Source organism: Suncus etruscus, chromosome 3 (genome assembly GCF_024139225.1).
Source record: "Suncus etruscus isolate mSunEtr1 chromosome 3, mSunEtr1.pri.cur, whole genome shotgun sequence".
In the NCBI taxonomy this organism is placed as follows: domain Eukaryota; kingdom Metazoa; phylum Chordata; class Mammalia; order Eulipotyphla; family Soricidae; genus Suncus; species Suncus etruscus.
The window spans coordinates 122,324,075-122,396,163 of NC_064850.1; positions in this window are offsets into that span (position 1 = coordinate 122,324,075).

The window sequence follows — 72,089 nt, forward strand, 5'->3', positions numbered from 1 at the left end:
ATCCACCACCATCAAAGGCTGTATAATTAATATTTAATTCAAAGCATAGTGGCATTGAATCAGGGGTATTCCCACCACCAGTGTTGTCCTCCTACCACCCCAGTTCCCAGCATCCCCCTTCTTTATTCCCCAGACTGCTAGGTAACTGGTCCTTTCTGTGTATAGCTTTGAAGATTGACTGTCAATTCAGTTGTTGTTGACTTTTGGTTTGGTGTTTAAGTATGATCCTTTTGTATTTCTACTCAATGTTCATTCGACTGTTTGGATCTGGTACCATATATTGTTTCCCTTCAATTTATGAGGCAGAACAAGATGACTCATGTTATGTAGTTCTATTTGAACAAAAAACAAAGAAGAAAAAGAAAAAAAAATGGACAGCAACCATGAGAACATGGTCCTTGTAGACAATCCTTGCCTTCCTTCCTGTAAGTAGAAAACTTTCCAAAGCTACAGTTGATTTGGACCTTGTCTTAATTTGTGTGTTCATGACAGAATGAGCTTAGGAAATATGTTATGAATTCTTAAAACTTGGGAACAGCTCATGTTTTGACACTGAATCAATGCTGCACGACACACATCTTGCCACACTGCTTCCTGTTTTTCAGTCTCAGGACCTAGTGCTGTCCAATGTACACTGACTCAATTTCTCTTATAAATGCATCTCATAGACTCTGAAAGTCCTTCTCCTCTGAGATTACTTTGCCTAGAAATATGGTCCTGTGAAGTATTGTGTGTGAGTAGAAACAGGTCCCTAGAAATAGCGGTCTTACAGCCAAGTCTTTATGTGAATTAAATATTTCTGAATATGACTTCTCAACTGTGAGGAATGTCTCAAATTACCTATGAGAACATATCAGATCTAATCTTAAAATTTGTGTTGAATGCTTTAATCTCATGTGTAAAAAAGTATTTAAAATTATGTGGGTTAATTTTTTTCTATTTAATAAGATATATTAAAAGAGTGTGGCACAGAACAGTTCAGCACAGGCTAATTTATTTGAGAGCATTTAGAAAGTTGTCTGCCTAATCTCAAGGTCATGAATTAAAATAAAAACTACACCATCAGAAAGAATTTGAAACTCACCTTTAGTTCTGTGAAATGTTGAGCTGGATAAGAAGTCAAAGGTGCAGAATCATTTTATATTCTTTTTATTCGTTGACTTTTGGAGAGAAAAGTATCTAGACATGTTGTAACAATGAAGTTTACTATTATAAATTGTAGTTTGTATTTCTATAAGTGAAATCTTTGGGTAGGAAGAGATCTTGAGGCATAAAGACAATTTTATTAAACTACTTAAATATAATATAATTGGGCAGGAGGAAATAGGATATGTGTTCATCTTTTATTTGTAAGTTACTGATGGAATTTTAAAATACAGTTAAAGGCCAGAGATGGCATTCAGGGTTTAAATAACCTACCTATATATTTTCAGACCATAATTGAAATCCCTGTCCCTATATATGTTCCCTCAAACACCAGAAGGATTTATTCCTGAACACAAAGCCAGAAATCTCCCCTGAGTTAAGGGGAACCTCAAACCACAAAATACATCCAAGAACAAAGACAGAATTACAGTCTCATATAGTCTATCCTCCAGAACTATCAGATGCTAGCATTTCATTGTATTTAATTGCTATACTTAAATAATGACCTGTTACACACATAGCTATTATTTAATTTATCTGCTATTATTTCCTTTCTATTTATCACTATGGCAACCATTTCTGCTATCAAAATAATGATGAAGCTGAAAGATGGAGATAATATTGAATTTAATGCACAGTTTTGTTATTTGTGTTTGTGTGTTTCAAAAGATGCTGCTCTCTATTAGGTGCAGCCCCCCTACAAGGATGGATGGATTGGGGCCACCACTAACCTGAAAATAGAGAATAGAGCTTTCCCACATATTTGAAGGTGACAATTTGATTTGTTTTCTGCACTCCTGAAAATTTAGGGCAAAAGGTGGCGGGTAGGCTAGACTCTAGTAATGTGAATGCAGTCACCTAGGCTTTGGAACCAATGTCCAATATCAGAGTGAGTTGTAGAGAGAATAATGAAGTTTTTCAGAAAGCAAAGCAGAATAATTATTTAAGGTTGGTTGTCTTCTTTATTTTTGTCTTATAGAGACATCAGTAGGAGCAATTATGCCTTAGAAAGAAGAAAATGAAGACTAAATACTAGATGCCTTTTTATAAAAAAAACCCAAGTCACTTCCAGAAAATAATGCATCCTCTTAACTAATGGTAATTAATTGCAGAAGAGGTCAATAATGATAAGAGCTATATGGTTAATTATAAACCACTATAATTATAATGAAAAAATGAAGATAAAGTTTAAGCTAAAAATGGTAAATTAAAGAATAATAGTTTTATTTTCAGTATTTCTTAAGAAAATATTTAATTTAATAGTTAAATGATTTCCTAGATTCAGAATTTTAGGGCACAAAAATACTGATGAGAAGATGGTGGTACTTTATAAGTATTCATTCCTATGAGTAGTTTCATTGTTATGAGTTCTAAGAAGACCCACCTGGAAGGTCCAGCTCACTACATGAAGCTCACCACAAAGAGTGATGAGTGTTGTTAGAGAAATAACTACATTGAGAACTATCATATCAATGTGAATGAACGAGGGAAGTAGAAAGCCTGTCTAGAGTACAGGCGGGGGTGGGGTGGGGAGGAGGGAGATCTGGGACATTGGTAATGGGAATATTGCACTGGTGAAGGGTGGTGTTCTTTGCATGACTGAAACCCAACTACAATCATATTTGTAATCAAGCTGTTTAAATAAAGATTATATATATATATAGAATAGTTTTGGGTCTTCATATATATATGTGTGTATATATATATATATATATATATATATATATATATGAAGACCCAAAACTATTCTTATTCACTAGTGGGCAGGGAAGCAAACCAAAATACAGTCCTTACATCATGCTTATTCAATGTTTAAGTTGAAAATTAAATTATTACCAACAGCAGTATTGCCATATGGAAAGATATTCTAATTATGTTAATATCAAGGCTTTGGAAAAAAATAGAAAAATTTCATAGATAATGGGTAGCACATAACCTAAAAACTGTGTGAAGCAAAATTGATTTTTTCCTATTTGCCACAATGTGTATAAGTGTATGTGCGTTCTTTTGTGCATATATGTTAGCATTTTACATACTTAAGTCTTAACTCCCCATTATCTCAAAATGTGTCTGGCATTTGGGCCCAATACTTTAAACAAATATCACATTTCTAGAAGATTTCTGAAACTCTAATCCAGTATGACTGGTCTTCTTAATTAGAAGAGGAAATTTAGCTCTGGATTTATCTGGAGAAAAGACCACAGGGAGACAGGGAGTTGGCCAGCCACAAATGAAGGAAGGAATCTAAGAAATTAATTCTGTTGATGGGGCTGGAATAATAGCACAATGGGGCATTTGTCTTGCACACAGTCAGATGAATTAGATCCCTGGTTTCCCAAAAGGTCTCCTGAGCCTGCCAGGAGTGTTACTGAGAGCAGAGCCAGGAATAACCCCTGAGCACTGCCAGGTATGGTCCAAAAACCCAAAGTCAAAAAAAAAAAAAAACCCAAAAAATTTAATTCTACTGACACCTTCATCTTAGACTTCTAGCCCTGAAACTTTTCTGTTTCTTGCAACCCCACTTGGTGCTCCAATATCCATGCTTGCAAACTAATGGAGTATTACAAATAATGAAAAGCATCACTTACACATTTAACTATGCAGAAACCATAAAGCAAAGCCTAGGAAAGACAAGGAGAAAAAGAACAGCAAGCATTGTTTCATTTTCTTACATAGACAGTTGCAATTAAAAATTGACCAAGACAGTAAATGGTCCCTTTTCAAAAGCTTACTAGTTGCCTAGTAACTACTAGTCCACCAAGTTGCCTAAAAAATATCATAAAGTGAGGGAGGGGTTCCCATGGGCTCAGCACAGTTTTTGCTGCAAGAGAAAAAATGCAGTAAACTCTTCTGTCACCTTCTCTCTTGCCACCTTTTTGTGGTATTAGGCCTCTGTTCCCTCCTGGGTACTAGTCACAGCATTCTGCCTTTTCTGGTCTTTGGTGGGTCACTATGCTATGAGGTACTGCCTCATTGTGGGGTCTGGGAGAGCTCAGCGCTTTCTTCAGAGAAATAATTGAGGATTGATTTACTCTTCTCTTTTAGCCATTTCAACTTCTGGAAGGTTTCACAGCCCAGGGAAACTCTATTTTAGAGGAGCGAGATCTACACGTCTATAATGTACCAAAAATAACCAGACCACTTGATTCTTGGACTATCTTCCAAGAGAAGGGTCAAGCAGTGAAACATTTAATGATAAGTACATGCAAGATTTACTTTAAAGAATCAGTTTGGGGCAGGAGGAATTGTACAGCAGACAGCGCACTTGTTTATATGCACCCAAAAGTCTTTAGAAGTCATCCCAGAGCAAATAGTCAAGAGTTAGCTCTGAACCCCACTGTTTTTCCCACCATAAGCACACACAAATTAATGTTAGGGTGTGAGTACAACTGATTCTTTCAAAAATGTCATTGGCTTCTGATTTAAGGAATAGAAATAGCCTCAGGAAAACAATCCAGTGTGGAAGAGAGAACAATTGGTTTAGTCAGATTTAGATGGACCAAACTTAGAGAATAGAAAAGAAAAGATAGAGAAAAGAAGAGAAGAATAGAGAAGAAAAGAGAAAAGAGAAGAAAAAAAAAGAAAAGACAAGACAAGATAAGACAAGACAGGGTGTAAAGTTTAGGTAAGAATGGTCTTGGCTCACAGTGCAAGGGGCCTTCCCATTTCCAGAGAAATGGGAAAAGCAGAGCCAGGAGTAACCCCTGATGCTGCTGGGTGTGGAACAACCCCCCCCCAAGAGAAATGGAAAAAAGGAAAGGGCATGGGAAGGGGAGATGGACTTAGAATGGGTAGTTAATGCTTTCTTTTGTTTGCTTCCAAGTTCTTAGTGAAACTGGAAGGGGAAGAGGGATCATCACCTGGAAGATCAGGAGAAGATATGGAGTATTTAAGGAGCAGGATGAAAGGGTCAAGATGGGGAATGGGGAAGTTTCCAGATGTGGGAAATTTATGGTCTTTGCCAAAACCAATCATATAAGAAGCTCATTGAGGTTGATAAAGTGAGATCAAGGGATAAGACTGCATTCCTACCTAATTGAATCCAGGCAGCCATGAGCATACTATAGAAGACTCGGATTAAGAAAGCTTGTGCGACTTGCTATTTTTTTTCCAAAAATATGATCTTCCATTATTTGCATAGTAAGGAAGGGTAAAGACAAAAATTAGTACCAAAACCAACATATGGTTAGAGAAACTGAAGAAAGGGCAGATAACAATGGTAGTAAAGCCAACTTAAGTATTATTTATTTTTCCTAATATATCTAGGCATATCAGCATCCAGGTTTAAGTCATTGTTCATTTTTTTTTAAAATATAAGTGTACTAATGTTTAGGAAGAATTTGCTTGTAACATAGCAGAACTTATTGTCAAAAATTTCAGCTAAATGTTAGCTTGACATTTTGTTGAAAGCAGGAGGAATAAAGACAATAAGCTCAGTTTATACCATGATTAAAATTACTCTGAAACCAACTAATGAAATGATTCAACTATATCCAAAGGTTATTGCCAACTTTGACATAACTATAGTATTTGCATTAAAAACAATTGCCATTTCCCACTTCTGAAAATATGCATACATATCTGGGGTTCAGGTTAAAAGCTACACATTCAATAGTTAAATGGAGAACTATAAAACCAATGATTTAAAACAAAGGCATCAATAAACAGATTGCCTTTAAAGAAAATTGAGGAATAGCAACTGTGGACCTTTGAAAACTGGCTTAGAGTTGCAATCCTTTATAAATTATAAAAGTGCTAAGTTGGAAAATAAGTTGTGATATAATATAAAGGGAACAATGAGAATAAACATCTCTGCCTACAGAAAAGCTGGTGGAGACATCTACAAAAAGAAGGAAAAAGTCTCTTAAAATACTGACAGGTACTGCACGTGCAGGCAATTGATTACACACTTAATTTGCTTTTCCCCTCATCTTCTGTTCAATTGGAATGTAGGAAAGCCAGAACAGTCTAAGAACATCCATAAATGAGGTTCAGTCTTACACATACTACTCGCATTTTTAAATAGAACTTCGTTAGTTGGATTGTTTATTTGTAGGTGGGAATGGTGGGTTGGCTTCACTACCATGGATTGAACCATTCGTGTCACAAGCTTTTATCCTGTAAGGCTCAGAGGAAAGTCTCTAAAGGGAAACGTGTTATTATTTTTTTTTAATGTTCTCTTGCTTTAGAAATTGGGTCATCTTGACATTTAGCAGTCTGCTTAAATTATACTGAGTACTTCAAGGAATCTGGAACATTATATCTTAATGCACCAAATACACTTCCACTGCCTAGTGAGTTTCAGTTGAAGGAAAGGAGCATATTATACTGACTGGGTGAGTCTAAGAGAGACATCTGCTGGTTAGATTTGAGGAATCACCCTTGCGAACTGCAGAACTGGTTGTTTTACTTGTTTTAATGATTCATCTGCAGGAAGAAAAAGAATGGGACAAACATGCTTTCCACTAGTTTCAGAATTTAGCTCATTCTAATAGTGTTGGTAATTTTTGTCACATCTACGAGCTCATAAAATACAGATTTATACACCATAGAATAATTTTCGTGGAGTTCAGAGACAAATCTTTTTTATTTAAATAGTAATCACTGAATAATGAAGCCATTTATGATAAGATCATATAATGATGATAAATATGTGATTACAAATAACATGCTAAATACAATATTTAGTTAAAGGCATTACAATCTAAAAAATTGAAAAATAGCCATAAACAGAATATTTAATTAATTTAATATCTTTATATAATAACACTAAATATAAATACTGATTATTTAAAATGTCTTTAGATATTAACACTTAATATGAATACTTATATGTAGTTATATTATATTAATATTTTCCCTTTATTTGCCATTCAACTTTGTGCATATCTGTGTGTATATGTATATTCACATATTCATAAGAACAGTATCAAATGCTAATCATAGATTTTGCATATTTTGGTTGCTATCCCATTTCTAAAAGATAAATATAGTTCAGCAATTTCTATATCTTTTTGCTTTATACAACATTACTAGGAAAATTCTTATAGATAAAAAAAAATCCATCTCCAAGAGTAAAATGAGTTAAAGTAATTGAATAAAAAAGGCATGTCTGACACACTGGATTGAAAGTCTGAGAAAGATTGGAGTCACTTGAAAAGTCTTTCTCTTTTTATATGAGTTCCATAAAAATAGCCAGTGATTATATTTTTAGAAGTGGTTTATTCCTTTGACCAGCTGTGTAAAAAATAAAAGACTGACTCAATCTCTTCCAACAAATTTCTTTTGGTTCAAACTTATGGTTTATCTGACCATTTCATCAAACTATTTCTCCTTTTGCTCGATTGCTTCTTGCTCTTTCTCTTTCTTCCTGCTATCTTCCTGACCTTTATTTTGTTTTAAAGATCATTTTTGTGTAGGAGAGTAAGACAGTAGAAAGGCATCTTCCTCACACATTTACTTCTTTCTTACATTAGTAGCATTTCTTTTTCTATCTCATATAGTGTTTACAAATAGAGTGATCCCTAAATTAATAACTCAAGTCATACTGGAAGCTTAGAGTGAAAAACACATGCTTTTGTTTTGATTTTGCATCCAATTCATAATGTTGGTGTGGATAAATTCCTTTATCCTCTATGCTTATTTATTTGTATGCCTAAAATTTTAATACTTAAAACATTTCTGCAGGAGTAAAATACACTCTTGATATATTATTTATTTTCTAAATATAAAAAATAAAGTTCTAGGGGCTGGAATGATACTACAGTGGGTAAGTTGTTTTCCTTGCATGTAGTTGACTTAGGTTTAATCCTTGACACCACACATGGTAACCCATCCTGCTAGGAGGGATCCCTGAGAGCAAGTCAGGAATAAGCCTTGGGTGCAGTCAGCAAAGCACACTTCTAAAGTGTGTTGTGCCCATTTCAGTGTTGTCTATTTATAATTTAACTTAGTTACAAATTATTTATAAAATATGTGATAGTGCTTAAAATAATGAAGACAATAAACTAAATAAAATTGATCTCAAACCTTTCCCCAACCAGCCTTACTTTACCTTTTAAATGATACGTTTCTGAGCAACTTTGTTGAGTTAAGTATTTGAATGTCTATTCATTCACTGCCTTAGTCATATGAACACAGCTCTAGACAGAACAGGATTTTCTGTGTCTTTTTTGTTAAATTTTATTATATCCAGAATACAGTTCACAAAACTGCTAATGGTAGAGGGTCCAATATAAAACATTCCAGCATCACACTGTCCACCATGTCTGCCTCCTGCTGTCATTGGTCATTGTCCTAGTATCCCTTCCCTCCTGTGGTCAGATTCTTACCAATTCCCAGTTTCTATTACCTTTGTGCATGTTAACCCCTCACTGTGCTTTTTCATATACCACCTATGAGATAGATTATTCTGTCTGTCCTACTTCCAACTAACTTCGATCACCATGATACTCTTCAGATCCATCCGGGGAGTAGCCAATTGTACGAGTCCATCATTTCCTAAGGAAGGATGATGACTCCCTTGTGTAAATGTATCATAGTTTCTTGATCCAATAATTAGTTCTGCGAAGTTTGTATTTTTCCAGTTTGGGGTTACTGTGAAAAGCCCTTCAATGTAAATAGGGATGGAAATGTCTTTCCTTATTTACTTTCTTGTTTTTTTTTTAATTTAAACACCTTGACTACAAGGTTGTTCATATTAATTTTATTTTTTCACAGATAAAGTTGTTCATGATTGAGTTACAGTCATACAATGTACAGTTGCAACTGTCTCTAGTGCTTGTTTCCCACCATCGAAGTTCCCAATTTCCCTCTCACTCTCCCTGATGCCCTCCTACCTAATCTTCCCCACCTGTTTCTGGTGAAGGCATCTTACCTCTCTCTGTCTGTCTCTCTTCTCTCTCTCTCTCTATATATATATATATATACACACATATATATCTTCTTTTATATATATATCTTCTTTTGAGACCCTTGGTATAGATCTCAGGAGAATTGTTGGGTTATATAGAAGCTCAATTTCTAGTTTTTGGAATGTCCATATAATTTTTGAAAATGCAGAATCAGTTGACATTTCCACCAGAAGTGAACGAGGGACAACCTTTCTGTCCCTGAATATCCACAACAACACTGGTCATTCTGGTCTTTGTGGTATGAGATGATCTCTCACTGCTATTTTGATTTGCATCGTCCTAATGCAAATTTTTTTCAGTCCCCTTTGAAATTAAACTCCATGTTTCTCTCACTTTTGCCATGAGGATTCAGCTACTTCTTACCATGTATCAAATGTGCTGCTCATTCCTCTGACTTTACTTCTATAATTATAGGGGCCACTCACAACCCTGTCACATTGGGAGTGACCAGGACCTTATAAGATAACACTGGCCACAGGGAAACTTTGAATGCCATGTATAGAATGCAGAACCACTGGCCTCAAGCATGCACTGTAATGCTCTAAAGCTTGAGCTCCTTCCATCACCTCTTCTTTCCCCTCTTTTGATTCTAGGATTAACCAGAGAGAATGTTACAAAATTGTGCACTTACTTTATAGTGCTGACCCTGCACAATCTTGTCATTTACCAGAAATTTCAGTACTATTAATTTTTTTTTAAATTTTTGGGCTATATTACAGCTTACTCCTGGCTCTGGGCTCAGTGACCATACCTAGTGATGCTTCAGGGTCCATAGGTGGTGCCAGAGACTGAAACCAAGGTTGACTATGTGCAAAGCAAGTGCCTGCCTTCTGTACTATCTTTTTGACCCTAGAATGAATCTGTTTTATGCATCTGCTGCATAACAATTTTTTAATTTAATTTAAATTAAATTTCCATGCAATTCTTTCCAAGATTTTGCCACTTTCTTTGAATTCTTTCCATCACATTCCTCCTTCCTATCTTGAAAAGCAGATTCTGACTTCAGAGGGTAAATAGAACCTCATATGCATCAACTCATTAACCAACCATTTTAACAAATATCTACTGCTCTTCTCCATTTAGAAAAAGATGCTCATTAAAAGTGTTTTTCTGCGCCCTTCCAAACAGGCAAGACTAATGAGGCTGATTCTTCAGCTTCAAGTGACCTGTGACATTGTAACTGACTTTAATGGGCACTTGCCTTCTCAGAAGTGATAGTGGACATAAGGGGTCATCACAGGTGTTTGCTATTGTATTTTAGATTCTCTTTCTGTTATTTTATATCACGAATCTATTTTACCTGTGTCATTCTTATTAGCATATGAGAAATAAAATTTACTAAAATGTAAAATTTAGCAGAAGAAAATTCTAAGTAAAATATTATAAGTGGATTACTTTATTTAATCTTAGTTAATTTGCAGAGTCTCAGGATCTGGGTAGGTAAGTTTATACAAATACATTGTTCAAATCAAGGTTCAAAATGGTTGTGTGACTTGGATGACTCGCTCAAAGTCAAACATCAAGGAAAGACATGAATAAGAAAATCCTCATGAGATATGGTTATAATTAATTTTACAAGAATAATATATAATCTAAGTATCATAATATTTCTGAAATATAACTGCAATGTTAGTTGTAGTTACTAAAAATAATGGAAAACAACATCCTCCAAGTAATGACTTACAAAAGTACATATAGTCAATAACTAAATATTGCTGTGTACTAAATGCCTTGATGAGCAATATCACTTTTTATACCCTCCAATGCCACAATGACTTCTGTTTCTGAGACTTTGAAACTGCACAATGGGCCCTTTATCGGTCTTTTGTTTGTTTTTGAATGAAAGTATCATTTATCCTTCGAAAGTTCTTAACAGGGTCAGTACAACAGGTAGGGTGCTTCCTTTGCAGGTGGCCTATCAGAATTCAATTCCCAGCACCCATATAATTCCCCAAGCACCACTAAGAGTAATTACTGAATACAGATCCAGAAATGATCCCTGAGCATCACCAGGAGTAGCTCAACCCCCTCCCAATACAAAACAGAAAGATTGGGATACACATGTCTTAGTCCTATTTAACTCTTTCTTATGTTTGTAAGGTATATTTATAGTTTAAGTAAACTTTAACTTTTGAATTATTTTAAATTTCCATGTACTTCTAAGAAATGATGTAAGAATATTCTTTCTCTTTTACCTACTTTTCCCCAATTAAACTGTTTTGCATGCGTGCCTAATTGTTGGATAGTTACATAGTCGTAAACTATCAGAAGAAGTTAGCATCAGCAAGTAACACATCATAATTAAGATTCCATATGAATGAGTGAAATAAGTCAGAGGGAGAGAGACACAGAATAGTCTGTGTCTATATGTGTGTCTGCCTATAAATAATCATTTATGGGTATTAAAAAATAAAACACATTGTTGTAATAATACCCAGAGACAATAGAGATGATGGCTGAAAGAACTGGCTACTCATGATATGAAGCTTACCACAAAGGGTAGTGAGTGCAGTTAGAGAAGTAACTACACTAAAAACTATCACAACAATGGTAATGAATGAGAGAAATACAATACCTGTCTCGAATACAGGCAGGGGCTGGGGGAGGAGCGAAATGGGGGACATTGGTGATATGATTGTTGCACAGGTGAAGGGGGCTCTTCTTATAATGGCTGAGGCATGACTGTGAACTTGTTTGTAATTTTGAAGAATAAAATATGATTTTTAAAAAAGTTTCCAAATGTTTTATGTGTGCTAATTTGTGAGTGTTTTTCTATACAGTGTGTAACATGGAAAATCTAGTGATGTAGCTACAGCCAACATACGGAATATGTGTAGATCATTGCCAGGATTTTTGTTTATGTCCTTTGAGATTATACTGAACTTCTTTTTGCCTCATTTGTGAATTCCTAGAGAGAACTCACTGATTTCCACATCTAAAATATTACCACTTTAAGGGTACTTTAAGAATGGATGGTATGAAAAAATTATTTTTCTTTTTTTACCATCAATTAATGTACTTCAGCTAACTAGGGTTGCTTTAGATTTACAGAAAATAATATGAACATGTTTGAGATCATATTTCCCAAATCTAGTTAACCCTATCTTCATCAATTTACATTTATAAATATAATGGTGTTTGAGAAATTATACTTATACATTGTCCTAAATTGCACACTTTAATCATGTTTACCTAATGCTTACTTTTTCTCCCAGGATACATTTGGAGGCTTATCTTCTTAAGATACTCGTGACAGGAAGTTTTCTCTTCTCTCCGACTTACTAAATGACCCAGTTTATCATTATTAGACTCATGAATACTTAATTCATTCTTTGGAGATGGATTATATATGGATTTCATATAAAATAGATATTCAATTTTATAGGGAAACTACTGAGATATCACTTATACTTCAGATACTACTTAATATTGTTTCTTCCCCTCCCCCGCCCCCTACTTAATATTGTTTCTTAAATAGTTTTGGCTTTGGCCACTTGAATTTTCTTTAGTTGACACTTATACATCTCTTCTAAGTTACCTTTTCTTGTTATTCAATCCTTATTTCTATGCCAAGATTTCCTCACTTTTTGTAAATACAGTCTACTCCAAGCATATAATTCCATTCTCTGTCCTAGAGTAGGTCACATATCCAAGGAGCACTTCATCTACTTATTGGAAAATGGCACTAGAAACTAGCAATGTGAGCTAAGTGTGTTCAGTATTTATGACTTAACAGCAGAGCCTGTTTTATTGGTGTGGAATATTTCATAGACTATCAGAGTTTGTTGAAAGACATCTGGACTCTTTTCAGTTTTAGACTGCTTATAAAGCTCTTATGAACATTCACTTTCTCTGTATTAAATCTCAAGAATGCAATTTCTTGTTCATATGGTTACTGTGTGTTTAGCTGTCAAGATATTGGCAAAAGTGCTTTTTAGAGTGGTTAAACCATTTTATATTGCCTCCTACTAGTGAATTTTTGAGTTGTCCAATATCTCTGTATCCTTGCAAGCATCTTAAGGTATTTGGATACTAGAATGGTATTTTATTTTTTTATAATAATAGTGTATATTGCTGAAAAATAAGTAGGAAGGTAGAATGGACAGATGGCAAGAAGTACAGTGTAGAAGTAGAATGAATCCCTATTAAGTTGACTCCATTGATTCTAGTTTATCCTAAATTTAGTGCAATTAATTAGGGCATGATGGGAAAAGAACATGGCAGACTCAACACATAATTAGCATCTCTCTGACTCACGTCAAAGGGTTTTTCTCTTAGAAACTATCTGATCTCCAAACAAAACCACATAACTTGAATTATCTAGTTCCACCTCTCAAACAGAGGGGGAAATAAGGTAGGGTACCAGGACCAACCAGATATATGATCACTAAATAATAAGCTAGACACAGAGGGGACCACTTATTCTAGCAGCCCCGGGGGCGGGGGTGAGGAGGGGGGGTAGGGGATGCAGATGGGAATGGGAATGGAGGGAGGGCAAATTTGGTGATGGGAATTCCCCTGATTCAATGTACCTAATATGTACCTAAAATACTTCTGTGAAAGATATGTAAGCCAATATGGTCAAAATAAAAATTATATAAAAAATAAACTGATCTCATAGGTTTAAAGAAGTGACCTCCTGATACTTTGTAGTAACTTCTTGTTTATTTTCTTCATAATATTAACAACATCTTGTAACCATATTAAAGGTATTTCATTGACATGTGATCCTCTTCCTTATTCTCTGCTCCATAAGAGTAGATTCTACACCTTCTCTGTTACGGATATCTCCAACACTCAACACAGATTATGGGAAGTGATTAACCAATGGTGTGAAGTAAATATAGAGAAGTGTTCTTTATTAATGAGTGCATGTTTTCAGCCAAACAGTTTGATCTTATGAAAAGTCTATATGTGTATTTATAAAGCATGACAAGTCAGTCACTAGATTTCCAGATTTAGGGAAAAGGGTGACATAAGACACAATGATCTAAATACATTTTACTTTCAAATTTATATTATTAAAGAAATTTCATTCAAAGTTATGATAAATTGTGCTATCACCATAAAGTTCTAAAGAAAGAGAAAAAACCTTTTTTTTTTTCCTTCTGCAATGATGACTTGTCCCTTTCACTGTCATTAAATGGACCACAAATCCAGATCTATCTTTCTAGGAGCCTCTTTCTCAAGTATGTTGTAGGAAAAGCTCACAGTTCATGCTATTTTTAAATACATCTAGAAATTAAAAAAATATTAAAGCCATATAGCAGAACAACCCTGTACTCTATAATATTTGTCAAGTCTGCCAATAAGGAAAAATCTATCAGAACATTAATTTTAAAGTTTACTAATTATTTATCTAGAGTTATAACATTTTAGCATCACTTACATGATGAGATCAATACAAATTAATTTAGGTATAGTTTATTGAAAAGTATAATGACACACATTTATTGGCAAATTTATGACAAGTGGGATAAAAATTAAATCATATTATATTTCACAGGGTAGAAAAGACATAAAATTTGATGTGCTTGACATGTCCCCAATAAAATAATGTAATATTCATATTCGGGTAAAATATTAATCAATAAGTGACACCTACTTATTCTTGATAGGAAAGTAAGGTAAAATAGTAAAAGGATCTGATGATGTTATTCGAGTTTTCAAATTACATGTAGAAATATTTCAAACAAATAATATGTTGAGCAATTATAAATATTTCCTATGTCTTGTATTGCTTTAATTAAGAATAATAAAAAACACGATTTAATATTTAAATATAAAAGCAGCCTAGAAAACATTACTAGTTTGTAGGTGCACTGTCTAATTAACTTTATATTTAAATATAATTAAATTATTTTTAATTAGTTGGGACACTAAGATGAATTCTTTGGTTCCTCACAGTTCATTTTCTTCTTATTATTTCTACTTGTTTACTATTTCTTATATCTACCCATAAAATGTCATCCATTTTTGATCCGTTTCTAGCTTGTCATCATATTGCTTATATTTGTCTACCAGACATAAGCTAAAGTAATGTGTTGCACTTTCCATCATAAAGTAGGTTTGCCTTGATTTTATTCTACTGTTGAGGGATAAAAGTGGTTTATACCTGACTAGAAATATGTAAAATTCAAATAAGAAATGGATGGAAGAAATCAAATATCATTAACTATATCATTAACTAGTATATTATATTTATTAATGTATTATTACTGATATTTTTGTTCTCAGGAAGTACTGTTGAATAAATATGACAATTTCAAGGAAAATGTAAATGGAATGGAGTCATGTTTCCCATGAATGATAATGTGGCTTTTCTGAATCTCACAATAGCCAAAACTAAACCAAACCAAACCAAAGAAACCATAACCTAATTAGGGGAGTATTTGCTAACAATATATGAAAATTTTAATTATTCATATTTGTTAGTCATGTCATTCACACATTTAATGACTACATTACAGACTACTTTTATACCTATTTCGGTCTCTATGAGGATGATTTGAGGTGAAACTTCAAAGCTTAATGTGAAGTAAATTCTACAAGAACAACGACAAGGTACATTTGAAGAAGTAGAGTGCTCAGGATGGGGATTGAATTTTACAGTCAGCTGTGATCTTCCCCTCTGGATTCCCAGGGAAGTTAGTCACTTCAGGCAAATCTACTGTCTTAATCTGTCTTGAGGACTAAGATTCCAAATTCATTAATTATTAAAGAAAGATGTTAAATAAACTGAGATTATTTGCCACAGTTATTTTTAAGTTATTTCTAGCAGCTCAGAATTCAGATTTTCTGAAGCATTTCAGTAACACACTGTTCTTTAATATTTTTCTAATGGCTAAAATATTTCTTTGCATAAATATCTGGTCTTCCAAAAGAATTGGATTTTACAAAGCTAGAAGTTACATGACGCCATGTGTATGTATGTTGATGTGGTTGGGTTTTTTTTTTACTTAAAAATACAATCATCACTGTATTTCTTGATCAGTTGATATCTTTCACTCAATCTTTGTCATCCTCAAAGATTGAAATCAAGAGAGAGATCAACGCAAATACCCAAAATTTTAGGTTCCTTGGAGGAATTATGAGCAATGCCCAAAGCCTAAGGGAAGAGAATGCTACTAAAAGCATGTGAGTATCCCTGTACTATTGTATTCAAAGACCCTAAAACTCCTTAATAGTAATGGATTCTTTCAGTAGAAGAGGGCCTTATTCCAGTCTTTGGGCAGTTTAGCAAAGTGTGTTAAAAATAAGCTGGAATTCAAAATAGGAAGAAGTTTATTTCTTCTTATTCTAGACTCCACTGGCTTTAATCAAAGACACAAAAATATATCAGCATTTCCAAAAGAAAATATAACCAAGAAGCATTAGATCCAGAAACTGGTAGATCAAGAGTCTATTAGCACAATTACTAAAACTGTAGATCCTTAGTATTTGGAATAAAAATACTTGGGTAATTTATGTTATTTAGAATCTAAGTGAATGAATTAATTCTTATAGACCCTACTAAGAGATTTGAGACAAATCAAAAAATATGAGTTGAAATTTATTTTACTTTTGCCAAGAAAGGTTTCTTAGAGCAAATACAATAAAGAGGGAGATAATTGCAAGGGAAGGTAAAGATCATTTCAAGAATAATTTCAAGATAATTTCAAGAATAGGACTAAGTGTGTATTATATGTGTATTATTCAGAGGATAATCTTTTTTAGACTTTGTTCATGAATTTGTGAAGGTATTGTATGTCTATCCATAAAATACAACCTATACATAAAGATTTATTTCCAAAGCATCTACAACAGAATATAATGTCCTAGAAATAATTTCATCAGTGGTCAATTTTCTTTCTGAATCTGAAACCAAAAATACTTATGGGGGTAGAGTTTTATTGAAAAACATATGGTATGTGTTGGTGTGTATAGCATGACAGTTTGTGAGATTCTGAGTGTGAATGTTTGGCTGACATATCAAAGCAGTTCTACTGTTCCCAAGGAGATCCATGCTAGCTCTGTTTACTGAATTGTTCTAAAGATCTGATGATCAAAGAGTTAAGAATATTGTCTCCTTCAAACGTCTTTGTATTAGGCAGAAGGTATTTTTTCTGCTTTGAAGCCAAGAGGTGTGTGTGTGTGCGCGCACACGTGTGTGCTGTTTTTGTTGCTGTTGTGTTTTGCTGAGCAGAGCCATTACTAAGTTTTCTTAGGAAGGGAAAGTGTCTCAGGAGAGGCTGGAGTGTCTGACCCCTTTCACCTCTTTTATTTCTTCCTGTCCTTGGCAAATAATGCACAAAGATGTTAAATTGTATGGAAAATAATCCAGAACATAAAATAAAAATATTATATGCCAATGAGAAGGCAGGAAGAGCACAAAACAAACCACTCTCAACAGATTATGTGTGACTATGAGTTGGATTCCTTCTGAAAATCAGCATTTAGCAGCAGAAACATCCAAGCAGGAAACAGAACAGACAAAATATATCTATTTTCAGGTTCAGCATGCACAAGCTGAATCCCAGTCATGAACCACAAGGAGGTTCCCACGGCATACTCATATTTACCTTCAAGAAAATGCCAGAGAAAGTAAAAAGAGAACTTCAGTATCTTTGAGCAGGCAGAGAAAAGTAGATAACTTCCCCAGCTTGTCGAGGCAAAGAAGTTAACTAAAGTTTGAGTCAGGGGCAAGAATTAGCAAATTCAATCACTCAAATTAACAAACCCCTATGGAGTCTGGCTAACAGGAATAAAAAAAAAAAAAAAAGAACAGACACAAAAGACTAAGTAAAGGAGTACTGTTGCAGATCTCCAGGGACACTGAAGGATAATTCAAATGATTTTCAATAAACAGGTAGAAATAAAAATATGATCAGATCTTGGTGCTCTCCATTATTTTCCCCTGAATTTGTGAAGCAGAACAAGATAGTTCAAGTTATGTAGTTCTGTATGAAGGTAAGAAATAAAGAAAAGAAAAAGAGGGGGGGCAAAAATTCAAACAAGCAAAAATTGGGAGGAGTTATTCTAGAGACTATAAAATTCAGTTTTTTTTTTTAAAAAAAAAAAGGGAAAAAAGGGGAGAGTGGGGTGGAGAGGGAAAAAGAAAAGAAAGGGGAAAAGGAAGGAAAATAAAAACAGTACAAAAAAAATTCAGACCAAAAAAGAAACCCAAAAACACCACCACAATAAAGACAACAACCAAACACTAACCATTGTCCCTAAATATAGACGTATCAAAGCACAGGGAAAGAAAAGTAAAAAACAACAAATCCACTTGGTCAAAATAAAAAATTTTAATAAAAAATATATGGTATTCACCCAAATGTATTAAAATTTATTTAAATGAAAAAAAATATGATCAGACTTAAACACCAAATCCAAAGTCAACAACAACAGAATTGATACCCAATCTACATCAAACTATACACAGAGGGGACCAGTTATACTAGTGATCTGAGGGGCAAAGGAGGGGAATATGGGATGCATATTGGGAACAGGTCAACACTCATGGTGGGAATGCCCCTGACTTAATGACATTATGTACCTTAAATATTACTGTGAAAGGTCTGTAATTCACTTTGATCACAAAAAAATTATTAAAAAAAAGGTTTGGGTCACACTCAGTAAAGCTCTGGATATCAAGGGCAGGCAGGATCAAATTAGGGGCACCAACATGCCAAACAAGACTTCCCTTTGAGTTCTCTCCTCATTCTTTATGGTGAGAATTATTATTATTATTATTATTATTATTATTATTATTATTATTATTATTATTATTATTATTTTGGTTTTGGAGCCACATCCCATGATGCTCAGGGGTTACTCCTGGCTATGTACTTAGAAATCGCCTCTGGCTTGGGGGATCATATGAGATGCCGGGGAATGGAACCACGGTTCATCCTAGGTTAGTGCATGCAAGGCAAACGTCCTACTGCCTGTGCCACAGCTCTGCCCAAGAATTATTTTTTAAGTCTATAAAGCAAACTCCTTTTCTACTCTAGTTTAATATGAATATAATCATCTTAGAATCCCTACCTTAAAGGTCTGATCATCCTGAAACTCAATGCATAAAAGACATAGTAACATTTCCTGGAATGTTCAGTTGGTCATTCAGCATTTATTTTTCTTTCTTTAATAAAAATTGATGAGGCACCAGAATTGACAAAGGTTTTCCTAGTTGAGTTTTGGGCCTATCACTTTTCAACATTAGTCTCATTGCCACTGTCAACTTCCTCCACCAAAGTCCTTCGTTTCCCTCCCACCACAAAGCCTGCTTTTTTGAGAGGTAAGCTATGTTTTGTTTTGTTTGGGAGACACACCTTGTTGAGTTCAAAGATTATTCATGGCTCTGCTCTGGGGAGACCATCTGGTGAGCTCAAAGGAACTTATGAGGTGCCAGTGGTCTAACTTAGGTCAACTGCATGCAATGCAAGCACCTTACCTTCTGCACTACTGCTATGGCCACTTTGGCAGGGATGCTTTAAATTTGCATTTTGTAGTGGGGACCTTGTGGTTTCAGTGTTGTTGGTTTCATAGTTGAGATATATGCACATATATACCTCTACACTACAACTGAATCTCCTTCCCTTTACTCCATTATCCTGTATGCCTCTTTTACTATATCCCTTTCCAGTTTCTTTCCTTACCTGTTTTCAGTCCTAAATTTTAGGGACCAGGGTAATATATGCACCATCTATTTGATGCTTTCTATCACCTTGTATTGTTATTCTACATACCACAGACAATTCTGATAACAAAACTCAAATGGGCAATTCCTTGAGGACTTAATTTGCCAAAGCTCATATAGAGGGAAGAGAATATCTGTAGAGGTATGGAACTAATTAAAAAAGCAAAGTTTGTAATGACAAATCAGAAAGCACTAAGCCCAGATAGTTAATTCTATCAAAAGACAGTTAAAGCTATGAAAAGTAATTTAAAAAAATGCCTGATCATGATTCTGGAAACTTCTGATTCTCTTATTGGCTTTATAATTTTTCCTTCTATAGCATATCCTCAAATTGTATCACCTAGAATATTTTTGGAATGACTCATTTTATACCAGTTTATACATTGATTGCCCTGGTAGTCCTTTAATGGATTAGTATTATTATACAATTTAAAAGCTATTTGAGAAGGGGTAGAGACATGGCTTTGTTTCAACATACCTTTGCAACACATTAGAGAGTAGAAAACTATCCATTGGAAATATATGAAAACCAAAAGAAAGTTGATTCACCAAATATCTCCATAGTCACAAAAAAGCAAGTGGCCGGCCCTACAGAATCTACAGTCTGAAAAACATAATGTACTGTGTTTATATGGAAAGGGTTTTGTAGAAAATAAAACAGGAAGTTTCTCCAGAAGGAGACTGAGCATTCTGCTAAAAACCATTGCTCCATAGTGTAGCCAGAAGAAATCCATCAGCTACAGGACAAAGTGCTCAAATCAACAAGGCACTAACCATTCAAGAGCCTTGCCTGCTTTCTAATGAACTTGATGTCTCTAGTCTTGAAATAAATACTAAGGAAGTAGCACCAAGTTCTAGAGCGCTGTGACAAGTAAGGCTAAGAGTCTAATGTTGCATATTTTCCTTGAGAGATTTCCAGCATACATAATCAGTTGGCACACAGAGTTTGATTTTATTTCTATGAATTATGATCCAAGGGGGTGGGATTGATGTCTCTTCCTCTCCACCAGAAGGTCCTAGAAAAGAGCCAAGATCAGAGAGGCTCAGGGAAAATATACCACTGATACGCAAAGATCATTAATATTACATATATATATATATATATATATATATATACCCTTCAGTTCAAATATTTGTTTATAATCTTTATGGCTGTATAGATACAATGTAGCAGCAGCTCTCTTGGGGGGGAAGCACATGCAGGGGTTCCTCCTGGCTCTGCACTCAGGAATCACTCCTGGCGGTGCTCAGGGGACCCTATAGGATTCTGGAAATTGAACCCAGGTCAACTGTGTGCAAGGCAAGTGCATTATCCACTATACTATGGCTGTATCCCAGCACCAGGTCTATGAAGGAGAGTTTTGAAGGGCTATTTAGAGGTAGATTTTTTTTTTCCCTTGTAGCTCTGACCTCCAACATTTGGAATCCAATGTTGATGAGACTCAAAAATACCAGAATCTGGAAAGAACCCAGATGCCCAACAACAGATGAGTTGCTAAAGAAGCTGTAGTACATATGCAATAAAATACTATGCAATCGTCAGGAAAAATGAAGTCATGAAACTTTCCTGTACATGAATGGACATGGAAACTATTATGCTGAGTGAAATAAGTCAGAGGCAGAGAGATAGACACAGACTAGTTTAACTCATCTGTGGGATTTAAGAAAAATAAAATACAGTATGGTAATAATACCCAAAGACAATAGAGATGAGGGCTGGAAGGACCAGCCCAAGATATGAAACTTACCACAACAAGTGGTGAGTGCATTTAGAGAAATAAATACACTCACAACTATCATGACAATGGTAGTGAGTGAGAGAAATAGAATGCTTGTCTCAAATATAGGTGGGAAAGGGGGCAGGAGAGAGATTGGGAGCATTAGTGGTGATAAAATTGCACTTGTGAAGGGGGTGTCTTTTATTTAATGACTGAAACCCACTTACAAACATATTCCTAATCATGGTACTTAAAGATATTATTATTTAAAAAAAAAAAAAAGAAATACAAGGATGTGTTCAGAGAATTCTTGGGTTCTGCCTGCTTTCAGAGTTACAATTTGGAAGGAAATATCTTCTCTTGACTGATTACATGGTTTTTTTTTTCCCCTAAATTTTATTGAATATGAGATTGAGAGAAAATGGATCAACCATAGCTAAACATGACCGGACAGAAACTGCTGTTTTCTTTTCCTCAAAATTTCTGGGAGTTTGGACTGGAGCAGTGGCACACGTGGTAGGCTGTCTGCCTTGCATGCGCTAACATAGGACGGATCCATTATTCGAGCCAGCGTCCCATATGTTCCAAGCCAGGAGTGATTTCTGAGCATATAACCAGGAGTAACCCCTGAGCCTCGCCGGCTATGCCCTCCCCCCCAAAAAAAAAAATCTGGGAGTTAAAAACACACAGAAAGAAAGATCTACTATTGGAGAAGGACAACTGAATCAAATGAGACTCAAATCCACTGCAGTGAGAAAGCTCGATTCGTGGCAATTGTTTTTCTTATTTGGTTTGAGGTATACATTTGTAGAATTTAGAGTGTGGATTAAAATGGAGTTGCTTTTGTATGTTCTTGGAACACTGCAGAAATTATTATATCTCTTAATTTGCCTTCATCTGTGGAAAATCTTTGGGAAGTATTTTTTGCCTTGGAATTTTCAAAGATTCTGATGAAGAAGCTTAGTTAAAAGAAGGAAAGCTTAAGATTGGCCTCAAGTGTAAATAAGTCATACTAAAGACCATATTTGTGTCTTTATAAACATTTCTTAACCACTGTTATTGGACGTGGACAAAGGGGAGAAAATATCGAAGTTTTCTGTCCAGTAAAATGTCATAAAGTGGTACGAGCTTTCCTTTATTTATCACCCTGGAGGCAAATCCTTATTAATGAACAAAATAGAGATTTGCAATTTTCAGTGGTGTCAATTATATCCAAACACAATTTGATAAATATTTTAAAAGTCTGGTGCACTGAGCACCCACTGGCATTGTCTAGACACTCTGCCTTTTTAATATCTCTGTAGAGTTATCAAATATTCTATATACATCTTTTATTTATTCACTAGTAGTATTTTTAAACTTCTCTGCTTTTGCAACTTCCTTTGAACCCTTCTCAGAAGAGTCTTTTGAATGTCTTTTATATTCATATTTTATCCATTTGTTGATTGATTGAATGTTGAATTAGAACACAAGTTTTACTAGATGAAGCAATTTTATATTGGTAATAAGGTTTTTATTTTGATTTTTCAGTATTGAGTAGAATAAAATAATAAATTACCAGTATTTTCCTTTCATTCTTAATCTCTGTTGATGAGTGCCAAGACTTTGTTAATTATTTTATTTGTCAAAATTTTCCGAACTCTAGATAAATTTTCAAAATTTTCTATCACATCCAAGCCACTGTATTTCACATTAAAACAAAATACATCTGTATGTTTTTGTCTTAATGATTTTACTCATGAAATTATATGTGTGTCCTTCAGAAATAGCATTAGACTCAAAGTAATTCATAATGTAAAATACAACTTCTGAATAATATTGATATACTTTTTATGGTTCTTGAAATTAATTAAGGAAAATATTTTTTTTTTGGTTTGGTTTGGTTTTGGGGCCACACTCTGTGACACTCAGGAGTCAGAAATTGCTCCTGGCTTGGGGGATCATATGGGATGCCAGGGGATAAAACTGCAGTCTGTCGAGGTCAGCCATGTACAAGGCAAATGCCCTACCACTGCACCACCGCTCTGGCCCCTAAGGAAAATTTTTAACAAATGCTGTGCAGTAGAAACTTTATCACAATTTACATGCACAAATATAATCAATGCATTAATTATAATAACTATTGGAAAATATTGAAATATAAAGTAAAGCAGTAATGTTTTACTGGGATGTTAAAAATTTTATAAATGGAATGTCAAGAGGAAAGATTGCAAAGTAAGATCGGGTAAGCAGGATAGACCACTGTGAGAAAAGTACTTTTTGGTGAGACCTTGATGTGGTTATGGAGTTAAGAATATATATAATTGGTTTTGGGAGATTTGGGTATAATCATATTGTAAGGAAACCAATAATAAAGACTCCTTGATGGCCATGACAAACAGGTAAAAAAAAAACCAGAGAAGGGTACAACTAGAAGGAAGGAAGTTTAGAGATTGGGTATGACAGGTGATGGTGTTAGGATGTTATTAAAAATGTATACCATAAAAGGCTTTTTTGACTTTAAAAGATAATTTCACTTGTGTGCACATGGAGATCTTGCAGCATTCTTAGTGGATGAGTGACTGATTATGTCTCTTTTAATCAGATGTCAATGCAATTTTTTTTTTTTTTTTGGTTTTTGGGCCACACCCTGTGACGCTCAGGGGTTACTCCTGGCTATGCACTCAGAAGTTGCTCCTGGCTTCTTGGGGGACCATATGGGACGCCGGGGGATCGAACCGCGGTCCGTCCTAGGCTAGCGCAGGCAAGGCAGGCACCTTACCTCCAGCGCCACCGCCCGGCCCCGTCAATGCAATTTTCTTACTGGAATAGGTATTAGCTGTATTCTCAGATAGAGAAGCTAGAAAACTTATTGGGGGGCATTATATCTGATTATGGAATATACTTTTTGTTTTTAAAATAAATTGAATTGATTTTAACATAGAATTACAATTGTCTAAAGAGGTGAAGTATAGTTTATGTCCTGCCTCATTCCACCTCTTTCACAAGCCAAGTGCAGTCCCTCTCTTAGAATGAACAATTACCCTTTTTCCCACTTTTTTTTTATATTCCTGAAAGGTAAAAAACTAATTTTCAGAGTCTGAGTTTTCTTGTATGTGTGTGTGTGTGTGTTTTGCCACACACCCATTTATATATTTATATATAAATTATATATATAACTTTATTCCACAAATGGGTAAGCTATCCAGATAGTCTCTTCGATAAATTTTCTTGGAAGAAACTATAAGTGAACATAGTCCAGGAGTTTTTGTGAAGATATGGAGAAGCACATAAGGAGTATATTATAGAAAATGTTTCTGAGATGGCTATCAGACAACATAGGAATGCATCTGTTGAGAAGGCTCACATTCTTAACTAAATGTGTTTACACATAGTGATTACAATCTACTAGTTAGTTGTATCCAACAGAAAAATGTCACTGTGTTTTGCTTCCTAGACTATAACAAAACTTTCATGCTAACATTAAATGGTCAGTTCAATTTTGACCGATTTTTTTTGCTTATTTTTATGACTTTTGATAAGTATTTTAGCAAAACCTACATTAGGGATTAACAAATAAAAATATTAAGATTTTATGGCCCATATTCTGTTGATTTTTCTGTGAAAACATACATTATCTATCATTATGGCAGTTTTAAGGTACAGCTATCATAGTAAATGTCTGGTGAAATTTTAGGTATCCTGAAAATTAGCATAACAAATGAATCAGGCACACAGAGATAATACTTTTGCCAGCCCAGAAAATATATTCAATGCTCCTATGCATGAGAACCCCTTTATTCTCTCTGTGATTTATCATGAAAATGTGAGTTGACAGTTTTATGTATGGAATGCAAATAGGACACACTTTATCAGCCTCATGCATATTAATATGTATGTATGATAATTTTTGTTGCTTCTGGAATGGCCTTCAGACACTACTTCAGTTCTATGAAATTTATAGGTGAAATGTTGGAATTTATGTACTTCATGGACATGTTTTTACTAAACTAGTAAAATATTTGTAAAATTTCTTTGGAGATTTTTATTTATTTATACTATATCTACATATGTCCAAAATAAGAGCTAAGATATCCAACCATATACATTTATGCATTGATGTGAATGTCTTTTATTCTATTTATGGGAATGCAACATCTTTATTGAAGTTGGCACATCATTGGGGAAGAATAATTGCTACAAAATGAAGGCACACATTTTTCTAAAATAGCAGAAATGATCTGAATGAGAGTAATTAGGACCCACAAAATGCTTTCTAATAGAATTATGAAAGAAAATAAAACTTCATAATACCCAATTATTCACCCACATGTCAAATATCATTATTAGCTTCAATTGGTTATGAAGATGAAAATCTTCCCTCCAGCTTTCTTTCCCTAACCAGTGCTCTTTAAGGATTTAAGAGTTCCTGATTTGCAGTTGGAGAAACTTACATTTGAAACCAAGTTACAAGTGCTTATGATGGCCTGATAATAGTCAAACATATTAAACTCCTTGAAGTTCTCTTTCTCCAAATATATAATGATAACATTTGATTCCTTATTTCTAGCAATATGAATACTTAAAGTGAAAATGTTTACTTCTCTTGTACACAGAGTTATCTCTGAATATGATTTTTAATGTTATATTATCTTCAAACTTGCATGATTTTTCTTGCTTACAATATGTAGCACATAGTGACGTGGGGGGGTCTCAGTCTCCTGGACCAACTGTTCAGTCCAGGAGGCCTATGACCCGCTGTCTGCCCAGAGACCCTGACATACCAGAAAAAAGAGGGACAGCTTTCCTGGCATGTGTGCTCTGCTGGGTCCAACTGCAGGCTCCCTCTCCAGTTTGAAAATTGAATGGGCCAGCCCTGGCAACTCGAGCCCTGGGGGGCGGGCGGAGAAAGGAAACCCCTCCCCTTTTAATTTTCAAACTGGAGAGTGAGCCTGCAGTTGGACCCAGCACAGCGCATATGCCAGGAAAGCTGTCCCTCTTTTTTCTGGTATGTCAGGGTCTCTGGGCAGACAGCGGGCCATAGGCCTCCTGGACTGAACACTTGGTCCAGGAGACTGAGACTCCCCCCACGCCAGACTAGTCTTCATGGCCGGCCCTGGCAACTCGGGCCCTGAGGGGCGGGCGGAGGAGGAAAACCCCTCCCCTATGCATACTGGACCCCCTGTATTGTTTGTTACTAATACTAATTTTCAAAACCGCACAGGCGACAAATATACTTTTTAAGCCTTATCCAAGAATGTTCCTTATCCTAGACTGTTCCTAGGAATGGAATCAGGATGCACAAGATTTGGATAAAACACTCAAATAAACCTTTATTCTCTAGTCTTTTTGTGGACGTGACTTTTCATATTGACTCCAAGACTAAACCATACAGTCCATCTATATATTGTATATAGTCTCTATCATGTATTGCCTCTCCCATCACCCCTGTGTCTCTCCTACCCCCTCTACCCCCAACCCTGAATCATTATCTTCCCCTTATTTAACCCTCTTTATCCTCAGTTCCTAACTGGGTAGACACCAAGACTGACCTTCTGCTCCAACAGACCACCATCCAGCTCCTCATTGAAAGACACCCTCTCGGTCCCCATCTCATGCCTCGACAAAGAACTACAACCAACATGCCCGCTGACCCATGCCTGGTGGTCCCTCTCGCTCCCATCAAACTATGGATTGTTGCATGATATCGGAATCAGCTTCAGCAAACCCCCTAGTTCAAGGACAATATAGGGTTCTGTACTGCCACAAAACATCTCAAACTCAACTATAACATTTTGTCTTCAAATACCTTTGTTTTCTTTCTTTTTTTTCTTCTTTTTCTTTTTAAACACAGGTTTATTTATCTGTTCTGTTTTAATGTATACATATTTTTCCTATCCTTACCATTTCTGGTGCTGCTTGGTACTAAAGCCTTGCCTGGGATAAAATGGCAGATCAAAAACGGACCACAGAAATTGTGAGTATAACCAGTCATCCTTACCTGGAATAGCACCAGCAATCCAATATGAAAACATATGTTTCTGTATGGGCACAGTAAATAAGGGGAAACCATAGACACAGAAATAAGATTTTATCTTCTAGGGATAAGACCTCACACTTTTATAACACTAGGGTGCCTACCATCCTGGACACGTGTCATGTGAATACAACCCAGTCTCCAGGAGATTGGACAGTGTCAGTTCAACTCCAAACCCCAGATCCCAGATGTAGAACTGATACAGCTCTGGGCAACAACTCCAGGAACCAACTCCATTGGGAGAATTAGAGCACTGCTCTGGCACTAACTTGTACCAGTTATGATATGACAACAAGGAAATGACAACTTGACCCAAGACCAAGTTGTCTTATCACCTCACCTAACACTGGATGGAAACTAAAAGATGTACTGTCTTTTGAACAGCAAAAAATAAGAGCACCATGTACAGAAAACTGACTTTGACAGCTGCGACTGGGCAGAACTATCCTTGGGACCGATAAGAAAAATTCTGCCCTAGACTGTAGACCAGAACTCTTATTAAATAAATAAAAAAAAAAAAAGGATTTCTTATTGCAGAGGCCCAACTTGGGCAATAGAGACTGAACAGAACCCTTAGATCCATAATATCCCATACTTCAGCTTGGGGACTGAATGAAAACAGGGAGCATCTGATACAGAAGACTACACAACAGTGATGGAACAGAACCTTTAGAACCGTAAAGACTATAACCTAGACCCTGTCCTAGGACTTGTACAAATGCCAAGACCGCTGGATACAGTGGCTTCATTGTCTCACCCACAACAGAGAGGAAAGTTTCCTGGCACCACATACAAAGCCCTTGGGATGAGGTAATGAACACCCATGGGGCCAGGGGTTGATTCCATGATGGTATGCTTCAAGGATGAAAAAGCCCTGAATATTCTAGCTACGGGAATTTCCATTCTCCTCTAACACTTACTGTGCCTCTACAAAACAAAACAAAACAAAACAAAAGTGGAGGGAATGCCAAACCCTACCACTGCAGCACCCCTTCTTTTTCTTGTTTTGTTTTGATTTGTTAGTTTTTTACATTATTTTTCTTCTTTCCTCCACTTTTCTCTTCCCTTTTCACTCCTGTGGTTATTATTTGGTGATTTTTTTTTCTTTTCTCATTAGCTGGGTGCATTTTTTCTTCTTTTTCTCTTTTTTTTTTTGGTAGTTGAGGCCAAGTTTTTTCTCTCTTCCTTTTTTTCTTTTTTCCTTTCTTTTTTCTTTTTTCTTCTTATCCTTTTATCACAAACAACAACAGAATAGACAATCTACAACAGCTATAAAGTGGAGACCAGTTGCACTAGTATTCTGGGGGAAAAGGGAGGGAGATATGAGATGCATGCTGGAAACTGGGGTGGAGGGAGGACAGCACTGGTGTGGGAGTGCCCCTCATTCGTTGTCACTATGTACCATAAATAATGCTGTGAAAAATAAAAAAAATATGTAGCACATAGTATATATGCTTATATATATATAGTACCTACAAAGGATAAAGATCCTCTATCTTCTTAAACAACATATATTAAGCTTCTATTCACCTTGTATATCCTGTGTTATAACGTCTTTCCATGTTTGCATAGATTTCCAGTTTTTCTTCCATCAACATAACCAAATAGCCCAAGCATTTTTATTTCTAATACAGTTCCCACTGCCTTCTCCTACTCCTGCCTGTCCATCTTCTACTTTCTTACAGATATGGTTGTTCTTTATCTCTGGATTTCCATCCTCACCTTCACTCCTCCATCCCATGAGGTCCTTCTCATTGCCTCGTTTACAACTTCCATATCTGTAAATATGCTAAACAGTTTCTTAGCTTTCTCCAGTTCTTTTGCAGCATATTACATAAATGAGCAACTTCCCTATATTCCCTGGCTCCTACATTGCATCAGTGTCCCACCCCACACCCTTTCTTCGTTTCCTTCTAACTTCTGACTTTTCTTTCTTCATCTCTTTGCTTTAGCTTAAAAGCTCTTTGTTTCTGTGGGTTGGATTTTGAACCCCACCTGGAGATGCTCAAGTTTACCCTTGGCTCTGTGCCCTGGGCCATCTCACCTAACCAAATCCTTTAAAGCTTTTCATCACATATTCTCCTGTCTCAAATTGATTTCGCCAAAGTTTGCTTTTTAAATTCTTCGCAATTTCTTAGTAAATTATTAAATTACAATAACAACAAAACTACAAAGAACAGACCATAACACTTGCTTGTTCTGATGCAAAAAGTAGGATCTATATCAGATTTCTTTTCTGACTCTCTTTTCACTATCCAGTAACTCCTACCTCTGTTTGTCAAGTCTGTATCGAAGCAAATGGCTTTTTATCCATTTCCACCTCATCATTTCTTTCACTGAGATATTGAAAATAATGAACTGATTGTTATTCTTTATTGATCTATTATTTCTTCTGCCACAGTGCGGGACAGAAAATCAGGAGAAGACATTTATGCCTTTCCTTCTACTTTGATTGCTGATCATCTAAGGAAAGATAAACTGTAGACTTGAAGAGATGTTAAATACTTGATGCTAGACTGGCAGAAATTTATATTATCTCAAAAGAACCAGAAATCAATGAGCTCTTCCTGAGATTTCATCTAGAGTTTGAAAAGAAAATCAATCTTTGGCATGAGCAGAAAAGGGAAGTTATAAGTTAGAATTAGGTTTCTTCCTGATTGCTTCCCCCACATCCAATTTTTCAATAAATCGGATACATGCAATTTTATAAATTTCATTAAGTTCTTCATTGAGTTATAATTGGTTTTTTGGGGGAACTTCGTTGATTAAATTCATTTGTCTTTATCTAAAATTAGTGATCACCTCATGTAATAGGAATAATTTGGCAAATTATTCTTTGTGATACAGTCAAGAATAATTGTGAGTTACTTTGAGATGCATATAAATATCATCAAGATTTCTCTCTACTTCATCTTTCACTGTCTTCCAGTTTTGTTATCACTCTCATTGTAGATCACTGATAGCCAAGTATATGTTTTTTCCTTATTGAGCATGTAAAATAAATTTTTCCGAGTAGAAATGCTATTGATTTCTCCTTTCTCTAGGAATCAGTTTCTATCTATCAAATTCATTTCAATGTTCCTGTTCACTTAATATGCCTCTCAATTTGTCCTTGAGTTGTTCTGGTTATGCTGTATCTAATAGTTCATAATTATGTTTTGTGATATATGTTAATGTCCTATCTAAATGGAAGTCATGCATATTATGTTTAAAAATATTTTTAAACATTGTAGAAGTATAATGAGAAGCTCATTGAAATAGTTGGAGGAGGAGGGTCCAGAAGAATACACTAGATGTCCCTTGTGTTTTCTTAACTCTCATAGTGAACCCTAGTGGCAATAGAATTTTGATTGTGTCTGTTTGCATTTATCTGTCTTTTCTTGTTTTCTGAATTTTAAACACAAAGTAGTTTGACATTTGTTTTTATTAGGGCATTATATTTTAATTTGATGGCAGTATAACTGTGATTTTTATCATCTGATGCCCTGGTGACTTCTGAAGATGGGTCACACAGACCTATGGAGAACTGTTGGGTGAAAGTTGACATAGGTTTGCTATTCTTCTTAGATATTTTCTGATAAAAGTTTTGAAACCTACTCTGAGTTATGCTCACACAAAAAGGAAAATGATTATTTAATGTCTGTGTCTCTATATTTACTGTACACCCATAGCTGAAGCTAAGATGGAAGCCTTAAGTTCTCTGTGTATCAATGTATCTATGGGTCTTAATGTAGATAAACCATTCAGTCTCATTTTGTGAAAGTTTTCCTTTCTTTACAGAGTATTAGCAAATCATAAATATCTTAAATAATAGAAGCTCTATTCTGATTCATTTACAGGGAGAAAAGTAGACTTGTAGATGCCCAAAAAATCGTTACTGATAATAAATTTATTAAAATATCAACAATTTAAATATTCTGGACTTAGAGTAAGGTTTCTTTTCATAGATAATAGCATAAAATTATTTTAAGACTATAAATTCACCTAATTGGGATGACCTTTAGCAAGAATAATTTGAGTTACGTTTCTAAAAATTGATGTCTTTTCTTTGTTCATTATCATTCAGTATGATAGAAGCACATGCTTTATTCTACATAGGTTTTTTCAAACGCATACAACTTTTATCATGTAAGATTATCATAGTTCCAGGTAATGTTTAAGAAAAAAATAATTTATTGGATTACATTGAACAATATAATTTTGCCACCTTAGGATGCTTTATTATGTATGTTCTTGGTATTCTCATCTAGTAAATGTTTGTGTAAGAAACTGCTCTTGGAGCGAGGGGACCAGGGACCAGAGGGGCATCACACTTGCCTGGGAAGTCAAAGGGAAATCACATGGGAGACACCACCTCGCAGCCTCGGCCCAGGCAGCTCTGGGGACACTGAGGAACCAGTGGGAACCAGGGAACAGACAGAAACCACACATCCAGGTCTGGAAACACCCTGCCCCTTCCTTCTGAACCCGCAAAATGCTCAGACTCACCTAACTTATACCATATAGGACTAGTCAACCCAGACCCAAGACCCAATTTTCTCTGATAATCCACAGCCCATAAAACAAAACACTAAAGCAGCTTGTAATATTCCTGTCATACTTAGATAAGCCACCTGAATAGAGAAAATAAACTCTAAATCGAATATACCCTCAAGCATCTCTAATAAAATCAGTTCAGCAGATCACTTTATTAAACAACTCGAAAACTCAACATTTAAAACCACCAAATGCAAAGATATATGGCAAGCTAAAAGGATGCTAGCAGCTGGGGAAATGGAGAGAAAAACCCTACCAAGGTTCCAAGTCCACCAAAATGAACATGCCCAAGAGATGAGAACCTAAAAGCAACAATGAATGTCTTAGCAATAAAAATTAAGAAATCACTAACCTCCGAAATTAAGAAATCTACAGATGAACAATTCAACCAACTCAAAGAAGAACTTTTACAGAAGAAGAAAGAATCTATACAACTGGAATTAAGGAAATTAAAAAACATGTTAGCAAGCCATAATAGCAAAATCACACAGTTAGAAGAACACATAAAGGAACTTGAAAAATAATTACAAAACAACAATGACAAAGAAGTTAATAAGAAAGCAAGAGACAAAACATTGGAGGAAAAAGTTAGGTACCTAATGAACCAAGATAAAAGAAGTAACCTACAAATTGTAGAAATACCAGAAGGGGAAGAAAAAGGGGAAAGGAGAAGAACAAATAGTGAGGGAAATAATAACAGAAAATTTTCCCACCCTCTGGAAATAAAAACCCATACAAATCCAGGAGTCAAAAAGAGTCCCTAATAAAATATACCCTAACAGACCAACACCAAGACATATGGTAATCCAATTGGCAAAAAATAAAGAAAAAGATAAATGATTAATTTGGGAGAGAAAAACCCTCAAGTACAAAGGAAGAGTCATAAGAATCAAACCAGACCTCCTATTTGAAACAATTCAAGCAAGAAGACAGTGGAGTGACATATTTAAACTACTGAATAAAAAAAAACTTTCTGCCTTGAGTTCACTACTCAGCAAAACTCTCATTCATATGGGAGGGAGAATTAAAACATTGTCAGACAAGAAAGAACTCATACTATTTGCACTAATCAAACCAACACTAAATGAACTACTCAAAGATGTATTACACAATCCAAACCCCTGATTGTAACAGCAACCATTCTACACAATACAACAGTTCAACAACCTGCTCTGTCAATAATCTGCTTAAATGTCAATGAACTAAATTCCCCCAATTAAAAGACACAGAGTAAAGGATTGGATCAGAAAACAAAACCAGATATCTGCTGCTTGCAAGAAACAAACCTACAAGAACAGGATAGACAGAGGCTTAGAATAAAAGGATGGAAATTAATTATTCAAGCCAACAGGAAACAAAAATATCTGGGACAGCCATTTTTATATCAGATCAAGTCACATTCAACCTCAAGAAAGTGCTCAGATACCAAGAGGGTCACTACTTACTGATCAGAGAAACATTGGACCAGGAAGTAGTGACTCTGATCAATATTTATGCACTGACTGTAGAGCCAGTACAATATGTAAGGCATTTGCTTACAAACCTAGAAAAACATTTGGAAGGAAATTATTAGTAGGAGATTTCAATACTCCACTATCACCTCTAGACAGAGACACCAGGCAGCAAACTAGCAAAGACTTAAGAGCCCTAAACAATAAATTAGAGAAAATATGTCTAATGGATGTATACAGGGCACTCCACCCCCAAGAAAACAGAATACACATTCTTTTCATGTGCACATGGAACTTTCTCTAGAATAGACCATGCCTTAGGATATAAATCTAATTTACACAAAGTTGCAAATATAAGGATTATTGGAAGTATCCTATTAGATCATTATGCAACAGAGATCAAGATTGACTGTAAAAAGAAACTGTGGAGAAAATCCAACACCTGGAGGTTAAACAACATGCTGCTCAACAGCTGTTGGATTGAAGGGGAAATCAAGAAAAAAATGAAAATATTTTTTGAGACGAATGACGATGAAGAAACAAATTGACAAAATCTGTGGGACACAGCAAAAGCAGTAATTAGGAGGAAACTCAGAGCCATATAGGCCTATGTCAGGTAAGAGAAAAATGACAAAATCAATAGTCTACAAGGGCTCCTTAAGGATCTAGAAAAACAGCAGCAAAGGAATCTAAACACAGTCAAAAGAAGAGAAATAATAAAAACCAGAGCAGAAATAAACAACATAGAAACAAAGAAAACATTACAAAAATTAATGAGACCAGGAGTTGGTTTTTCAAAAGAATAAACAAGATAGACAAACAGCTGGCACGACTCACCAAAAAAAAGGTGGGGGGACGGAAACACCTAAGTAAATAGAAAGACAAATGAAATGGGAGACATTACAACAGAACTTCAAGAAATCCAAGCCATCATGAGAGAGTATTATGAACAACTGTACTTGGGCTAAAGAATCCTGAAGAAACCGACAAATTTCTGGAAAAACATCACTTTTCGAGACTCAATAAGGAGTATGTAGAAAGCCTATAGAGTCCAATCTCATCTAAGAAAATTGGGACAGCAATTAAGAAACTCCCCAAGAACAAAAGTCCATGTTCAGATGGTTTTATAGATGAATTTTATCAAACATTCCGAGAAGATTTACAACCACTGATCCTCAGGCTCTTCCAAAATATTGAAAAGACAGGAATGCTTCCTAACTCCTTCTATGAAGTATATATCACGCTTATTCCTAAAAACGACAAAGACCCCACCAAGAAAGAAAACTACAGATCAATCTCACTAATGAACATAGATGTAAAAATTCTCAACAAGATCTTAGCAAACTGAATCCAACAATACATCAAAAAGATTATACCCAATGACAAAGTAGGTTTCATCCCAGGGATGCAAGGATGGTTCAACATATGCAAATCAATGAACATCATATATCACATCAACATGAAGAAAGACAAAAACCACATGAACATATCAATCAATGTGGAGAAGGCATTTGATAGAATACAACACCCTTTCATGCTGAAAACACTCAGCAAAACAGGGCTGGAAGGAACCTTCCTCAAGATAGATACAGATATCTATAAAAAGCCCACAACCAACATTATCCTTAGTGGTGAAAAACTGAAAAGCATTTCCACTCAGGTCAGGAAGTAGGCAAGACTGCCCATTTTCTCCATTCTTATTCAACATAGTTTTAGAATTACTAGTAATAGCTATCAGACAAGCGAAGGGAATTCAAGGAATCCAGATAGGGAAAGAGGAAGTCAAAATATTTCTTTTTGCAGAAGACATGAAGATATACATAGAAAACCCTAAAGAGTACACAATAAAACTCCTAGAAACAATAAGTCAATACAGCAAAGTGGCTGGCTAAAAAAATCAATACACAAAAGACAGTAGCATTCCTCAATACAAATAACAAAGTAGAGGAGAAAAAAATTAAGGTGTCAATCCCATTTAATATAGTATCTAAAAATATCAAGTACCTGGGAATCAACTCGACAAGAGAAGTGAAAGACATTAAAACTTCAAAACGCTCCAGAAAGTATTTAAAGAAGACTGAAGGAAATGGTAGAACATCCCCTGCTCATGGGTAGAAAGAATCAACATAATCAAAATGACTATCTTACCTAAATTACTATACAGATTCAAGTCAATCCCTATCCAAATTCAGACATCATTTTTAAGAAAATAGAACAATAAATTATAAAGTTCATCTGAAACCAAAAAAGACCTAGGTTAGCCAAATCCGTACTAAAAAACAAGAAACTGGGTGGAATGTCCTTACCTAACATGAAGCTTTATTACAAAGCTGTAGTCATCAAAACAGAATGGTACTCAAACAAAGACAAAGTTTCAGACCAGTGGGATAGAACAGAATATCCAGAGATATACCCCCAAATATATGGTCAACTAATATTTGACAAAGGATCCAAGAACCTGAAATGGAACAAAGACAATCTCTTCAACAAATGGTGTTAGAACAACTGGATAACCACCTATAAGAAACTAAACATTGATCCATACCTCACACCCTAAACAAAAATCAACTGAAAATAGATTAAAGACCTGAAAATCAGACCCAAATCTATAAATTTCAATGAGAAAAAATAGGAAGAACACTTCAAGACTTATACCTCAAAAAATTCTTTGATGATAGATTGCCAATTGCAAGAGTATTAGCATCAAACCTAAGTAAATGGGACTACATAAAACTAAAAACTTTCTGCATGGCAAAAGAAACACTGGCTAAAACTAGAAGACAGCTAACAGAATAGGAAAAACTTTTCACACTCGACACATTAGATAAAGGGTTGTTATCTAGGATATACATCTCAGAAAGATGATCTCCACAAAAACTAATAGCCTTAGATAAATGGGGAGAAGAAATGAATAGACACTTTTCCAAGGAATACCAACAGATGATCAAGAGACACATAAAAACATGACACCATCACTCATCATTAGAAAAATCCAAATCAAGACAACAATGAGGTACTACATTACACCAGTGAGGATGGTACACATCAAAAATAATGGGTCCAATCTTTGTTGGTAGGGATGTGGTAAGAAAGAAACTCTCATCCACTGTTGGTGGGAATGCTGCCTGGCCCAACCCCTACAGAAAATAGTATGGAGGATGCTTAGTAAACACAGAATTGAGCTGCCATATGATTCAGCAATTGCACTTCTGGGTATCTATTCCCAAATGGGAAAGATACTCATCCTAAATGCACTCCACTATTTATCATGGCAATCAGCACAATAGCCAAGATTTGGAACCAACCTTGATGCCCAACAACAGATGAGTGGATCATGAAGATGTGGTATTTATACATGATGGAATACTACATAGCAGTTAGAAATGATACAATCAAGGATTTTGCAGCAACACGGATGGATCTACAAAATATTATGTTAAAAGAAGTAAGTCAGAAGAAGAAGGATAAATACAGAATGATAGAACTTCTTTGAGGTAGTTAGAATATACACCACATTTACATACAGTACTCATGAACAGATACAAGGATCGAAAGTGTAGAAACTTCAAACACTGTAGATGCCAACATATAACAAGAAGTGTTCAAATGAAGTGGAAGAGGGGCAACACAAAATTACTAATATCCATTACAATAAAGAGACCAGCAACGATGGAAACAGTGGTTTGTAGTGAACAGGTACAAAATCAACTTCTAACTACAAAAGTCTGAATGAATTTATGCACAGAACCAGGTGCAGACTATGATTGGAACCCTGAGACACCCACTGTAGTGAATACTAACAATGTGTTTTAATGCCTTAATTTAATTTAATTTTGTTTTTTTGGGGAGTCACACCCAGCAGCTCTCAGAGGTCATTCCTGGCACTACGCTCAGAAATTGTTCCTGGCAGGCTCGGGGGACCATAAGGGATACTGGGATTTGAACTACTATCTTTCTGCATACAAGGCAAATACCCTACCTCCATGCTCTCTCTTCGGCCCAATGCCTTAATTTTACCAGGTATAAAATAATCCTTCAGCTTCTTTGCCCACAGTGGCCCTAGGAAACAAAAAATGAACACCCTAATTTTAGACCTCTGTAACCAATCATACTGGATACTGTATACCAGTGGTCCTCAAACTAGGGCCCGCGGGCCACATATTGTATTTGTATCTGTTTTGTTTCTTCATTGCAAAATAAGATATATGCAGTGTGCATAAGAATTTGTTCATAAGTTTTGTTTTTACTGTAGTCAGACCCTCCAATGGTCTGAAGGACAATGAACTGGCCCACTGTTTAAAAAGTTTGAGGACCCCTGCCATATACAGTGCTCATTATGACAATGTCTTGATAAAATACTCTAATTTAACCACTTCCTTTTGTTTATGTCTTCCATTAGGACACAAAGCATATGATCATTCAGACCACTGGAACAGTCAATGGTGCACCACAGACCTATGTTAAAGGTCCCAATCATCACATATTTTTGCAAATTACTACTTTCTTTTTATTTTCTTCTTTCTCTCTCGCTTCTATTTTTTCCATCTACTTCTCCTTTCCCTCTCTCTTTACTCTTATTCATCAAATCAATCTATGTTTAATAATGCCCTCGCTGTCAGTTGTTCCTTAGAAAAAGTACCTTTATACTTAAGATGCAGTAAACGATACTATTAAGGGTAGTCACATCTTATAGTCCTCACTACCACACTGCTTAGTACCTAGATGCATAAACTCTGTTTATCCTAAAAAGCTCCAGCCACTATGTAACTCTGAAACCCTTATTTAGCAAAGCCCATCCCAGTCAGTGAGGAAGAGCCTTGAAAGTGAAAAACCCTCCAGCACTGGTACACCAGCCCAATCTTTTTAAACTTATTTTTACAGTATTTACTTATTTTTCTTTTCTCTTCTCTCTTATCTTTTGTTTTCCCCTCCTTTTTCTCCTAATCTGTATATCAGCCAATTACTTATCTTTTCTTACCTCAATTATTTCTTTTTTTTTAAATATAATTTTTATTTTGATCATAGTGGCTTACATATTGTTGACAATAACATTTTAGGTACATATTTACATAAAATCAGGGGGGATTCCCATCACCTGATTGTCCTCCCTACACCTCCGTATTTGTCCTACCTCCCATTTCCTCTTCCCTCACCCCCAGGGCGGCTAGAATATGTGATCCCCTCTGTATCCAACCCACTACTTAGTAGTCTTGCACCTGTTTGGTCTTGATGCCTCCCTTATCTCCTCCTCTAACTGTAGGCAGGACTAGCTTGTTCAAGTTGTGTGGTTTTGCCTGAAAAAGAGAAGATAAATAAACTGGGGTAAGAGTCTAATACCCCCAAAATGGGTGGAATCCTTCTAGAGGCTCTCATCATCAATTTGGGAGATGAAGGAGAAAAAGAAGGTGAAACACTCCACCAGTACCAAAAAAAGTGTCAAATATCCAGTGAGGACTCCAGCTATATCGATAAGCACCACAAAAAACAGACGAAAAACAAAACAAAACAAACAAAAAACAAACAAAAACAAACAAACAACATGCCATGGTCTTGAAATAAGAAACATGGCATAGCATATAACAAAAGAAAAGAAAGGAAGAGAAAAAAAATAAGTATAATTGGGGACAACAATTTCAATAATCACACCCAAACAGAGAAATCGACCAAAATAGATAGGTAAATAAAAATAATAATAACAATAATAAATGAAGGTAAAATATATATATAAATAACCAAGGTTTTGTGCTTTTTGTATTTTTGTTTTTTCCCTCCTGCCCTGGCACAGTAAATATTGGGGGTCATTCGAAAAGAAATTCACTTGCCCTAAGAAATATGGGGTTTCTCCGTCCTTGGAGTATACTGTCATGGGATCAGCTCTAGACTTTGCTCAGGATCATTTACTCTCCCGGTGGTGTTTTTTTTTTTTTTTTTTTTTTTTTTTTTTTTTTTTTTTTTTGGTGTGTGGAAGACTTCTGCTCTGCCCAGGTTGATACAATCAGAGCTCTGTGTTTAGAGGTCTCAGTATCAGCACAGATCCTGAGGTGGGACTTATGATGAAGTCAGTCTTTATGGTTCTAGAGGTTCTGTTACCTCAGTGTCGTTTTAATCCATCTTCTGTGGTTGGTGATCTTGGTCTTTGCACTGAACCTAGGATGGCACCTAGGATAGCGTCTTTCTTTGTGCTTCCAGAAGCCCCATTCCGTTACAATTGTCTCTGCCAGACCTTTGGGACTGGGGATCATGATTATTGTGCAAGTCATAGTTCAAACCCTAAACTAGGGCTTTTTTATTGGTCCCAAGATGTATACAGTCTGGTCGTGGTTCTAGCAGCCAGTCATCTGTAAATCACGATCTTGGCTTTTGGACCTACCAAAGGGTGCCAAGTCTTCTGGTTTTGTCTTGTCGTTAGCTGGTAAGGTAGGCTAATCTGCTCTAAGGTCAAGTTGTTCACATTTTCCTCGTTGTCAGGATATCATGTTAGAGCTGGCCCTTGTTGGTGACCCCGCAGTATTAAGGCTGTCCCGGATGGAGTTTGTTTCCTGCAGCTGTTGTGAAGAGCTGTGCCGGAATGAATGGTATCTAATCACCTGAGGTCTAAGTTGATTCCACATGACATATTTTCAAGGTAGGAGATATCCCTGTATTGTAAACACCTATGACTTCCTATCTCTAGTAGATAAGAGCTCTTTTTTTATATGTAAGATTTCCCCTTTATTTAGTGTGCTTTTGCAGGGGGAAGTGGTGCTTACCTTCTTTTAGGGATTGAAGCACGTGACCTCAATTATTTCTTAAGAGCTCAGACCCAGCCTACGAGGGTCAGGCCTTTAACAACAATCTAGGAATAGATCAATAATGTTTGTCTTTACATCACATAAGTTTGTAGACAGTGGACTCCTCTCTGATTGCCAAAGCTAAAATGTAAACAATCCATTCCCAAGGTGTATATAGCCCCCCTTTATATATTACCTCTCCTCCTTTCTTCAGAAAGCCTTTTCTCTTCTTATCCCCCAATCCTGATCCATTTTCCTTCCTATTTAACTCTCTTTACCTTCAGTTCTTAATCCATTAGGTACTGAGACAAACCTCCTGCCTCACTAAACCATCACCCAGCTCTCAGAGTGAAAGAACACCCTCTCAGTCCCACATCTTGTGCCTTGGCAAGAAACTACAACCAACACTCCTACTGAATCAAACTTTTTGGCACTTTTTCTTACCCTCCCAAATGCGGACTGTTGCATGCTACCATTTCATCTCAAGAACAACTCCCAACTCAAGGACACTACCTGATCCCTTATGGTTGCAAATCACTCCTCAAACTCAACGAGACCACAATGTGTAATGAAATTATGCCATGTATTTCACCCTCACAAGAATATTTCGAAAGACTTAATGGGGAAGACTATAATTTCTTTATATTTTTAATACCTCTATAAAAATTCCTTCTAGTCGGTATATTCCCAAATATAAGGTAGCCCTTTAAACATTTTCTTTCTTTTTTAATTTTATTTTTATTTATTTCTTTTAGTATATATTCATAGATTTTTTTTCTCTTTAACTTCACCTCTGCTTACTACAAAAAACATACAAGAAAAATGTCTTGCCTAGGATGAAAGTTTAGTTCAATACCAGGGAACAAAGATTCTGTAGCCTGACATTCTTACCTCAAATGCACCAGCAATACAATATGACACAATTCCGTTTTGCAAAGGCATACTAAAAAAGGGGGGTATTTTATATATATAAACAAGCTCTGATCTACTAGAGATAAAAACTCATGCATTATATAATACAAGGGTGCCCCCCACCCTGAACATGTGCCATGTGGACCCAATTTAGACTCCATGTGACCTCCAGTCCTGAGACCTAGACTTCAGACATAGAACTGACACCATTCCCCACAACAGCACCAAGAACTAAACTCCCCCTGAGAGATTCCTAATACCTTTCTAGCACCAACTTACTTCCAGCTTTGATATGACATCCTGACAAAGAGGAAACGACAATAACTTGATCTAAGAGCAGAATGTCCTGATGGTAAGATGAAATCAAAAGACACATGGTCCTTTTATCTATGCAAATACAAGAATTACCAACTACTGAAGACTGACATTGACAGCCAAGACTGGGCAGAACTTACCCTGGGACCAATAAAAAAGACCCTAGCCTACGCTTTGGCCTAGAAACAAAAACCAAGATCTCCTATCCCAGAGGTCTGATTGTAACAACTGCAAAGGAATAGAACTTCTGGAATCATAAGTTAAAAACTCTATTACAGGCTTTGCCCTAGGATCTGTGCAAAAAAAAAAAATGAGACCACCAGTTATAAAAGTCCAATTACAATGATTGTGATGGAACAGAACTTCTGGAACTATACAGAAAGACTATTCCTAGGCTTTGTCCTATGACCTGTGTAAATACCAAGATATCAAGTTAGAGAGACCTGATTATATCATCCACACTGACTGGAAAGATGCCTGGCACCATAAAAACACCTTGGGGAGAGAAAAAGTGTGTGTACAGAGCCTATAGTGGTTTTCATGACATTTGCTTCAAAGTCAGAGAACCCCGAAATCTCTTAGGCCAGGGGAATTCCCTTTTTAACTTCCTTAATACTTACTATGCCTTTGCAAAAAGAAGAAAAAAAGAAGAATTAGTAGTAGTAGAAGAAGAAGATGATGAAGAAGGAGGAGGATGAGAAGGAGAAGAAGATGAAGAAGGAGGAGGAGAAGGAGAAGGAAAAAAAGAAGGAGGAGGAGGAGAAGAAGGAGAAGGAGGAGGAGAAGGAGGAGAAGAAGAAAAGAAGGAGAAGGAGGAGAAGAAGAAAGAGGAGGAGAAGACGAAGATGAAGAAGGAGGGGAGGAGGAGGAGAAGGAGGAGAAGAATAAGAAGGAGGAGGAGAAGAAGGAGGAGGAGGAGAAGGAGAAGAAAAAGGAGGAGAAGTAAGAAGAAGAGGAGGAGGAGGAGGAGAAGAAGAAGAAAGAGAAGAAGAAGAAAGAGGAAGAAGAGGAAGAAGAAGAAAAAGAAGAAGAAAGAAGAGAAGAAGAAAGAAGGAGAAGAAGAAGGAGGAGATGAAAAAGAAGGAGAAGGAGGAGGAGAAGAAAAAGGAGAAGATGAAGATGAAGAAGGAGGAGGGGAGGAGGTGAAGGAGGAGGAGAAGAATAAGAAGGAGGAGGAGGAGAAGAAGGAGGAGGAAGTGAAGAAGAAGGAAGAAGAAAAAGAAAGAGAAGGAGAAGGAGGAGGAGGAGGAGGAGGAGAAGAAGTAGAAGAAGAAGAAGAAGAAGAAGGAGAATAAAGAGGAAGAGGAAGAAAAAGAAGATGAAAGAAGAAGAAAGAAGAAGGAAGAAGAGAAGAAGAAAAGAAGAAGAAGAAGAAGGAGAATAAAGAGGAAGAGGAAGAAAAAGAAGATGAAAGAAGATGAAAGAAGAAGGAAGAAGAAGAGAAGAAGAAAAGAAGAAGAAGAAGAAGAAGAAGAAGAAGAAGAAGAAGAAGAAGAAGAAGAAGAAGAAGAAGAAGAAGAAGAAGAAGAAGAAGAAGAAGAAGAAGAAGAAGAATCACAAAATTTTATGCAGTGTTTGGTTGGGGTTTTTTACTTTTTTTTCCTTTGTCATTGTTGGTTTGATTTTTGTTTGCTTTTTGTCTTTTTCATAGTTGCTACTTTGGTTTTTTGTTGGTTTGTTTTGTTTTGCTTGTGTTTTTTATTTTGTTTTTTTTTGTGTTTTTTTGTTATTGCTTTGTTGATTTTTGTTTATTTTTTGTTTTGATACCTTTTTCTTCTTTTTTTCCATTCCCTAAAAGGGAAAAATTTTCTTTTTCTATATCTCCAACAGAATCACATTGCTTGAATCATTTTGCTCACCCTCATAAATTGAGGGGGAAAATGAATGGTACCAGGTCCAGACACTACATAAGAATTTAGTGGAAATAAAAAATGATCAAACCTGGGGGCGAAGAGATAGCATGGAGATAAGGCATTTACCTCTCAGGCAGAAGGATGGTGGTTTGAATCCAGGCATCCCATATGGTCCTCTGTACCTGCCAGGAGTGATTTCTGAGCATAGAGCCAGAAGTAATCCCTGAGCGCTGCTGGGTGTGACCCAAAAACCAAAAACCAAAAAAAAAAAAAAAAAAAAAAGAAAAAAAGAAAAAGAAAAAGGAAGAAAGAAAGAAATGGTTCTTGTTTATTCAATACTTTGTTTTTTTTTTCCTGATAAATAAAAACTAGTAATTTGGAGAGAAGTGATGAATCTATTATAACACACTGGGATAAAGAAAACTATATATACTATGACTTGAATGAGGGTAAATTGTTCCCAATGCAATAGTTTTGTTTTTAAAATAATTCATACTTTTATGTTCCCAAAGAACTTCCTTTATGTGGGCTAACTAACTGTACCTACTCTATGGGATACAGAAACACTTAACACAGTGATTTGTTTGAATAAAAAGATGTATAATAGTTAATATTTTAATATAAATACTTTATATTGTGGTTAAAGTGCTTCTAATGACTGACCCTGAGAGGAAGCATTGTCCTGAATCCATCTTTCATTGAAGAACATGAAGGAACAGAATAAAAACTCGTGTTTTCTGTGTCTTGCCTTATAACTTGTGTATCTGAAAGGAAATCTATATTAAAATATAGGTGAAGTTCACTCATTTGGATGCTAGTTTCTAATCTATGCCTTTTGCTGTGATAGAAGAAGTAATTTTTTGCTTTGATGCAATCTTCTGATAGCAAAGGTTTTATAATGTGTCTCAACTTAATTTTTTATGGCTTGTGCTGAAATAATAATTTTCTTTGCTACTTAGAGAAAAGAGAAATCAAAATGTTTCCTTTCTATGGAAGGAATATTGTACTTTTAAAGTGTAATATCCTCTCAGTATCCTTACCAAAATATTTTTGTTATTTGATTAAATTAAAAGGAAAAAAAATTCTCAGGCACTCACAGTCTTATCCTCATCAAGTGTTCATTTTCTAAAATTTCTTTTTATTTTACCTTTTTGAAAGCTTCACTGAACTTGAAAAAGTCCACTAAATTTTTGGAGAGTTTCCAGAGTGCTCCTGAAAAATCATTCATATTTTCTTTTCTCTGTCTAAATAGAAGATGTTGGAAGTCAGTAAATTTGTTTGATGTGTCCTTTCTGTAAGCATTGCATAGGAAATTGTCAGAGCATAAAATAGATTGAGCCTTCTTAGAGTCTGTGTAGGTTATACATTGTTAATGTATTTAAAAACCTAAGTTCTTTTGGAAGATAATTATCAGAACACTACTTCCTCTACTTCCTACTTGCCCTTTGGAGAAGCTCACATCAGAACTCTATGGCCTTCTTACCTATGATCTGCAATGGAGAATTTTACTCTCCTTTATCCTGTTATTATTGGTTGTAGAAATAACCAACTCCAGTCATAAGTTAACTGTGTATCATTTGCATATAGATTTTATTTCTCTATGGCTTTCTTGAAGGTGCTCCTACAATCTTTGGGCCAGAGACTATGTTTACCAGAAAATAAATACCTCAGAGTTTTGCACAAAAAAAATGTATATCAGGTTCTTCAAATTACTGACATTGAAAAGCAGACTTGTGGGTAGACATGCTGAATGGGCCTCAGTTGAAGCCCTCTTTAGGCCAGTCCAGAGACTCAGACAGTCCTAAGATCAGCTATCATTGGATGGGTGACCCATGACTCAGTATTAACAATGTGTCATCTAGAACTGTAAGAATTCATAAGAAAAAATACATGTATTTATTTTGCATATTGTTTCTATAGTCTATTTCTCTTTTATGTAGGGAACCCTTGTCCTTACATTTCATTATTTACTTACAACTGTTTAGTAACTCTGTTTTTATATATTGAATTGTTATTTGACCAACTATATTTTAGAATTTATGAAAATATATTGCGTCTCCTTGCCTCTCTTGTTGACATCAATTCCATATGATTCTGCTCTGCATTGTACCAGATTATTGACAGGTGCTATAATCATGGTATAAGGTTATGGTATGATATAACCATATGGTATAGCCATACATGGAATGTCATATCTAAGAAAGATGCTCAATTAATCCAAAGTAAGAAGCCAGTTTTAAAATGCAATGCCTGGCTTCATTGATGAGCTAATAGCTTGGAAAAGTTTTTTTTTTTGTGTGTGTGTGTAGGGGGGTTGTGGAGGGGATTCTTAGTCTTACCTAAATGTAAACATAGTTTCTCCTGTGATTAGCTATCATTCCTGGCAGGCTGTTGGGAACATATGGGATGCTGGGGATTGAAGTCATATCATCTGTTTGAAAGGCAAGTGCCCTACAATGACCTGCCATTACAGCACTGAATCTTTTAATGGGGGAAACAGATACATTCCTAGTAGGAGGAATCTTCGGAATTGTTGGGAAAATTATATATACCTCCAAATAACAGCACTGTAATTAAACTTGTATGGAGAACGATTCCTGGGTTTTTCTAGGTCTGAGTAGCAAAGACATAAAGGCATTTGAAAGTAAGAGGTGAGAGTTTCATGTAAATATTCAGCCCAAAATGACATTGGACTTATTGGTTCTGAATACCTTGTCACACCTGATTTGCAGAAGACAATTTCAGGAGGTTTATGAGATTAATTATAACATCTGCAGGACATGAATTCATACAACAAGACTGGTTCAGTTTTCTATGATCAGTGATAGTATTTTATTTTTTATATTGCCAATATTAAGTGGGGAAATAGTCAGAAAATTAACTGTAAATGAACTATAAATTACATGGAAAAACATGGAGCAGGATTATCTTGCTTAGCATCCAGATAGGCTATCAATCATCTTTGAATTAACTTACAAATTTGACAGTAGTAGATAACTGATAGCGATGCAAAAATTCTGAAATTCACAATACAAAAAATTACTATTTTGACTTTCAGAGCAATTACTGGTTGGCTTTTACTCATCTTTTGTTTGTATTTATTTTAGTATTTGGGTTCTTTGTATTGACCTTAGGTTGGTTGAATGCAAGGCATACTCTACACAATGTGCTATTGCTTTAGTTCCTTCTTTGAATTTTCAAACTCCTTCATGTTTACTGATCAATTCAGTTTTTTCACCTATATATCCTGTTTTATTTTTATAAAATAATTATTGACTACACGTAACATCTTTCCACCTAGTTCCCTAATTATTGAATCATTAAATTGCATTTTTGAAATATACTCACATTATATTTAGATGAATTTTTATTTAACTTTTAAAATGTACTATTTCTGACAATAATTTGAATTTCTTATGTTCTTTATTATTCTATTACACTATTAAAGCCAATATATTAGTCTTTTCTATTTTAAGAACAATTCTTTCACAACTCTTCACAATATTATTGTGATCATATTTTATCTAAAAATCCAAATTGTTAATATTCTATGGGATAAAATCATAATTTTAAAAGTGGCCAATTTTTTCTATGTAATATGAAATGATTTAACAAGTATCCAGTGTGAAATATCAGACATCTCTTAGACCATTTATTTGAATAATATTGTTTTGATGATCAATCAGGTTTCATGTTTTAATAAGGCATTATTTTAGGAAAATTTCCAGTGAGGTGATGGTAGTTATCATCAACGTACACATTCTGTTGACAATAAAAAGCAAAAAAATCACCCCGGAGAACTTGCTGGTATATCATTCATGTAAAGCTCTATAAAATTGGCCGGCTTCCGAACGTCCAACCTTCCAGCAAGCCTATTAACCTTAGCTGGTATTGTTTTGAACAATTTTCAGAATCATCTACTTTATCACCCAAAGTCAGGAATTGCTTGCTCAATTTTTATGTTATTTTCAGTTGTGTATATATATATAAAATTCTTGATAGAGCTGGATTTCTTACCTACCTCAGCAATATGACTTGCTTCGATATAAACTAGCATTTTGAATGTCTTGCTATAAAAGTTTTCTGTCTAAATTGCAATGTCTTTGCATTTTGCTTTCTTTTCAAAGTTTTCTCTATTCTATAACTAGAGGTTTTCACAGCTATTTTGTGAGAACAATAAACTGTTACTCCCTCTTATTCCAGAATTCTATTACAAAATGTCTCCTTGTCTTCAGATAGTCACCAATTTTGGCTTCTCCTGAATTAAAAAGTCCAGAACAAAAACTTCACTAGACTTGTGATAGCTCTAAATAGTTTATGGCTTCATTTCTCTTATCCTTCTTGATTGAATTTTGATACTACAAAAATCCTTTCTTCTTGTTGCCCAGCTGTGTGAAAGCTAGTTGTGTGGATCATTTATAGCTTTAAGTTCTCTATTGTTATGGCTGCTTACTTGATAAATTTATGAAAATTAAGTAAACATGAAGCAATTTAATAACTTCTTTCCCTTTATACTGCCTGATGTTTAATTTTTTCATTATTATTCGATCACTGTCAATCACAATAAGACCACATTAGCCATATATCCACCCAACCCTATGAGAATTAGTTTCTTTGCACATCTGAAACTTGTTGATTTTTTTAATTGGATATTTCCTTGGAAAAGTTTATTCATATTTTTATGATTGTTGATGTCTTCATTTTCAGTCTTTCTTCTTCTATTTCTACTTTATTGTATGTTCCATTTTTCAGTCTATCTTTAACTCTATAACATTCATAAATTCAAAAACTAAAATTTGATTGTTGTAAATATTCTTCTTTGCCCTGGGGCTTTAATTTATATCATAATATATATTCACCTTAATATGCAAATATCTTCAATGAATGGATAAAGACTGATTTTATATGTATTCCTATATGTAAATATTCTGAAAATGTCTTCTTCAGCATTACCCAACATGAATATTAGTCTCTTCATGAGTGTCTTAAATACAGTCATTTGGATTCACTCATTATCTCCTATATAATCATCAAACTGTCATACATTATCAAAGAAGACTCTTAATAGTGTCTTCCCAAAAATCTCATAATTTATATAAGACTCATTTGAAAAGCTCAAATTTCTGTTTTTGTCTCCTATTACTGTGATACATACACACATTTAATATATAATTATATAACACATATATAAAATCAGTGAATTTTTTAGGCTTGGTTTTCTGCATAATACCTCTTCTCTTGTGTTTATTCTAAATACTTCAATGTTTCACTTAAAATCTACTCACTTTTCAATACTACAGGTTCAGCTATTAATCTCTTCATTTCCCTTACCAGAGGCTCCTAATTTTGATTTATAAATCGTCTCTTATTGCTTTATAATGATTTTATTATGTTGCTCAAACAAGGCCAGGATTGTTTTCATCTGTTCTTCATGTAAATAAATGCTACACTTAAAAACTGAATAATACCATAAAATGAAAAACAGTTCTTCCAGAGGTGTGATGTAATACTCAAATAATGGTTGGTATAAACACCTTTAGAATAAGCACTGCATATTTAGAGGCAGTGGAAATCTCTTTTTTATTCCAACATTACAGTGTTGTTTTTATTCTTTCCTTTAGTCATTTTTATTCACTTATTTTGTATTTTCCTAAGTCTTTTTTTGTGGGTGAGTACTACACCAAAACCATGGAATGAATCTGTGATATATAGGGGAACAAAATGAGGATATAGATAATCTCACCTGATAACAAACTCTGGCTACTGAAATATAAACTAGATTGGGAGAGAGTTGTAGACTGGAGGTGACACAGTAGAATGAGCACTTTGGTGAGAGGAAGGTGAGGTAACTCTATAGACCATAAGAGCCAACATAAGGTAAGCATATTATTTCACCTATAAGAACATTTTTAAACATAAATGTCATTCTTGACATGCAATGTGACTCACAGTTGAGAAATGTGGCACCTGGTAACAACAACAACAACAACAACAAAGCCTTCAGATGTCTCTGGATATGGAAAGAGTAAGAGATGATTGTTTTTTGTCTGAAATAAGAGAACACAAAATTCTTCTAGGAAAAGGGATTGTTCTGGAAAGGTACAGCAATGTGAGCCAGGGCCATGGAGAGGAATGTGGTGTGACTATTTGAAATAGTTATTCTCACCCTGCCCGTCTTTGTATCTGCCATTATTTCATGTGAACTTTTCTTTTCCAAGGCTTTTATGATCTGCATAAATTCTTTTGACTAGTGCTAATATGATGCCTTATTTGCGTGAATCAAAAGAAATTGTGAAAACCCATTGTAAGATCAGAACGGTGTGACAGGGTTTAAGTCACTTGCCTTGCTCGTGGCTGACACATTTGTCATCCATGTCACTGCATATGGTTCTCTGAGCAATGACAGGAGTGCTGTTAAGTATGGTCCAAACAACCTTACGTCCCCAAAACACGAATAATAAAACTGTACATAGCTTAAAAATCACACAATTGAAAATGTTTCTATATTCCCTATGGACATTGCATTTGAGCTAGGCTGTCTACGTACCCTCTGTTTAATAAATGGAATAGCTGCAAAGTGAATTAATAAATGTTTCCAGGCACCCATTTCTGCACCTTTATCTAGACTCTCACATGGACAGCAATAACCAGCGTGGCTCAGATTCGCTTCAGTTCATGCACACTCAAGAACACATTTATCAGACACGAGACAGCAAGGATCCTTTACACAGTCAAGAGAGAACAGGAGAGATGCTGAAAAGTAAAAACCTAATTATTCCTGACATAGAGTATTCTAAGGGTGTCTTGTGCCAAAATAATGAAGGTTATTTTTCTTCTGGAAACCATGAGACAAGGCAAGAGGCAACTTCAGGTTTCCATGGAAAGGGACTTCAATAAGAAACATGTGGCTCTTTCTGATGGATACAGATTATCATGCATCCACTCTGTATCTTTCCCCAAACAAAGGAGAGAAAATGTACAAAATATATCAAGTAGTACCTTTATTACACCTTTTAGCTTGGCTCTATAAAGAAAAATATTTTATAATGGCCTAATTTTTAAGGTGCATTCATTTATAGAGAACATTAAAGTTATAAATGGATTAAAATGTTTAAATTGAATTCGTAAACCTGTAGATATTTTACTTGGCTATTGACAAATCTTAGTTTTAATATTTAACAATATTTAGATAACTTAAAAGTATTTGCCTTTGGGCCCGGAGAGATAGCACAGCGGCGTTTGCCTTGAAAGCAGTCGATCCTAGACCAAAGGTGGTTGAATCCCGGTGTCCCATATGGTCCCCCGTGCCTGCCAGGAGCTATTTCTGAGCAGACAGCCAGGAGTAACCCCTGAGCAAAGCCGGGTGTGGCCCAAAAACCAAAAAAAAAAAAAAAAAAAAAAAAGTATTTGCCTTTTCAGCATGGGCCTGAAGGTATTTCATTAGAATATCTAAATTTTATTTTATTTGTTTATTGCTGCTGAAAATGAAATTCAGGGTCTCATGTACTTGCAAGTAAATACGTCCTTCTCATTGAAATGCGCTATTTCAGAAAATTTTTATTTTTTAAAACTGTCCTCTGTCCATATTTAAGTCCTTGTCTTCACATATTTTGTAAAAGACATAATGATATATATATGTACATTGTGGAAAAATATATATTCCTAATGGGAAAGTGTGTGAATTCTGCTATGAAGGCTAATTCTTAATCTTTCTCATTCCAAAATCTGTTTTTTGAAATGTGTTTGTACACAAAATGCTGATTTCAAAACATACTACTTATTTGACTAAATGTAACTATATAAGGCTTTATTTTAATTTTATTTATTTTTACAAGTTTTTTATAGTTGTATTTTTAGTAACATAGTGACAGTGAATTTGAGTTGTTCCCATTAACAGTGTTGACCTCCCTCTGCCATCGCAGAAGATTTTTAAACATTTTTATTTATTTTAAACTTTATTTTTATTTTATTATTTTATTTTATTTGTTTTTTTTTTTTTTTGGTCACACCCAGCAGTGCTCAGGGGTTCCTCCGGGCTCTATGCTCAGAAATCACTCCTGGCAGGCTCGGGGGACCATATGGGATGCCAGGATTCAAATCACGATCCTTCTGCTTGCAAGGCAAACGACCTACCTCCATGCTATCTCTCCGGTCCCTAAACTTTTTATTTTTAAACTAACAATGACATTATTTTATCACTTTATGTAAAATTCCAATAGGTTTATATTTAAGTACCAATCTTATAAATTACCTCGCATTTAAATATAAAGGTAATAAATTATCATTATAGGCTAAATTAATCCCATGTGGCAAAGAAGTAGAGGATTCTCCTATTTATATTTAGGTAACAAGAAAAGATTAAGGACTTTGAAAATGCCTTGCTTTGGAAACAATTTCATCATAATCTGCATTCCCTTTTACCTTAATGGTTATGAAATAACTGTATTTTTAGAAGAATAACTTAGTAAAAAATGACTTTGGGGCCAGAGCAGTGGCATGGCAGTAGGGCATTTGCCTTGCACGCAGCTGACCTAGGACGGACTGCAGTTCAATCCCCTGGCGTCCCATATGGCCCCCTAAACCAGGAGTGATTTCTGAGCTCATATCCAGGAATAACCCCTGAGATCACCAGTTGTGGCCCCCAAGAAAGCAAAAACAAACAAACAAAATAATAGCTTTAATTTAATTCCACAAATGTGGGCTGTGGTAGAGAAGTCACAGGAGGAGGAAGAAGAATGATCTAAAGAACATTCATTTTATATCTTGGTCTTGTAAATTAATCATTATCAAATTTCTCTTTGGGTTATTCTGTTTGTTTGTTCAGATAATTACTCCCAAGTGATATCTAGTATGGAAACTAAAGGCTTGATGAGTCTGGGAAACTGAAGCTTGCTCACTTGAGTAAAATATTTGTCTGATGTGAACTTATATTTGTATTATATCTGATATGTTTTTATCCTACTACTGGGGAGAGAACTATGTTCTATAAGGAGAGTTTATAAAAAATTATGGCCTAGTATGAACTGTTAAATCTAGACTTGGGATTTGTCAGGGAGACAGTGCAGCAATGCAAAAGCAAGGGAGCGTATTCCTGCAAGTTACATGAAGGTTCCTACCACCTTCTAAGAAATAAAAACCCTGAAATGTCTCACAGGCTGTTTTTATAGGGTATTTAGGGCTTCAGTCTACATTTAAATTAAATTAAATTTAAATTAAATTAAATTTAAAGTTAACTTTTAAATGTATTGGTCCTTAATAAAAAATTGCATCAGAAAAATGGCTAGGATTAGTTGTTGGATATATGTTGCACCAGGCAAACAGCTAGAGAGGACTGTAGGCTCAGCTAAAAGAAATTGTGTGCCTCCAGATCCAAGGTGCAGTGTCAGACCCAGAGTGAAGATGTCAACTGGTCATCTGTCATTGCTGTACTTACTAGTATGGACCCCTATGGTCTGTTTCCAGGAACTGGCTCTTTTTCCGGGCCTAGTCTTTCCTTAAACTTAAGCCTGTCATGGCTGTTTTTAGTTCACAGCAAAGTTAGGTTACAGTTAATTCTTTTGTTTTTGTTTTTGGGTCACACCGGGGACGCTCATGGGTTATTTCTGGCTATGCGATCAGAAATCATTCCTGGCTTGGGGGCCCATATGGGATGCCAGGGGATCAAACCTCAAACTGTCCTAGATTAGAACATTCAAGGCAAATGTCCTGCTTGCACCACTACTCCGGGTCCTAAAGTTAATTCTAAATCAAACTTTAGATCCTAACAGAATTTTGCACCAAAGAAAATTATTTTAGGAAACCACTCTAAGAGATACAGAAATTTAATGAGACCATTTAAGTGTTGTAACATTTTGAAGAGATATTAGAGGTCAAAGATAAACTCCCTCATGTTTAAATGCAGATAGTTAACAATGACTCTTAATGACTTGTTCAAGGTCATTGCCATCTTTTATTAGATGTAAATTGCATATTTTCTTTCATTTGCTAGCTCTCAAAAATCCATGAGTACTTCTTATATAGATTTATGTATTTCTTCTGTTGGACTTTTCTGTATGTAATTGTTCCTTCTGTTAGTAAGCTACTCTAATATCTATAGGAATCTTAATTGTTTTTTGGTATCTTTAGGAAACTCCCTAAATATAGAGGTATGTGGATCCCACTTATAAAACTCTTTGATTTATCTGAGAATCATAGATTTGGGGAACATACAGACACTGATCACATTATTTTTATTTATTTATTTTTTGTTTGTTTGTTTGGGCCATACCCAGCAATGCTCAAAGGTTATTCCTGACTCTGCTGAATCCATCACTCAGGGACCACCTGGGATTGTGGGAATAGAACCTGGGTTGGCCATATTCAAGGCAAATGCCCTGCACACTACATTATAATTCCTACCCCACATTAATTATATTTAATTTTTATTTCCTTTTTATGAAGATTTTGCTTCAAAATGACACATTGTTCAAGATTTGTTTTTATCTATAGAAATTGTTTTCTTTAGTTGAAAAGTTTCTCCATTTATCAGAACTTATACTTTCCTATCTCACTAGCAAAATTTATAGGCAGTCGAAGCCAAATTAGAAGTATTTGCTATGTTTGGTATTCATGTGTTTTACACTCAGTTACAACTTTATTTTATATCCTTAATATCATTGTAAACTGTCTTCATTCTTTTGAAAGCTCTATAATAAGAATAAAATAAGAAATATAAAGAATAAAGAGACTAGAGCTATAAGAAGGTGAGAAGGTGCTTGTTTTGTGTGCAGAAGACCCAAGTTTAATCAACAGCACCATATGTAGGTCCCTGAATTCAGACAGGAGTAAACTGGAGTAAAGTCGAGCACTTCTGGGTGTTTACCCTATACAAACAAAGAAACAAACAAATAGAATAATGAACTCTTAGATTGTCAGCATGTTGAATGCAAAAATTCCATATTTTGGTGCTTACTACTTATTTTCTTATTTCAATTATGTTAACAGTCTTGATTAAATATGAATCTTTCACATAAAAATGAAATAAAAATAGATAATATAGAATCAACCAAAAACAAATCTAATGCCAGAAGTGATACATAATTTATTATATTAGGTATACCGATTGAAATAATAATTTAATTTGCAGTAGTGGTTAAGATCTTGTTATCTTCATAAAACCTATGAGTAATAGTATTATAAAACATTATGCTTAAAATAATAACAAATTATTATTAAAGAAGTAAATCATTTTACAACATAAGCTATAACTATAAAATATCAATTCATAATTTTGAAAAATGTTAAAATATATAGACAGAAATCTAGCTAAAAACAGAGTTTAGAATATCCTACTTTGTGACAAACTGCATTCCCAGTTGCATAATATATGCATGTAAACAGAAAGATAGAAGTGCTAGTTGAAATTTAGTGAGTACTTCCTTTGTTTCAAACTATGAGCGAAGGATTATACAGGATTAATCACTAAATCCTTATTTTAAAAATCCCTATAATGTAAGTACTTCTTTTATGTGTATTTGAAAGATGAGATGAGTTTAGAGAGATGTACTTCACAAGGCCAGTTATTGTGGAACATAGGATATGAAACCAAGCAGTGAGAGCCTTAATTACTATGCCAACTTTGAGGTCAACTAGGTTACTTCTTATGATAAAAATTATAATTAGCTGGTGATAAAAGTCACAATCCTACTTCTAACAGAAAAGCCAGTGCTTTGACATACATTTCAAATTTAGGGGGTTAAATGATCATTTTATTCTGATTCACTAAAATAATATACACTATCGTCAAGCTGAAAAGTAAAAATCTCTAACTTAAGTCATGCTGACATTTTCAAGGAAAAATTGTGTCTTGGCCACCTTTTGTTCAAATCATAGTTTTTCACTCTTTTTTTTCCTACCCACTCTTCACTTCATTATACTTTCTTTGCCCTGTATTCTTCCACCATTAACTATTGTTTTCTTATGCACAAAAATGTAAATATCATTTTGCAGTTTCCTTCCAAGGCTTGCTGCCTATATCCCTTCAAGACATTTTGCAAATGAGGGTACTTTACAAAAACACTGAATGCTGTTAGCAATTATTTATCTGCAACTTTAAACAAACATGAAAATCTAAACTGAAAAACTTTATACCTGCAAGATGAAATACAATTGACTAATGAACACTTGAGATTTTCTTTGAAAACTCAATAGAAATTAAAGAAACACTAAATAGTTACAATGTTGTGTTCATTTATAGTTATTCATTTATTTTTAATTTTATTTTATTGAAACAATTGTGATCTACAGAGACCTTCGCAGTTGAATTTCAGATATACAGTGAGTCAGGGCCCTTTCCACCACCAGTGTCAACCTCCCTCCACCAATGTACCCAGAGTACATCCTATACCAAAACCCTTTGCCCCCCTTGCCTTCCAATATAACAGACCACTTTAAGTTTAGATTGTTAAAGTCTGAGTCCCTTGATTCTATTATAGTTGACTTTGGCTTAAATGTTTAATTCTGTTCTTATTTTTTTTTCTCAATGCATCTAAAACCACTTGGCTTCAGGCCCCCGTCTTTCTTTATTCCTTTCTTCTTAGATATATGGAAAGATGTGGGGATATGTGATAAAATAAAGTAATCTGTGTCCCAAAATTCTATAAAAAAAGGCAGGAGCTCCAATTTAAAAGATAAGACATAAAAAATACAATAAAAAGGAGTGTGGTGTGCGGGGGCTGCAGGGCTTTTGGGATTTTTTTTGGGTGGTATTTTTTGGTGTGGTTTTCTTGTTTGTTTTTGTATAGGCACAGCAAAATGAGGAAAATAGCAAGGAAAAACCTTTGGCCTAAAAATAGTAACACCTTACCCATGAACCATCCTACTAAATAGATTAAAAAAAAAAAACAGGATTGGGGAAAACTGCTGCTACATAAGAAGATAAACAATAAGAATTATAACTATTAAGGAAAAACAACAAAAGAGATATAAGTGTCCCCTTTAAGTGTTTTTATTTAAGAAATGGAAAGCCATTTTCTGTTACTCAATTCTAAAATGATAACTCTCCAGTTAGAGAGGTAGTATATATAGAGAATAAGGTGCTAGCCTTGCTTGCAGCTCACCTGAAAAAAATTCCTGGAATCCATATGGTAACAAAGTCCTACCAAGAATGACTACTGAGCAGAGAGTTAGATCTGAAAACACCAAATGCCAAGAGATGTGCTGTCAAAAGCAAACAAGACAAGACAAAACAAAACAAAAACCCACACACACTAAATAGTCAAAATTAAAAAAAAGTAAAATAATAAATCTTTTCCATCTAAAAAGTTCCTAACATGAGTAGCATTTCTCCACATGGCTTCTAAGCTAAGCTTTTCTTCCAGCATCTCTTCTCTGCTCTCCAAGCACCCTTCCTACATCTCCTCTCTCTTCCTCTCTCCCAGCCAGTCTCTATTATCCTCTATTTCAAACAACAGCCTCTCCCAGGTGTGGGTGGATCTGATTCCAGATAAAATTAGCGTGTGGCATTGGTGGAGAGTAACGTAATGTTTAGTTTCAGTATCAGAGACCTGTATTTTTGTACCACACTGATTCTAACAGGATTTGATTGACCAAAATGTAACCCTATTCTATTTCTTTAACTGGTGTACATTCATGTTTGCATAAAAATATAAAAGGAGGGCCCAGAGAGATAGCACAGCTGCGTTTGCCTTGCAAGCAGCCAATCCAGGACCCAAAGTGGTTGGTTCGAATCCCAGTGTCCCATATGGTCCCCCGTGCCTGCCAGGAGCTATTTCTGAGCAGATAGCCAGGAATAACCCCTGAGCACCGCCAGGTGTGGCCCAAAAACCAAAAAATAAATAAATAAATAAAATAAAAAATATATAAAAGGAATCTTTATCCATTTTATATACAAAACACTCTAGTGGATTATGCAAGTTGCCAATTAAAAAATAATATGTAGATACCAGAAAAGAAAATGCTTCTTTCTAAAGTCTTTTTATTAATCCCAATGTAACTATTGGAGCTCGGATGGAATCAATACCAAATACAAACTGAAAAACCTTAGGTTTTCATATCATGAGCCAGTCTCACCGCAATGAGTGGTGAGTGCAGTTAGAGAAACAACTACACTAGCAACTACCCTGACAATGTTAATGAATGAGAGAAGTAGAATGCCTGTCTCAAATACAGGCGTGGGTGGGGGTAAGTGGAGGGAGATGGGGTGCATTGGTGGTAGAAATGTTACACTGGTGAAGGGGGGTTCTTTTAGTGGCTGAAACCCAACTACTGTCATGTTTGTAATCACGGTGTTTAATTAAAAAAATAAATAAATAAAACTGGGCCAGAGTGGTGGCACAAGAAGCAAGGTGACTGCCTTGTCCATGCTAGCCTAGGATGGACCTTGATCACTCAGCGTCCCATGTTGGTCCCACAAGCCATGAGCGATTTCTGAGCACATAGCCAGGAGTAACTCCTGAGCATCACTGAGTGTGGCCCCAAAACCAAAACACAAACAAACAAAAAAACCTTAGGTCTACTAAAAACAATGTTTTGTTTGCATAATGTTTATGAATTTGTAGCTTGAATGCTGAAATGCTACTTTTTCTAATATAAGTAGCAAAATCCCATTGGCTATTTGAGCTCTGTTACCAGTCATCATCTAATCTGAGAGTGACTCTTCGAATTCCATTTAAAAAAATATTGAGATCTTTTTCTATCCCTTTTTTTCTGAGCCATTCTATGAAAGTTACTTTAGTTTTATAATTGAATTAATTCTATTTTAGACCACTATGTCAGCCTAAAGTGTGCATTATAATAAATCAACATTTTTAAATCTTACATTAAATTCACCATGGTGAGTCAACTTATTTCTTTCAATCTACCATTAACTCTTCTTAGCCAATTTACCCATTTCTTAAACTTTCCATTTTCACTTATAGCAATCACTAATTATTCTTATAGTCCAACAAATCAATTTATATTTATTTAGTTCACCTGGTTATATAGATTAGTGTTTTTCAACCTTTTTGTGCAAAGGCACACTTTTTTCATGAAAAAAAAAATCACAAGACACACTATCAATAGACTGTTAAAAAAATTAACTCTGTTCCTATATTGACTATATATAAAGTAATTCTCTTGAATAGGAATCAAATAAACACAAATAAATTATTTTATAATTACTTTATTATAAAATAATAAAGTATTTTATAATTGTTCATATTTCTGTTTACTTACTCAGTGTGAAACCTGGGCCTGTTTGGCTGAACACAAAGCTGATATTCTGTCAGGAATAGAAGAAAGACACACATGTAGCTCTTCGTCAACTGCTCTCAATCTTTCTCTGTTTTTAGTTTTTATAGTTCGTAACATGCTCTCAGTCTCTCTCTGTTGTTTTTATAGTCCATAACATGCACTTTGGCTCACATTTAGACCAATCATGATGAAGCCACATGCTACTGATTAAATTGGAATTTTTTTTCCACTAAAACAATATCTCACGGCACACTAGTGTGCCACAGCACATTGGTTGAAAAATGCTGAAAAATAACCAAAAGAATATACATAATATTGAATCAGTACTACAATAGGTAGGGTGCTTGCCTTGTATGCAGCCAACTGGGGTTACATCACCTGCCCCCATTACTGTTTTTTTAACATAATTTTTTTTGATCATAGTGGCTTACATATTGTTGACAATAATATTTTAGGTACATATTTACATAAAATCAGGGGGGATTCCCATCACCAGTTTGTCTTCCTTACTCCTCCGTTTTTGTCCTACCTCCCATATCCTCTTCCCTCACCCCCAGGGCTGCTAGAATATGTGGTCCCCTCTGTACCTATCCTATTACTTCGTAGTCTTACACCTGTTTGGTCCTGATGCCTCCTTTATTTCCCCCTCTAATTGGGAGGCAGGAGTAGGTAGTTCAAGTTATGTGGTTTTGTTTGAAGAGGAGAAAAGTAATAAACTGGGGTAAAAGTCTAATACGCCGGAAATAAGCAGAATTCTTCTAGAGGCTCTCGTCATCGGTTTGAGAGACGAAGGAGAAAAAGGTGAAACACTCCACCACTACGAAAAGAAGTGTCAAATATCTATTAAGGATTCCAACAATAACGCTAAGCACCACAAAAACAGAACAAAACAAACAAACAACCAAAAAAAAAAAACCGCCGTGGTCTTGAGATAGGCACCATGGCAGAGCACATGAAGAGGGAAAAGAAGGGGCCAGAGAGTTAACATGGAGGCAAGGTGTCTGCCTCTCATGTAGGAGGTCATCAGCTCGAATCGGCGCCCCACATGGTCCCTTGCGCCCGCCAGGAGCAATCTCTGAGCCCGGAGCCAGGCATAATCCCTGAGCACCTCCGGGTGCTACCCAAAAATCTGAAGAAAAAAAAAAAAGAGGAGAAAAAAAAGATAAGTGGGGGCAACAACTTCAATAACCACACTAAAACAAAGAAATCAACCAACAATAGATAGGTAAATACAAATAAAAATAGTAGTACATGAAGATAAAAAGTAATATATGAAAAATAAACAATGTTGTTTTTCTTTTTCCCTCCTGCCCAGGCACAGTAAATATTTACCACTAGGAATGATTCCTGAGAGCAGAGCAGCACAGAGACAGAAGTAAATCCTAAACACTGCCAGGTATAGTTCAAAAGCAAAGCAAAAAAAAAAAAAAAAAAAAAAAAAAAACCCTCATGATGTGTGTGTGTGAAATCATGCATTTTTTTTATCCAACTGATTTATTTCACTCTTATCCATCTGTATTATTGCAAATAGTAGGGTTTTATTTATTTATTTATTTATTTGCTAATTAGTTTTCTATTGCAAACACTTTCTCATCTGTGTTCATTCATCTATTGAAACCTAGCCGGTTTCCCATCCTTGGCAAGTGCAGTAGAATCAGTAGACTGAGGAATCCATGTGTCTCTTCAAATGTGTCTTTTTGAAGTTTCATTAGATAATAAGAAGGAAGACATGGTCTCTGCTATTAAAACATGTAATGGTAGGCCTGAATAACAATGGGTTTATATCTAAATCTATAAGTATTACATGAAAGAAATGTCAAACACAAGCACTTAAAGTGTCACTATTCTAAAACTTCTTCTGTGGAGTTATATGGTTTTACATACTAGAAAACTCATTGTAGGTTATTAATTTTTAATGGGTGATATTTTTCCTCAGTTATTCTATATCCTAGTGCTCTAGATACAGAGAGAAGTTTGTAAGTAGTTTATGGTTTATTTTTAAGATCCAGGTGTGCAGTTCATCTGCATATAAATATGACACCCAGGAAAGCAAGAGTGTGGGTCTATTCAGCAGAGTAAATGAGGCCCCTCTAGCAATACTCCTGGGACTTTTTTCAGATTCAGCACAATCTACATGATTTATTCAGGACAACTTTAAGTTGTTCACTTTTTAACAGGAATAAATACATTGATGATGCTAATGCTAGGGCTTAGTTTCCTGGGACACTTATATTTAAGTACAGCAAAACCGAAAAGTGAGAGGCATTTTCTTTGCATCTATTTCTCAATTCAACGTGTAGATGTGTAGACGGTTGAGCTTTCTGTTCGTGCTAAGTCACTGCTTCAAGATTTCACAGCTTTAAAACTTCCCCATAGTCTCTGGACACCTAGGTTTTCAAATCAGTAAACGCAGCATGATTTGTTCATTTCCACTTTGATGGAAGCAGATAGTAAAAATTTAAAGACACATAAGGACACCAAATTCTATGTTTCCAAAGGGACTCAAGAGGAAGAACAAAAGCAAAAGGTACCAAACAGCATGAAGAAAGTCGCGAGAGTCATAAAAATCTCTGAGTAAAACAAACCTTCAGAGAGACAGATGTGCTTTTTGCAATGAACTGAGCATCTTTATGATCCATTGGAGCTTGTACTATAAAGTTTCAATGAAGTAGGTTAGATAAACCTATAAACTCAGAGTCTGTCTTCCTACGGGATTGCAAAGAACTGCAGCATGAATTCACTCAGGTTTTCAGTTCTTGTACATATATAGGACTCTTGAAGGCAATGTGTTGCTAAGGTGATGTTCATAACCATCAGAATTTACCTTAGGCCTCAAATTCAGGGGTCGTATGCCAGAAGGATTTGGGCAAACATCTCAGGTCATGTAGCATCATTCTTTATGTCCATTCATCACACTCCATCCTTCCTCGGCATCTATTGACCTTTCATATCTGCAGTGTTTCCTTTCTTACCCCTTTTATAAAATTAATTAAAATCTTTATTTAAATACTGTGGTTACAAAGTTGTTATCGAATGAATTTCAGTCCTACAATGTACACCCCTTTACCAGTGCCCATTTCCCACCATCCATAATTACAGTTTCCTTCCCACATTCTATAAAGGATGTCAAAAATTTGGAATCCTACAGCAAGCCTTCAATTCAGATTGACTTGTATTTTACTTTTATTTTTCAAATTAGACATTTTTGCAAATTTGGGAATTTGCTGTAACAATTTAGTTGTTACCTGCCTAGATGTTTTTGCCTCAACTTGTGCTAAACGTATCACAAAGACACAGGCTTACAATCAAAATAATAGAGTGGGTTATTATTATTTAAATCTAGAGAAATTGCAAAATACATTATGGAGTAGATTCTTCCTGATATTCAAATACCATGTGAATAGTGGGATGAGGTATCATGCATGCTTCACAGTTGCCATAGCAACTGCATCACAGATTCAGAGTATCAAATCTTCATTTTTATGAATTTCTTAAGACTAGAATGTATAAACTAGCAAGTTCTATAATGGCTTCAAATATTTTCTTAAATTTTATTAAGGCAACAATAAATACATCTCAAGTGATAAAACATATGAACCAATCTTCATAGTATACTTTAAAGTTGTACTAATAGGCTTTTTATTATTGATAATATCATTTTGACAAAAGATGAGTGTTTAAAAATAGGTATTAGCTATAAGAAATTTACTTTCATCTCCTGCTAAATAGTAACTCTGTGGTCAATAATTGAAGTTTTTTGTAAATGATGTAGTAATTATGATTTTATATTGTTCTATTTTAGCTACACTCCTGTCAAATATTATAAGATTAATATGCCCTTATTTCTAACTTTCACTCAGGTATTCTTTATCTAATGTACTAAATAACTGATATCGCATGTGCTATACTGGGACAATAAAAATACTTTATGCCAATATTGGATTAGGTTAAAAAAATAGCAATTTCCAACAGCAATAAATGTCCTTAATTTTAACTTAGAACAAATCAAGTGTTAGCATGAAATGAGGATATTTAATATTAAATATTGAGATACAGATTTGGGATATGAAGAAAGAGAATTATCTTTTTGAAAAGATGATCAAAGAATTCGTTTCCATTGTACAAAATAGGATCCCTTCTTTTGCATGCTTGCTGAAGTTGGATAAATCTATGAGAGGGATTATTTCCAAGTGATTTTATTGGATATACTCCTGTGAATGCTGACTCTAGGGGTCTCTCCTTTTATGCTTCCTTCACCTGCACATTATAGCAATTCCATACAATTGTTTGCTTTCGAACAGACACATGGAAAGGAAACCGAGAAAGAGAGCTTAATATATTTTCAATACTATTACAGCTAAAATAATGTTCCAATTAGCAAAGCACATTTTATCTGGAGACAGTGTAATAGTGATTTCCATGTAAGGCATTTGAATATAAAATTTTGCACATCAAAATTGACCTCTGAGAAAGTTTCTATGCATAAGAACGGTTGATTTTCTAGTTGCTGCAGAGCTAGTAATGCGCACAGCAAGTGACAACGTGTCTCCTTATGTTAATGGAGTTAGCTCTCTTTTCTATTTGTGACTGCATGCAGCTCGGGAATGAACCATTTAGGCTGGAATGATTGGTTTTGTTGCCCTTCTGATTTTGCTGAACTCACTATTTTAAAAAAATCTGAATCAATAAGCTATTCAGGCAATTGTGCAGATATGACTTTTTATTCTTAAGTCTATTTGACATATGGTGGATTTTAGCATGCATTTAATCAGAGAAGAGGCCCATTTCTAAGCAGTGAGCTCCAGGCTAAGATTCCTTTTGCAAGTAATGCCCAGAAATACACATATTAAAATGACTTTCCTTTTACAAGGGTACAAAAATCATGCGCTGAAAAGTCAATATTTTTACTACAAACTTCCTAAATTTACCCAAGAACTGAACTTTTCATTTGGAAACTGGCTCTGAAAACCTTGTAATTCCTTTTAAAACATATTTTTATAAACAAATTCTTTTTCTTTTGGGAAGATTTTCTAGGACAGTTGCTGTTCAAGTGTGAATCCCAGTTTTTCCCCAGGTATCACATTTCTGCTGCACCAGTGTCCCCCACCCTCAGTGTGGCTTCAGCAGTGAATAAGAAGATTAAGAATAAGAAGTAATAATGACCATTTTAGATTAAAGTTGCTGTGTTTTAATGAGGACTTTTCATGGTGAGAATAGAAAGCTATGATCAGTGTATATAAATATAATCCCACCACTTCATAGCTATCTGATTTTAGACAGTAGAAATATTCTATGTTGCCACTCTAAAATGTCAGAGTAATTATTATCATTCAGGAATAGGAACAACAATTAGGTGAGAAATGAGTTAGAATGAAAAGTACAGCTTCTTGGACCCAATATTTTGAGTAGGTGATAAATACAGCAACGAAACACATGTAATGACAGTTTGGGAACATCTGCACAAACAAAATCACCATCTCAGTAAACAGAAGATAGAAAATATAATTTCCCTCCCTGAAGATATTTGGATTTGAGTTGATACCCTTTGATTTATGTAATTTTATCATCAAGCTGAAACTACTCTCATTCTGCATTATTCATTCAACAAAAGCCAACACTAAAGGCAATGTATTTCTTCAACTAAAATTCCTGACTTTAAGAAAGTGTTTATAAAATAGCAATCACTGGCCAGAGCAATACAACAGTGGGAACGGTACTAGCCTGCACAGACCTACCTGTGTTCTATCCCTCACTCCCCATATTGTCCTCTGAGCCCACTAGGAGTGATTCCTTGTTCATAATTAGGAATAACCCCGAATACTACTGAGCATGCTCTAACACAAACGAATTTAAAAAGGCAATTCATGAGATAAGAAGCTAATTTTTGTCTTAAGCTAATAAGTCAAAATAAAATTTGAACAAGTTCTCATTCAGTATATGTGTCACATGGTAGCACCATTTTGCAGCCAGGACATGAGAGTGAGATTAAGGACAGTTTGTTTTCTCTTGTTTTGCAAGGGCCATAAACATTGAGTTCTTAAAGAGGTGATCACTCTGGACCAGAATTGATTACTGAAAGGAGATAAAGTGGTATGTATGATATCTTTCAAAAAAAAACTTGCAAACCACAGTGCATAAAGAGAGAGAGAGAGAGAGAGAGAGAGAGAGAGAGAGAGAGAGCAGAGAGAGCAGAGAGAGAGAGCAGAGAGTGTGAGTGTGAGTTTGTGAGAGTTAAGAAAAATGTCTGCCACAGAGGAGAGATCTGGGGACATTGGTGGCAAGAAATATGCACTGGTGAAGAAATGAGAGCTGGACATTGTATGAGTAAAACTCAATCGTAGACAACTTCGTATTTCACAGTAATTCAACTAAAAAACTATATTGTATAAAGGTTATGTTGTCCTAGATCTTCAGGGCACCACAGTGAGTGTCGGATTGTGAAACTGAAAGAAATTAACTCATGAGACATTAATATTTACATAAATTTTTATACTAGAACTTTAAAAAGACCAGTATGAATAAGTGATGGAAACCCTCCGCATATTCATTCATAAGAAAACTTGGAAATAAATGTTAACCTTTGGAAAAAAAAAGAAAGTGTTTAAATGAACCAGGTATTTTGTGGACTTCATGTTATGATATGAATAGATGTTGTTCTTGGACAAACTATGTTGGAGGGAATTTATCAGTTTAAAGAAAATCTATTCATGCACTAATAGAATAGAACTGTCTTGGAGCCTTGTCCTTGTAAGGCCACTAATTTCTTTTCTTGACTCCCTGCTTATCTGGACAGAGCTTCATTGAAAGGTCTGTGATGAAAATAATAGGACACAAACTGAACCCTTCTGCTAAAGATATTCCAGATGTTTCTATGTGTCTGGTATATATGGGTTCTTGGGATGATGTTTCTCAACCAGTAGCCAACAAATTGTCTTGTTAGTGTGCTATTTTGGGTTTTCATCTTAGAGCCCATCAGATATGTATAGCATACACTGAAGCAAAATTTTTTCTTTTGGTATTAAACTGCATATTTTAAACCCAACTATTACAGGTTTTAAAGTACATGGATTTCTTTTTGGTACAAGACAGACACTGACTTCCTCACATTAAACTCTGTATATTTTATTATTTAGTGATACTTATCCAATGTTCTAAAAGTTCAAATTCAACGTTAAAATAGATTTTTCTAAAGTTTTTCATGATAAAATTTTAGTCTATTATGCTTCTATTTAAACTATATCTAAAATATTCTTCTTCTAATAACTATTTCATCAATATTGGCACAGTGCATTTTCAGCCGGCATGGGCTGGCTCCTGGCAGACCTCCGTATGTGCCAGGGGCCACTTGGCCCGGCCTAGGGTAGGGGGGCCCGGACCTGGGTCACCCGACCCCCCTCTCCCCCTTTCCTCCGGATCTCCAGGTGGGTTTCTGGGAGGACCTGATGGGGCACCCTGGGTTTTCCCCACTCCCAGGCCAGCTGCGGAGATTGGCCTAGGGTGGGGCTTGAGCTCCTGAGATTGGCTTGGGGGGTGGTGTTTGATCTGTTGGGTTGCAGATAGTTGTTCAGTTATACTCAGCCTATCACTGGCAATTTCATACTAGTCTACATGATGCAAACCGCGCGGGGGCGCTAGCCCCCGCGCGAACTTATTCTCCTCCCAACCATCAGTACCCCTGATTTACCCTTCTTAACTTCAATAATACACAGTTCTAATCTCAGACCAAAGACATACAGTGGATCTAACAATCCCAGAACTATTTAGAAGGACATAAATTGCACACATATATCTTTTGAATATTTTATGTATATATTCTTTAACGGCTGTAACTCTCTCTATATTCTTCTACCATGGTGTTTCTATCCACTTTTCATCTTTTCTTTTCTTTGTAAGCTGTTCAATAAGGATTGTTGGTGGAACTGTCCCTCAGTTTAATGCCTATGATTGAACTATGTCATGGAAATAGCTGGTCTTGTTCCTATTGCCTCCAGATGCACCAATAACGCTTCATGGCATTGATCCTTCTTTGCATAGACACATTAAAATAGGAAAACACTATACCTACAGATAAGTTCTTATCTAATAAATCTCAGTACAATGTACCTTACACCCTGAACATTGATATAATGCTCTGGCACAGGCCTCAGAAGAATGGGTATCCTCCATTCACGCCAGAACCAGGCAAGCTATCTACGAAACATCCAAGGTCTTTTATAGCAACAGCTGGAAGCAGTCCTCTACCAGGAAAGACACTACCAAGGGTCTGACATAGACCTCCTAAAAAGAGACTTCCGTTTACACTGAGAAGAAGAGGAAGCAGTCCTCTACCAGGAAAGACACTACCAAGGGTCTGACATCGACCTCCTAAAAAGAGACTTCCGTTTACACTGAGAAGAAGAGGAAGCAGTCCTCTACCAGGAAAGACACTACCAAGGGTCTGACATCGACTTCCTAAAAAGAGACTTCCGTTTACACTGAGAAGAAGAGGAAGCAGTCCTCTACCAGGAAAGACACTACCAAGGGTCTGACATCGACCTCCTAAAAAGAGACTTCCGTTTACACTGAGAAGACTTGACAACAACAATGACCTGCTCCTCAGGACATGGTTCTCTCTAGTGCCCCTTAAGTGTGAGGTGAAACGAGAGGATGCTCTGCACCATCCTGACTGCAATATGGGATATGCAGACTCCAGGACCTTTAATACAGAAACATGATACCAACAACAGAGACTATGTGAGGAATGAAGGTGTATTGCCACTACAGACGATGACTTGAATTGGACAAACTAGTTTGCCTGGAGCCTAGAGTCAGTCCTGTGCCAGGAAACTTCAGGGGTAGGGTCTCCTTGTATTTAGACCATAATTTTTCTTTCCATGCCCCTTATATTTTGGTGGGCCTATGCAAACAAATGCCACTCTAACACCATTTTTTACTATTTTCCCTTGACTCCAATCCTTAAGAAAAACAACCCACTAAAACTTTTGAGGTTAACTTAAACTAGTAAGCATGTGCATGGAACTAGATAAATGTACTTTGCCCTCAATGTTTAAGGAGTTACATAAGTCTAATCTCTTTGGATTATATTGTGTGCTGCTAAGAAATAGTATGTAATACAACTGGGAATTTGAGGGACAAATTAATTGCATTGTACATGGGTTCAGTTTTGTTTTTCTTAATTTTCTTTGGTTGAAAGATCAAGGCTGGGATATCATCGTTGGGACTACCGAGAATTCTGCTTATGGGTGATTGGGCTTCCACTGTAACTTTACCATGTCCTCTTTCTTTGAAAAAAAAAATATTGGCACAGTGGACATGCCTATATATCAAATGAACTTGCTCTGACACATAAGTTAAATGTGTTTAAAATGATGTGATATAGTAAATAAATAAAGTCCCACTTAAGAAAATAAAATAAATCTCTAACAACATATCTAATACATAAAGAAGTTTACAAGTAAATGCTCATCATTACAATTATTAGTAAAAGTATAATTACTATAGTTCTAATTATCCCGATATACATTACAATAGTATTCATTATAAACTGTATGGTAGTACAAGGATAAATGCTTTACAGTTAATTATAATATTATCACAACTCTAAAATAGAATTAGTAAACATCTTTCCAATAGAGTATAGAGTTGTGATAATTGCCTATCCTATTCCTGCTCCTGGGTACATGTTTGTTTCTCTGAATATCTGAACTATTCTAAACTTATTTTATTCTATTCTTATCTAGGAGCATACTTTCCTGTTTTTATGTTTAAACTAGAAAATTTGTTTACCCAGGAGGGTATACTGACCTTGGTGTTTTTGTTAGGGAGACAGTTTTCCACATGAGTGTGCAAGGGAATGCACTTGAAGGACATACATGATCGCAAACACACAGGACACATATCACATGTACAAACAACAAACACACCCACACATAGGGAACACACATTTTTTATGCACACATGTCACATATAAACACACATGATACACACAAACACATCCACATAGAACACGACCAAAATTCACAGAACAAGAGGTAGCAATGTAGCTCCACAACAGAAAATCTGAGTGTTGCCTACTTGATCATCCTCGGATGATGCTTTCAGAATTAATCATCAAATTATGGCACCAATCATGGTGTGGTGCATGCATCCATACAACCAGAAGCCCCAGGGCCCACTGTACAGTATAATATCACATGATCCACCCATGTTGTTAAAAATATGAAAGAAAATCTCTTTTGAAGGTAAGAAAACTATAACATATATCAGAAATTGAAATGATTTGTTGTCAGGTTATCAATTTAGAACTGGCACATGTTGGAGTCAGAGCAGCATTATGGATGCCCTGGAAGGAATTTGGTTCCTGAGCTGTTGTGGAGAACTCTGTCATTTCTATGTCTGGGATCCAGGAGTCAGGGCTGGACGGTCAGTGCTTAATTCCCTTGGGTCTAAGTTGTTTCCACATGACATACATTCAGGGTGGGAGATGCCTCTGTGTTGTAAAAAAGTATAAGTTCTTATCCCTAGTAGATAAGAGCTTGTTTTTACATGTAAAATTTCCCCTTTTTCTAATATGCCTTTGCAAAAAGAAGTGGTGGTACATCATATTGCTGGTGGATTTGGGAGTGGAGAGAGAAGAAAACAGACACAGGACAAAAACTAAAAATATATATGCTCACACATATCTAAAGAAAAAATTTCTTTTAAAAAAGATTAAATAAAAGACGTAATTAAAGGAATAAAGTAGGGCCAGGAGAGATAGCATGGAGGCAAGGCGACTGTCCTTCCTGCAGAAGGATGGTGGCTCAAATCCCCGCATCCTACATGGTCCCCCATGCCCACCAGGGGTGATCTCCGATCATAGAGCCAGGAGCACCCTCCAAGTGTCACCAGGTGTGACCCAAAAGAAACAAAAACAAATCAAATCAAAAAAACAAAAACAAAAACCAAACAAAGGAAAAGAAAGAATAAATGAACAAGAAGAAAAACAAACAAACAAAAAACAACGAAAAAGAGAGAAAGTGATACAGGAGATTACATTTGGGGAAAAGCAGGATAAGAGGTAGTGTTATAAAGGTCTATATTTAAGATGAAAGTATAAGCTTCCCCATTGTCTTTTGAGATTTCCTTGTGGGGTGTGGGCTCCAGGCAGGGAGGTCTTGGGTAGAGTTCTTACAGTGGGAGTCCTTTTGAAGCTAGGTTTGTTATCAAGCCACAGTCCACATTAGGAGAGGTGATTAGGTGGACCACACTACATGAGTCAGTCGGGGTGTTGGTTGTATTTTCTGGCCGGGAACAAGGTGTGAGTTTGAGTGGGAGTCTCTTCACGTGGGTACTGGGCACTGGATCGTTGGGGTAGGAGGTCGGTCTTGATGCCTAATGGATTAAGAACTGAGGGTGAAGAGTTATAATGTGGTGGGATATCAGGGATGGGATTAAGGGATGAAGGGATAGTCAGATTTCTGAAGTGGGGAGAGGGAATAGGAAGGGGTTATTTAGGGTATAGGTATGGGTTGTGGTTTAGGTTTGTCTCTTAAGGAGGATTGCCATCTCTGTGTGCTCCTGCCCACATAGGGCAAGAGACGCGCTGAGTACAGAAAATAGGTAAGTAAACTACTTGTTAGGAAAAGAAGCTAATAGATCAATTTTGGGGTATGTATAGGATTCATGTCTTGAGTACTAACCCTTGTGTTAATGAGGTCTATATATATATAAGTGTTTACCTTTTGCAGTATTGTCCGCAGCACCCTATATGTCAGCTTTCCTTTCCTATATAGGAGGTAAACATGTGGTTTTTGCTTGACATGGATTGAATTGATGATAATGAGGAGTAGAAGGTAGATAACCTGACAACAAAGAAATGGGAACAACTTGATCCAAGAGCAAGTTGTCCTTCCTCACCAGCCAACGATAAGATTAAATCAGAAGACATGTCACCCTTTGATCTGTGCAAAAACCAAGATCGCTCTATACAGATGACTGGTTGTTACAATCAGGACTGGACAGTACGAATCCCGGGACCAAAACCACAACCACCACCACCACCAACAAAAAGCACTAGCCTACTTTTTGGTCTATGATATGTTCAACAAACAAGATCTCCAATTCCAGAGGTCTGACTGAGATAATCGCAACTGAATGGGTCTTCTGGGAGCATAATGAAAGACTCTATCCCAGGTTCATCCTAGGAGCAACATAATGACCAAGACCACCAACTACAGAAGATGGATTAAAACGACACTGAAGAAGCAGAACTGCTAGAACCACAAAGAAAGACTTCATCATAAGCTCCATTCCTTGAGCTGTATAAACACCAAGATCTCTAGATACAGAGGTCTTATTTTACCATCCATGATGAAGCAGAATTTTTCTATACACCAAAAAAGCACCGAGGGGAGAGTATATGATCATGGCAAGGAGTCTATAGTTAATCCATGACAGTATACTTCAGGGGTGGAGAAACCTTGTATCTCCTAGGCCAAGGGAATTCCCTCTATAATATCCCCAATAGTTACTGTGCCTATGCAGGGAGAAAAAGAAATAAAAAGCACAAAATAATCATTTTTCCACATATATATTTATCAATTAATCTATTTTTATTTATGTCTTTATTTTGGTGTAGATATTGAAGTTGATGTCTCCAATTTTATTTTATCTTTCTCTTTCTTTTTGTAATCCAGCATGGTTTGATTTCAGAATCGAGACTATTGTGTGGTGTTTGTCTTTATTGCTGTAGTGCTCACTATATATTTAATTTGATATTTCTTTCTGTATTGATGTGGTGTTTCAATTACCTTTTCCATGTCCTCGCTCAAACTGAGGTCGAAAACCTCTAGAAGGAGGTTTTATTTATTTTATTTTTTTTATTTTTTTTATTTTCTTATTTTTTACTCCATTCTATTGCCTTTCTTTCCTTCAAATGAAACCACATAACTCGAATTATCGAGCTCTACCTCTCAAATAGAGAGGGAAACAAGGGAGGGTACCGGGACCAAACAGATATATGATCACTAATAGTAAGCTAGACAAAGAGGGGACCACCTACTCTAGAAGCTCAGGGGGTGATGGTAGGGAATATGGGTTGCAGGAAGGGAATGGAGATGTGGGGAGGACAAATTTGGTGATGGGTATTCCCCTGTTCAATGTTAAATTGTACCTAAAATACTACTGTGAAAGATATGTAAGCCAATATGATCAAAATAAAAATAAAAAAAAAAAGAAATGGAAATCGTTTGAACTGGAGCAAAGCTTAGGTCAGTGGTGGCCAACCTTTTTTTTTTTTTTTTTTTTTTTTCAAATATTTGTTCAAGGCCTCTGGGCTGGAGCAATTCAAGAAAATTTTAGGTCCTAGGGAAGAGCAAGGGAAAAAAGTGACTTTTCTCATCAACACGTCATTAGGGAAATCCAAATCAATACAATAATGAGATTACTGTCTTGCACCAGTGAGGGGAAAAATATTCCCTTTATGCTCAAAATAGTACAAGAAGCAAAGACTTTGTTCTTCTTTTGCTATGGACATTTTCCTTTGTAAACAATGGATGCAGTGG